The sequence below is a fragment of the Ostrea edulis genome, chromosome 4 (assembly GCF_947568905.1).
Source record: "Ostrea edulis chromosome 4, xbOstEdul1.1, whole genome shotgun sequence".
Taxonomy (NCBI): Eukaryota; Metazoa; Mollusca; class Bivalvia; order Ostreida; family Ostreidae; genus Ostrea; species Ostrea edulis.
The window spans coordinates 47793294-47854241 of NC_079167.1; the positions used below are offsets into that span (position 1 = coordinate 47793294).

General features: G+C 35.5%; 3 protein-coding genes and 3 long non-coding RNA genes across 6 annotated transcripts; 1 reads left to right on the top strand and 5 right to left on the bottom strand.

The window, feature by feature from the left end:
• Window positions 1–5979: 5979 nt before the first annotated feature.
• Window positions 5980–7412, bottom strand: LOC125669028 (forkhead box protein H1-like). Its single transcript, XM_048903472.2, has one exon. The coding sequence runs from the start codon at window positions 7306–7308 to the stop codon at window positions 5980–5982; it is 1329 nt and encodes a 442-aa protein (XP_048759429.2). The 5' UTR covers window positions 7309–7412.
• Window positions 7413–22823: 15411 nt separating this feature from the next.
• On the top strand, window positions 22824–44540 carry LOC125671088 (uncharacterized). The gene is made up of 2 exons (XR_008802466.1): window positions 22824–23088; window positions 44218–44540. It is a non-coding gene; the product is annotated as an uncharacterized LOC125671088 (long non-coding RNA).
• LOC130054183 (uncharacterized) lies at window positions 37503–39222 on the bottom strand. Its single transcript, XR_008802465.1, has 2 exons — window positions 38967–39222; window positions 37503–38862 (listed from the first exon to the last, which is right to left on the bottom strand). It is a non-coding gene; the product is annotated as an uncharacterized LOC130054183 (long non-coding RNA).
• Window positions 44448–47153, bottom strand: LOC125671051 (uncharacterized). The gene is made up of 4 exons (XR_007368473.2): window positions 46707–47153; window positions 45979–46118; window positions 45689–45799; window positions 44448–45491 (listed from the first exon to the last, which is right to left on the bottom strand). It is a non-coding gene; the product is annotated as an uncharacterized LOC125671051 (long non-coding RNA).
• Window positions 47154–47530: 377 nt separating this feature from the next.
• Window positions 47531–48112, bottom strand: LOC125669029 (uncharacterized). Its single transcript, XM_048903473.2, has one exon. It carries the CDS (start codon window positions 48110–48112, stop codon window positions 47531–47533), a length of 582 nt encoding a protein of 193 aa, XP_048759430.2.
• A 1599-nt stretch (window positions 48113–49711) lies between these two features.
• Window positions 49712–50653, bottom strand: LOC125669030 (uncharacterized protein K02A2.6-like). Its single transcript, XM_048903474.2, has one exon. The coding sequence runs from the start codon at window positions 50651–50653 to the stop codon at window positions 49712–49714; it is 942 nt and encodes a 313-aa protein (XP_048759431.2).
• Window positions 50654–60948: the final 10295 nt, after the last annotated feature.

Sequence of the window (60948 nt, forward strand, 5' to 3'; positions counted from 1 at the left end):
ACACCTCAACACTCAAATTTAGGCGGCAAATTTGAATTTCTTTTCTAGCCAAATCATTTTTTTTTTTTTTTTTTTTTTTTTTTTTGGGTGAGGGTGGGATGGGGTAGGGGGGGGGGGGGGCTTTTAGCATTTCAACACTACTGAAAAACCGCTAGAAGGTGGGAAGCCCTCTAATTGTTCGCGAACAATTAGGATCACTAGTTATTATTATTATTCTTTTTCTCCGGTACTTTTTTGTCCGGTAGTGTTCTCAGAAACTACAGAAAGGATCGATATGAAACTTTCCAGGATGATAGTATAGCGTTTGTAGATGTGCATAGTGATAGTCATTTTGTCTGCACGTGCATGCACGCGCGCGTACGTGCATTGCAATTTTGGTACAAAAAATGGAAAATCAGAATATTAAAGGAAGCGATATAAAACCTAAATAGGATGATAGTATATCATTTGTACATATGAAAAATAATAGTTATTTTGTCAGCACGCGCACGCATGCGCGTGCACGCGCATTACAAAATTTGTACACTAACTTTGGAATCAGTCTAACTTTTTTGTTGTTCATTGAAATGGCTTGAAATTCATATCATAGGTAGATATTGAGACCCTTAACTGATTTGCATGGTCAAAATTACCAATTTGCACGCGCATGCACGTGCGCTTCATTTTGATTGGATAATACTAAAACGTTTGTAACTATCTTATTTATGAAGCGAATGAGATGATATTCACAGCATACGTAGACAACATGAGTATCTATATATTGGTGTAACAAAAAAATGCCAACGCACACGCGCATGCGCGTGCAACGGTTTTTAAATGTTCAAATTTTAAAGGATGATAACGTTTTTGTTTTTCATCAAATTCTATTGATATTAATGGTTTAGATGTGTCTTGGTACTCCTTACAAATTGCTGTAGTTAGAATTACTGCTCAGCACGTGCATGCACGTGTGCGGAATTCTGATTGGACGATTCTAAAATCGCTATAACTTCCTTATATGTGGTGGAAATGTTATGAAATTCATACTGTGGGTATATGATACAAATGCCTGTTGAACGGCATCAACAAAAATTCGGAATCATACACGCGTGCGCGTGTGTGCGCGTGTATGCGCGTGCAACGCTTTCTTTCATTTCTTGGTACTGAAATGACCATATTGAACGTACTACATGTAATTAAAGGCTAAAATAAAATGATTTTTTGCTATAGATTCACAAGGACATCACTTTTTAATTGGGGGAGGTTTGGGGAACATCTGTAACGGTCCCCGTTACAATTAGAACTAGTTATTATTATTATTCTTTTTCTCCGGTACTTTTTTGTCTGGTAGTGTTCTCAGAAACTACAAAAGGGATCGATATGAAACTTTCCAGGATGATAGTATAGCGTTTGTAGATGTGCATAGTGATAGTCATTTTGTCTGCACGTGCATGCACGCGCGCGCACGTGCATTGCAATTTTGGTACAAAAAATGGAAAATCAGAATATTGAAGGAAGCGATATAAAACCTAAATAGGATGATAGTATATCATTTGTACATATGAAAAATAATATTTATTTTGTCAGCACGTGCACGCATGCGCGTGCACGCGCATTACAAAATGTGTACGCTAACTTTGGAATCAGTCTAACTTTTTTGTTGTTCATTGAAATGGCTTGAAATTCATATCATAGGTAGATATTGAGACTCTTAACTGATTTGCATGGTCAAAATTACCAATTTGCACGCGCATGCACGTGCGCTTCATTTTGATTGGATAATACTAAAACGTTTGTAACTATCTTGTTTATGAAGTGAATGAGATGATATTCAAAGCATATGTAGACAATATGTGTATCTATATATTGGTATAAGAAAAAATGCCAACGCACATGCGCATGCGCGTGCAACGTTTTTAAATTTTCAATTTTTAAAGGACGATAACGTTTTTGTTTTTCATCAAATTCTATTGATATTAATGGTTTAGATGTGTCTTGTTACTCCTTACAAATTGTTGTGGTTAGAATTACTGCTCAGCACGTGCATGCACGTGTGCTGAATTCTGATTGGACGATTTTAAAATCGCTATAACTTCCTTGTATTTGGTGGAAACGTTATGAAATTCACACTGTGGGTATATGATACACATGCCTGTTGAACGACATCAACAAAAATTCGGAATCATACACGCGTGCGCGTGTATGCGCGTGCAACGCTTTCTTTCATTTTTTTGGGTACTGAAATTACCATATTGAACGTACTACATGTAATTAAAGGCTAAAATAAAATGATTTTTTGCTATAGATTCACAAGGACATCACTTTTTAATTGGGGGAGGTTTGGGGAACATATGTAACGGTCCCCGTTACAATTAGAACTAGTTACGATTAAAATGGGTTAAATTGAATTTCTTGTCCGCTTCAACTTTTCGCCTTAGACATCCTATTAACTCCCTATCACAATGAAACATGCATTTCTTACCTTTACAAGGTATAAATCCCACAGTAATTCAAGTTGGCTATTTTCGAAGCCATTGCAAACGGCCACCATTTCATATTTTACCTTCTCAGCACTGGAGAGTTCCGATATACTACTTCATGACAATTTGTACTATGATTGAAAATACAGAACTTACTGGTTGACAATTACTTTGTACAAAGCATTTAAGCATAAAAATTAAAAGCAATAAAAAGAAAACTGTGTAATATTTCATCAATCTATTTGAAGGCGTCCTAAACTATCGGAACTCTCCCCGAGGGTCTCTACAGCCCAGTAGCTAAGTACTTCGTTACTAGCTTGAAAATACGGATGTATATTTAATTGCTGTTATAAAATTTAGAAATTCATTTCAAAATTAAGGATTATCTCCCTCATGCATAGCTCTTATCCTTGGACGAATGTGGCTCCACTTTTTTGGCACACTGTTTTTGGCTATATTTAGCTCTAAAACTTCATAGTTATTTCGGATTTCAAACATTTCGGTTGAGCATCACTGAAGAGACATTATTTGTCGAAATGCGTATCTGGTGCATCAAAATTGGTACCGTATAAGTTTCATATTCAGATGTTGTAAAGAAAAATTAAGCGCATGTAATTAACATTGTGTATTTTTATATGTTTAAATATTACAGTATTCTTCCTTATGACCTGTTTTTATCACATTTTGTAGTGTTACACAATTCCGGATTTTTATGTTTGATCAGTTTGGTTTTGTACTTTAGAAATTTACTCACCCGGATGTACGCCAAAAAAGCACATGGGACAAATTTGTTTTTATTTAGAAATAGGTGTTTGGCTCTGCACGGAGTAAGTATTTTGATGCATCCCTGATTTTATAACCTTAAATAATGTTCATTTAGTAAGCATATTATCTGTCAGGTGTATTGTAGGTGATTTTAATGTAAAATTTATTATTGTATTATTTGTTACAGTCTTGTACCCTCTCCGGGGGTTTTGGATCGCATTATATAATTGCACACATTTCATTGTCATATCCTTGTGAATTCTACCCCCAAGTCTATGATAGGTTCTTTCTTGTATGTGTGTGTTAATGAAAATGTCTTGTATATAATGGTATTACTTAACCTATATAGTGTTAGTGGTTGTTTAGGTATGATATACACTGCACTTTATCTTTGATGCCCGCTGGGATCGGCCCCGGGCATGGTCTTGTCTGCTATGATGCCTGCTGGGAGCGGCCCCAGGTATGTTTCAGTCAATTAAATGCTTGTGGGTATCGGCCTGTTCACGTTTCTGTTTACTAGTCTGCTTTGATGCTCGCTGGGATCGGCCCATGGGATCGGGCAAGGTCCAATGCTTGTATGTCTGCTGGGATCGGCCCCAGGTCATATTTGGTGCTCAAGCCCGCTGGGATCACCCTGGGCTTGATTCGTTGCTAAGTCCCACTGGGATCCGCCCCGGACACACTTTGTAATTAGCTTTATACAGTTTACTAATTAGGTCAGGTTTGATAGTTATTTGGTTAGGATAGTAATGAGTATCCCCCAGAACGCCAAACTTCAATTTATGTTTCATGTGTTGGTATTTTATACAAGAGGTATTGATATGTCCATGTATGTAGTTTTTATAGTTAGGGGTTTTCATGTGAACTCTAAACTTAAACTCTATTGGTTGTTTATAAAGTACAAAATAACAGACGCGTACATCTTGGATTAACGTACTTTACCCTAGTCCGTTTCTACGCAGTGAATATGCAATAAATTTTGTAGTTAGATGGGGGGGGGGGGGGTGTTGCGTGTGTGCTATTTGACATGTTCAAAGGCGATTCGTTTTTATGGCAAAAAATCACTCACGCCATAGAAAATACATGACGACATAATGAATAACGTTATAACAGTGTAAGGCATGACAAATCTCACACTGATGTTTCACATGACGGTCTCGCACTGGTGATAATGTAAGATCGACTATACCCATGTGAGACAGCCACATGAAATAATTTGCATTGTTTTCTTTGAATTTTTTATTTTTTATTTAGACTGCGAATATTGTCCCCTCAGTGGAATTTCCCTGTCCCGTACTGCTGAAGGATTTTATTAACATCATTCTGTGATTCACAGTCGTTCTTGATTGCGAAAAAAAAACCTACATTCGTTCATCGTCTCCTTTTGTTTCACATACTTTAAATAGGTTCCCAGTACCCCTTGCTTGTCGTAAGGGGCGAATAAATGGGGTGGTCCTTCGGATGAGACCGCAAAAGCCGAGGCTCCATATTACAGCAAGTGTGGCACGATAAAAAAATCCCTCCCTTCTCAAAGGCCCTACGTGCCGAGCATAGGCCTAAATTTTGCAGCCCTTCGCCGGTAATGATGACATCTCCGCATGAGTGAAAGATTCTCGAGCGGGATGTTAAACAATATACAACTAACCAACAACCATTATACATACTCTGTTTACCTCATCAAGATATAGGGCTTGCGGTGGATGTGACGGGTCAACAGTAGAAGCTTACTCCTTTTGGGAACGTGATCTCCTACATACTAGTATATAAAAATGTATATGTACTAATGTCCAGGGGTCCGTGTTTGTTGTATTCTTTACTGGATTTATGAAATTGATCAATGTTCGTTATCATTCAAACATTCTATTTTTTTCTGTCAGACACAAATCTTCTCGGAATCTTAGGACTTTGTGTGCTTGACTAGATGCAATCAAACATTAAGGATGTCTTGTTGATATTAGAGTTCACGTCTGAACGTCGATGGAAATATGTCAGATTGCCTTGTGCAATATCAAAACTGATAGTGAACTTTTGGTTGAGTATCAAGATAATGAATGCGAGTATCAAGTTTATGAATGTTTCTTTTTTCACTGATGGAATCTGTTTCAAAGTTATTGAGGGTCAGAAACACCCAAATGTTTTGACACATGTGTATTTGGATGGTGGATCTGTGCTCATAAAATGATATAAATGCTATTCGAAAGAAAAAATTCTGGGTCCGATATTCTAGAAACATATCGGGTGTGTTAATATCTTGGTCTATATCCTAGAATGACTAAACAGAATTCTTACAACGTCATCTTGAGCATACTTTTTCCTTCTATATACCAGGACCCAGTTGCACAAAGGTTAGTTAACTTTAACTGACAGTTAACTTTCCATTAACTTGAACATATATATTGTGTTAACTTAAAGTTAACTGCCAGTTAAACTTAACTAACTTTTGTGCAACTGGACCCAGTACCCTAGCTTGAAACCATCCCCTTTAAAAATCGGTCATAAGCAAACAAAATATAACTACATGAATATGCACTGAAATAGCAGCATCTATTGCAAAAGTTATTTTCAAGCCGTTTACCTCGTTGTTTGACAGTAAATTCCATTAGCAAGGTACAGTAATATACGCTGTACCAAAAATAACATAATTAAAGAAATAAATTAATTAACGTCATAAACTGATCTTTGGCAACGAAGGAACGTGCGTCGTCAGAGTATTGACACGTGACTGGACGTTTCATTTACTGATCTCTGCTTTCTACTATTCATCTACTTCTTCTACCTCCACATAAGAACTGTCGTTGGGAAGCTCCTGTTGTGATGATATGGTATGACTAAAATCCACGGGATCACTTTTCTGAGAGAGAAACGTCATGACGGGTGTCGTAGGGTCATAAATCGCCTTCTGTTGATATAGAAGCTGGTAGCTGGTATTGTTCCAAGATGCAGCTGTGTGATAAGGGTCCAATGGTTGAGCGGGAAAGTATGGATACCCAGGATAATTCTGCTGTTGAATGTCGATTGTGGGAGCCTTGGGATACTCGAAGTTAGGTCCATCTGACTGATATAGAAAAGATTGGAATGGAGAATGGTCATAGTTCGGCATGTGTTTGGTTGATTGGCGAAAGAAATTCGGTTCGGGGAAATACTGATGCTGGTGGTAGGGATGTGTGTCATTTGGAGGATTAGAATATGTTTCATTTTGTGTGAAATGGGGAGACTGGCAGAGAAGGGAAAAGTTTTGGATAGGTGTTTCAGAAGTCATCTTCCTGGCAGCTTTACGTGCAATGGTTTTCATCAGATCCTCCCTGCTTCTCTTGTTCCACACCGAATTATTCCTTCTGCTTTGTCTCGATACTTTCCTGGTTTTGATTGACCCTTCAAAGCTGGCGTCGGACAAAAAAGCAGGCACTTCTCTGGATTCACTGAAACTCTCATTGTTGGGTTCTACAGAAAACTCCTCGTTGACTGTGGACACAGGAGTTGCACTGAGCGGTACAGGGTATACAGAATCTGAACCGTGACTGGAGCTGTTGAATGCAACACCACTGACAACACTGGATGAGTTGTTTATATCCCAAGGAAATTTCCTGGCATGAAGACTAACAGGAGAAGTGGGTTTCTTGGAAGGAATGGGAATTTCTGCGAGTCCTAACTGTATGTGGAGTTCCTGAGCCCAGTTTCCCTGGCGTGCGACTGGCGTGTCTTGAAGCTTGAAGCAGTTTATAGGTGCCTTGGATATGTCTACATACCATAGGTTTCCCTTACTCTCTGGCTCTGTACATCGTCCACCCTTCACAAAGCATGCGTTGTGGGAAAGATTGTGCCTAACAGAGTCTTTCCATCCTTTGTAGGGGCCTTTAAAGAAGTCGAACATCTCTTCCAACCTATGGTTAATACCACTAAGTGTTAGACACTTCTCTGGTGCAGAGGTGATGGCATGAATTATCATTCCTGTGTACGGATATGGTGGTTTAGGATGGCGCTGGTAGTTGGAATGGAATCGCACGACACTGCCATCCATTTCTTGCAAATCCTTCTTCCCCTTCTTTTGACTGAATGTGACCTTTGGACTGCCCGACATTGTCATGGACAGTCTTTTAGCAGCCTCGTTTACATCAAACTCGTTTACAAAATTCACAGGAACACGGTCATTGAATGGTTTGCTATGCTGAATAGCGATGACAGGCGAGGCAAAATCTAGAGGTTGATACCAAGCTCCCACAGAAATGGCGGCTGATTGATATGACGTTATTTCTGAGGGCTTCTTTGGAAAAGAAGTTTCGTTAGATGATTTGGAAGATTCCAACATCATAGCTGTGGTTGATAGCTGGGTATCCCCTGTGCGTATCGGGGAAGCATTTGTTGCCTCTGATGATGCACTACTGCCTGTTAAATCATGCGTACCCTTGAGGGACTGCATCGTTAGGATCCTGTCTGCTTTTTCGTCAAGGTGCAAGGGAGAAGGTGGGTCTTCGTATTGCTGATCCTCTGACGAAACGGGAGAATATTCACCGTGCATCCTGTAGTTAAAAATAAATAGCATTTTAGAAGCTCTGTAATATCTCCTCTCTTCATGAATGCAAAACATATTTGCGCTTTCAATCTTTTTAAACATTTGTGTCATTCAGTCAATTCGCTCTTTTAATGTAACATTTAAAATTTACATGAAATGTAACAGTGACAATAGTAGCTTTAATTTGCAATTTATTCTTGAAAGTTACTGAAGAAAAGTTTATTTAAAACCGCCTACAGGTTGGTTTTTCTGAGCAATTCTCCAGATAATTCACCCCCAAAAGTGCCAGATTCAATAAACAAAATATAATCAAAGTACTGAAACGAGGTGACGAACGATACAAAATGTCACAAAGATAAAACACACACACACACACACAGCCTTGTTAATTCGGACGCTTTGGCTCCCATCAAGATAATCCGGATAAATGAAGCGCCTGGATAACTGTATGTTTATTCTGTTTAATTTCTATATTGCTAAGGAAATTTTGGAGCCTTAAGCTTGAAGGTGAAAAAGGAAAAACTATACAGGTAGCTGGTCAAAATTCCACATACTATCATTGAAACAATGTTACAGTTTGGATTATCATTTAACTTCAGTACCACGTGCATTAGGATCAAATACATAGTAGTCTTAATCAATGGTAAATATAGCAGATGAACTGCCCTTGTGTTTAAAAATTGCACCAAATTCTTTTGAATGATAAGCAAAACATGGTAGAAACAAGGAACCATCGTGTTCAAAACCATCAATAATATCTCCTTGTTTCTTCGATATTGAAATGATTAGGCAAATTATATGGATGAAGATATGAATGATTACATAAAACTCTGACATGTCTGTACAACAAATCCCTTATGGAGCAAAAAATATCTCCTGGAGTCTATCCTCTTAATGATTTTCATTAATCTCTTTACGAGCAATACAAAAACACTTTATCCACCTCTGGTTTCTTCAAAGAGATATATTGGATTCCTGGTGAATGCTAACAGTTACATATTCTTTACAGAAACAGCTTTTTTTTCCTGCTCTCTTGGATTTTTGTTTTCTTTTGGTGCGATTATTTTTAGTACAATCAAATTATTTTTAACACTATTTATTCTTCTTTCTAAAGACATTCTAAAACTTAAATACCACCTGAACTGTCATAGCAAAACGAAATTTCCATACGTGAATTTTCGCTTAAAGCTTTTACACTTGAATTTTGCTGTACTCATCAGGGTACTTTTTGGGAATTTAAATATTTCCCAGTGATTTGTTTCCACGCAAGATAATTCTAAGCAAGAGGTCCACATGCCTTATCGGTCAGATAAATTTTACATGTAGTTCCAATGCACCTGGAACGTCAAATATGGTCATAATTTAGCTTCCAGTCTCGGTTGTTAAATCTTCCAGATACCGTAATATTAACTCTGTTGTTAATACTGTTTTGTCTTAAGAAATTGTACCCGGATCCTGAAGAAATTATCAGTAGGCTCGGCATGGTGGCAACGAGTAATGCTGTTCCAACGACCTACTCGAACTTTTTCGCTTTTCCTTTTTCTGCTTATTACATAATACAAATGACGAAGGTCATGCATGAGAGAAATCATTGTAGTCAAAGGGTAAAAGATATATCTTTAGCTTTAAGAGATGTCTCTCAAAGTTAGAAAGATATCTCAAACTGAAAATCACTTCCAGATCTCTTTTACATCGATAAAAAGATATCTCCTTACGGTAAGAAGATATCTGCAAGAGTTAAGCAATTTCGTCCCCGTTATATTTATTTTGACTGGACTATTAATTTTATCCGTGATTATGGAAGTCATTGTTACGACTTTTTGTAATAATTCATTTACAGTTATTGATGTAAAACTTATACGGTGCCAATTTTGATGCACCAGATGCGCATTTCAACAAATTATGTCTCTTCAGTGATGCTCAACCGAAATGTTTGAAATCCGAAATAACAATGAAGTTTTAGAGCTATTATAGGCAAAACAGTGTGCCAAAAATGTGGAGTCAAATTCGTTTAAGGATAAGAGCTATGCGTGAGGGAGATAATCCTTAATCTAGAAATGAATTTCTAAATTTTATAACAGCAATTAAATATACATCCGTATTTTCAAGCTAGTAACGAAGTACTTAGCTACTGGGCTGTAGAGACCCTCGGGGACTAACAGTCCACCAGCAGAGGCCTCGACCCAGGGGTCATAATGTAAAACCTATACGGTACTAATTTTGATGCACCAGATGCGCATTTCGACAAATTATGTCTCTTCAGTGATGCTCAACCGAAATGTTTGAAATCCGAAAAAACAATGAAGTTTTAGAGCTATTATAGGCAAAAACAGTATGCCAAAAATGTAGATATGTACAAACATGGATACACACACATATAGGAGCACGTTATATATATATATATATATATATATATATATATATATATATGAGAGAGAGAGAAAGAGAGAGAGAGAGATATTACAAGGCATTGCATATTTTAAGGGTTGGAGTATAAGATTGATGTTTTCCGCCACACTCAACTATTTCTTCAGTTATTTGGTGACGCCCAGTTTTTTATTGGTGGAAGAGAGAACCCATATACAATGTACATGGGAAGAGACCACCGACCTACCGCACTTACCGGCGCGAGCGGGATTTGAACCCGCGCCAACCAGAAATGAGAAGCCATGTGATTTTGAGTATATGTTTGGCATTATGTATGTGTGATTACTCTACAAAATATGATGGATTTTGATTAAACATATGCAATTAGAGAGTATTTTTTATGCTGCTGACATTAATATGTTTGGGAGAGGGTCTACATAAGCTATGCCTGTTGCCCAATCCTGTTGAGTTTCTCAATAAAATATGTTTAAATCTAAAATTCATATGTACCATAATAAAAAGAATTAATAAGTTGTCAACGAGGAAGCCAGAACTTGACAAGGAAATGGGAAAAAACAACCCTAATTTAATTACTGTTAAAATGTGTTGAGTAATGGTAATTGTTAGTAAGCAGATTAGAGATTATACTAAATCCTAAAAATATCTGGTTTTAGTAGGGACCAATATAGGTCCCTGATTTTATCTTTTATTTTTTCTTAAATGATTTATTTAATATACCGGTATGTAATGCCAGAAAGCTGACGATGAGCAAGCCGAAGTCATTTTCTGTCGACGAATAAAATAGCTATTGTCCTAACAAGTAAATAACGGTACTTCACACCGCGGGGGTGTAACTCTGCCCCGCGATGAAATCCCGCGGAGGGATAGCGCGGGAAGGATTAACACACTGCGGGGGAACGCGGTATAATACGGGATCCGCGTTGGCCGTACTGTAAACACAAAAAGTTTTTATTTTGGTTTTGTGATGATACAGATCTTGAGAATAAGTTTTAATTAAGTCGAAAACTGTCCAATATGTCAGATATCGAATGGTTCTGGACTGTTCTGGGAAGTTTGCATATTTACAGTATAGCAGATTTTTTGTTTGTCATTCATGTAGTGCATTGTGTTTTCGATTATTGCGTTAAACGAGAAGAAACGACTACAATGTATTTATAATTTTGTTTTTAAATGCTCGCACTGGACAAAAACTACCATAATAAACACATTGCAATACTGGGTTTCAAATTTTGAAATTATAAACGACCGTTCATTTTGTTTAAGGTCAACTATTCGGTATGAAGGATTGCAATTGCATTCGTAAAATCATTATCTAATTTTTAATACGAAGAGAATCATTTATGTTTTTAAACAGTATTTTATTATGCATAACATAATAAAGATTATGCAACAGACAGCGCGTATATAAATAAGCCTTCTGCTTTCACATAATGATGTACATGAGAAATTACAATATATATGCTCATTTATGTTACATAAGGAATATTTGATTTCAAGCTCCAAGTTACTTCCTAATAATCAAGTTTTATTTACTGTATATAATGAAAGGTGAAAATAAGGAACAGTGATCAATCTCATAATTCCTATAAGCAATAAATATAACATAACGAATACACGCAATTATTCAAAAAATGATCAAAGGGAAAGGCAACCCTAACCACATTGCTGCATTTATGAATAAAGTATTACTTACGGATATCGTAAATGACAGTCTTTAACAACAAAAGTCATTGCTTAGTGATTGAATTATTATCAATTCATCATATATTTTCAATTACCCGCCGCTAAGAGAGCGGCCATTGAAGTTTAATTTAAGAAGAGAAGGTGGAGATTTACAGGACATATACTAAGAATGGATAACACCAGGCATGTAAAAAGAGCAATGAGGTGGACACCGGCTGGCAAGAGGAAACCAGGAAGGCCAAAGGGTACATGGAGGAGGTCGCTTGAAAGGGAGATGAAAGAGTTGGGATACAGTTGGGGTGAATTAGAAAGAAAGGCTAAGGACAGAGCTGGTTGGCGGGCCCTGTTGGAAGCCTATGTGATACCTAACACGAAGAGGATAAGTAAGTAAGTAAAACAGCACCTATTTAGACAACTAAGAATTTGTTAGTTAAACAAATAAGTATTTATCGTGCGAGAAATCAAAATTCTCTCCTTCTGTTTGATTAACACAAAAGCTTTTCATACAGATAGTGGAGTAAAACTTAAATTCTACAACTCTGTTGATTGTCTACCCCTAATTCCAAATGGAATTAACTCGCTTTCTCGCTAGACATGATTCTTAACACCTCATTGGGAAAAATTGAGATTTTTCAATTGAATTAGAGGTTCTTGAGAGGAACCCAACATAATCATTACTATTCCAGGCGGTGCAACTCTCAGCTGTACTGTCAGTACTTTGATTTATACATATTCGTTTACAAAATTTCTCCAAAGATTAATTTATTTTGAATCTGACAGATGGACAACGTCATCATACTTTATTCCCATACCAAGAATATTCTGGAAAAATTTTGATTTTCAACATGTTCTCCTTTTTTTTCTTTTTTTTCTTTTTTTTTTTTTTTTAGCTCACATGACCTTAACTTTTTACTATATATTTACACCCAAAAATATGTTGGACCCCCTGGGAAAATTGGGTCTATACATAAAATATTTAGACCCCCCTGGAAATATTACCTGGATGCACCCCTGACTTAGGTTGGTTTCGTTTTGTTCTTACGTAGGCCTAGGCTCGTTTCGATTTCGTTTCGTGGTTTTGCAGGTGCCCTAATGATCAACATATACAAACGAAAAAAACCAAAGTGTCAAAAGAACGGCCTCAAACCATTTGTTTCATCTAAAAATTCAAAGTAAACATGTATTAGACAATAATGATAATGCATTGTACATTTATTATTTCAAAACATTGAAAATGAATCCTCATGAGAATATAAAAGGTACGTAAAATTATGGTACATACAATCTTTCTTTTTACATAATGCCTTTTGTTCCGCAGTTCAGACTTTGCGTTACCATGTTTATCAGGAAACGTTTTCTTTCTTTATTTTTGTTCTTACTTATAAGTTTTTCTTAATACATGAACAAATTCTTTGCTAAGAAACACTTCTACTTCACAAACGATGTGTTAAAATACCACAGTTGAAACGCATAGCTACTTACAACATGCGTACCCATACCGACCGCCTCGTGGAACCGTACAATTTGTCCATTCATGATCAAAAATTCTAATAATTATATGCGCTTTTCATCATGTGTTCAAACGTGAATATAACATTAGAAATAGCAACAAATTAAATTAATATTGTACATGTACTCTCTAAATTGTACTCGAAAATACAGATATCCTACCCTTGAGCATGTTTTCAATGAGAATGCAAATTACAATTGTGAACTAGCTAATTCTCTCTCTCTCTCTCTCCTATATATATATGGGGGGGGGGGGTGTTTACTTATACATGTGAACTATGGGATGAATTTAACTGTTGTTTTATAATTTCGTATGTTTTATACTTTCTCAGTAATACCCTAAAGCATATTCTAAAATTTGTCTCTATGAAAATACATGTCTTTCCATAGTCTGTTTTCTAAAATCAAAACCAAAAACGTGAGGGGTAACCCTGCTATGGGGGAAGATCTACTATATAGTAGTGTTTCCCCCTAGGGGAAAGACTACTATATATAGCCATTTTTCCGGGGGGGGGTCTATTATGGGGGAAAGGCTACTATACAACACCGGTTCTATTTGATTTGTGCATTTCAAAATTCAAATAGTCTAGAATGAAGCAGTGCACTTGCGTAGACCTATGGTTAAGTTCGTATGTCCGGCTGTGAAACTCCCTTCCCACACATTTGATGAAATGTACTTTTTTTAAAAGTGTGTTCTTCATAAAATCGTAAAAACTAAAGCTTCTTTTGGAGAGAAATTATATATTTAAAAAAAAAAGTATTGGTATATTTGACATAACATGATACGTGTATAAGCGTGATAGTGCACGGTTTGTTGATACAATTCATTTACAGGAAGCCGAGGACCGCCACCACAGACACACCTTCAACAGGTGACGATCTCGATAGTTCTCGATAATCATCTCGTAATTACGAGATACATTTCCTTGTAATTTTTAAATCTTTTCCCGTAATTTCGAGATACTTTCTAATTTCAAGAAAATTCTCTCAAATTGGAGTATAGCGCACTTGGTATGCAATTTCGTCTACACAAATACTTTTTTCTTGAATATCATTTTTTACAAATATTCTGCTATACAATGTCAGTTTATACTTGTGTTAACCCAAATTACTTAATAAAGATATCTATATGTTGATAGTATCTTTATTTCATAAGCATAAACATCACCGTGATTATATAGAGTATATAGTAGATGTAACGTAATGGGCATAATAAATTGCAAACTGTTGCAATAGGCCACCCTAAACCAGAAATAAAACACTGAAATTGTTTTACTGAGTAAGACTGTACACAAGTCCAGTTGAGGAAATTTGGTTTAAAGACCGAGGTTTTCAACCGGTCGGTTTTCCTCAGGTAAGTTAAGTGCGGGGCGGAGCTAATTTAAGGTAGGTGTGAAGATCCGATCCCGAGGAAACCCTGCTACTTGTAGTTTGTATATACCGTCCCAAATACACAGGATGTTATCTGTGTTACCTGCATTACCTGTACGTTTTTGTAAGATTGAAAAATTCATGGTAGTCATTTTTCTTGTGCAGGTTAATCGAAACGTTGATAATTAAATCTAATGAATGAAACATTCTCCTGATTGACAAGGGTTCACGGGCCAGGTAAATTTGAAGGCGGTGCTTATTTTCTCGGTCTTTGAATTAAGGTGGCCTTCTTGTTGAAAATGGATAAAATATAAATAAATCGTTCTCAAAATTTACCTTGAGATTTAGTAGCCTGTCAAAACGTTAAACCTTTAAACTTACATGCCTGGGTGGCCTAGTGGTTTAGGTGCTCGGTAATCTTACACTTAAACCATACATTCCGAGTTCAATATTTTCCCAATCTATTTTTTTTTTTTTTTTTTTTGCTTTTTCATTTTTTGGGGTCATTTTCTTGAGAGGGTGTGTGTGTGTGTGTGTTATAAATGTGATACATATATTATAACAAATATTAGTCATTTTCATCATAACTTCCAATATTTGCAAGTTAAAGACCAAAAAAAAAAAAAAAAAAAGAGACTTCCGGTCTACTTGTTGTAGTGAGCACGAGGAAATTTTGTGTGTCGGAAAATTTACCTTTTTGCGTCTACTGTGAGTAGTATATTTTCCGACTGCTGTTCTGCAGAAGGCTTTATGTATATATGTTTCAATTTTCTGTGTAAAATAGTTAGACTTTGAGAACATTGTAAATAATTGTGCATAAACGTGAGATGGCAGCCACGTCGGGTGGCAGCCATCTTGGCGGATCAAACAATTTATTCAAAGACAGAAAGTACTGTCGTGAGAACACTGTGGTTGTAAATGTTAGAGACAATTCTCTCATCAAACCCGAGGGAATAATACAATTCGTCAATGAGAACTGTGGTTTGGGGTCTCTTTATGCATGTGTGCCTAAATCAGGTAATTTGTATGAACTTACTCTTGATGGAAAAGCACCAACACAATATTTGCTGGAAGGAATAAGACTTGGCAATGATTTGTTTGAATGTCGTGAAGTTGTACAGACTTCACTGATTGTTAGTTTTTTACACCTTCCTGCTTACATAGATGATGGAGAGATTGAACAAACTTTAACATCAATGGGTGTTGAATTGCTGTCACCTATTAACAGACGATTTTATCCTGGAACTACAATTGCTGACGGAACAAGGTACGTTAGGGTGAAACTACCTCCTCATATGCCCTCTTTTCCATACACTGTGAAATTTCAAAAGGAGTATCATAGGTGTATTCATAACGGTCAAATGAAAGTGTGTTCGCTGTGTTACGCGAGTGATCATTTATTTAGAGCATGTCCAAAATTTGTGTGCTTCAAGTGTAAGCAGCAAGGTCACTACGCGAGGGCCTGTAAAAATCACTTGTGTGAGCAGTGTGGTGAATGGACATTTAAATGCCAGTGTTGCATGAGTGATCACAGTTCTGAAGAAAACAATGAATTGGAAGTGTCTGAGGTGGAGAAAGAGGACGTGTTAGAGGGTAACACAAATATGGAAACAGAAGAGGCGAACGAAGGGGTGCAACATGAGAACGAAAATATAGACGAATCACTTATTTGTGCGGAAACAAAACAAAAGAAACATACTGAGACGACAGAAAATCAAATTATTGTGAATAAAAACGATAAAGTGAATATGTCTACTAATAAAAATGCCACTAAGGATGGTGAAAACGAAATTCAAGAACGGGAATTGAATGAAGCCTCTCAAGATTGTGAAAACATGATTCAAGAGCGGAGTGAGAGTGACTCTAATGTAGGAACAGATTCGGAAAATGAAATCATCATCGTAGAGGGGAAAGGCAAAAGAAAAAAGAAATTGAAGAAGAAGAGAAACGCAAAAAAGAATAAATGAAATGGAAAGAATGGACAAACTCTTATTCTTAATTACAATCATGGTGATAGTAACTTCGTGGAACTGTAATGGATTGTGTAATGTAAATAAGATGAAAATGATATTTAGTTTATTGGATGAAAGGAAGTATGATATCATTGGTTTACAAGAAACTCATTGGCGAGATGACTTCATTGAAAAATATAAACATTTATGGAAAGGAAGTATTATGTACAATAACTCTGAGACGTCGTCAAAGGATGTAGCTTTTTTGATTAGAAATGAATTAAAAGATAATATTCAATATGTAAAAGGGTGCGATGGTAGATTTCTACATATAAAATACAAAGAAAATGATGAAAATTTTGATATTATAAACATATATGCACCTAACGTTGCAAAAGAAAGGGCCAATTTTTTTCAAGATATGTCTAGTATCATTCCATATTCAGTGAATCTTATAATACTAGGTGATTTTAATAACACACTTGCAGAGATTGATAGATGTGGTAAGACACGTCATGTATATGACCAGGGTTACAAAGCCCTGTTCAATATGATGAATCAACATGGTGTAGCAGATTTATGGAGAAGTAGAAATAGAGGAGAAAAAGTTTTTTCAAGAAAAATGTTAGTAGGAAACATGTTAGTTCAAAGTAGAATAGATTACATTCTAGTTTCACACGTTATAAGAACATATGTTAGAAATATATTTTATGTTGAAACTACACTAAGCGATCATTCGATGGTCGTGATGTACTTGAATAATACTGTTTGTGAAAGAGGACCAGGGTTGTGGATACATAATAATTTGCTATTGAATGATGATACATATAAAACAAAAATCATAGAAATTATTGAAAGAGAAAAAAATTGTATATTATATGAAAATTCAATGTTGGTGTGGTGGGATAATTTGAAATACAAGCTCAAAAAGTTTTCTCAAAGTTTTAGCAAAACTAGAGCCAGGGAACGAAATAAAGAATATTATGGTTTACAAAACAAAATGCAAAGAATTTCACAAAATTTAGCAAATGGAGTACAAGTTGATATTGAAAAATATGAAGCAATCAAACAAGAATTGTCAGATTTTGAAAATGAAAAGTGTCAGGGTGCAATACTTGGATCAAAAGCACAGTGGGCAAATGAATCAGATAAATGCACGAAATATTTTTTGAATTTAGAAAAACGAAGACAAGAATCAAATTCAGTAAAAGAATTGTTGAGTGACACAGAAGAAATAAAGAAGGATATTGATTCAATTTTAGAAATAGAGTACAATTTCTATTCTAACTTATATTCATCAGTGCGAATTGACTCTGAAAGTAAGGCACAGTTTTTGTCATATGTGAATAGAAAAATTGAAGAAAATGATAAGGAAATGTGTGAAAGGGATATTAACAAAGAAGAAATTGAAACTGCAATCAAGGAAATGGATAATAATAAAAGCCCAGGATCTGATGGGTTGACTGTTGAATTTTATAAAATGTTTTTACCACAATTAAGAGATATTCTACTCAATTTATTTAAAGAAATTAACAGAAAACAAACGATGTCTAACTCTATGAAAATGGGTGTTATTACGTTGTTATACAAGAAGAAAGGAGATAAGAAATTGTTGAAAAACTGGAGGCCTATAAGCCTGTTAAATGTAGATTATAAGATAATAGCAAGAGTTATGGCAAATAGACTGAAACAGGTATTACCAAATATTGTGTCTGAAACACAGACTTGTTGTATAATAGGAAGAGATATTGCAGATACTCTAGTTAGCATTAGAGATGTGATTGATATGGTAGAGATGGATAATTTAGAGGGTTATGTGGTTAAAATTGATCAGGAAAAAGCTTTTGATAGAGTGAGTCATGAGTATTTACTTGATGTATTAGAAGTATTTGGTTTTGGAACCCAATTTAGAAAATGGGTACAGATATTTTATACGGATATATACAGTAGTGTAAAGTGTAATGGACATTTAACAAAATATTTTCCTATTAAAAATTCTGTTAGACAAGGTTGCCCAATATCTGCATTATTATATGTTTTATCAGCAGAACCTCTGAATTATGTCATGAAACAAAATACAGTAATAAGAGGCATTCCAATACCAATGTCAGAAAAGAATGGGTTGATGTTTCAACATGCTGATGATACTACAATGACAGTGTGTGACAAAAATTCTGTTTTTGAAGTTTTCAAAGTATTTGACATGTATGAAAAAGCATCTGGTGCCAAAATAAACATTCACAAGTCTGAAATAATGTGTATAGGAACTGGTAGAAGTTTTGAACAGGAAAAGATATCATTGAGTGTTTCTGAGACAAGTGTCATGAAAATTCTTGGTATTTATTTTGGCAAAAATGGAGTAGAGTGTGAAAATTTAAATTGGAGAGACAAAGTTAGAAACATTAAGCAAACTCTTAATTTATGGAGACAGAGATCCTTAGCAGTTCAAGGTAGAGCCACTTTAATTAATACCTTGTTCATGTCTAAATTATGGTACTCATTGTCAGTTATATCGATTCCACAATGGGCTAGAGACAGTATTCAAAAGGAGTGTACCAATTTTTTATGGAATTTTGGCTCACACTTGGTATCTTATAAAACAATAATTGGTGAAAAACACAATGGTGGTTTGAAAATAGCTGATATCTATCTAAAAATGTTATCATTTAGACTAAAGTTTCTTGCAAAGCACTTTTGTTGTAATAAAGATTTTCTGTGGAAACATATTTTTAGATATTTCCTATCAAAGATTCAAAATTTAGGAGCAGGAATGGAGATATTTTTACTACAGTTTAAGAAAACAGATTTAGAGGGTCTACCACAGTTTTACAATGAATTATTTTGTGCATGGTATGCCATAAAAGATTATATCATTGTTACAGAAAAAGAAAATGATGTTTTTAATTATTGTCTGTTTTTTAATCCGAAAGTACAAAGAAGAAACAAAATGTTGAATTGGAAAGATTTTATTAGTGCTAGTATTACACATGTCAAGGATATTTCATATGAAGTAATTCCGGGATTTTTACCAATATCATGTATTGTGGAGATTTTTCAAGAACAAAATTCAGAGGTAAATGTCTCACTGATTACAAAAAATTATAAGGATTTGTTATTATCTATTCCAGAAGAATGGAAAAATTATGTTCATGAAAATGAGTTCAAAAGAACATACTTTCAGCCAAATTGTGATATTTCATATAGAGATCAAAGGATAGTGTTCCAATCCGGTACAGTACAAATATTTTATAATTTGTTAGTTCAAAAAATGTTTCAAGAACCGGTGTCAAATATTTATTGGCGAGATAAACTTGATAAGAATGATAAATCATCCATTGAAAAGCGATGGGAAACGGTATGGGTGTTATACAAAACACCAGATATTACTGAACTGGATTTCAAAATTTTTCACAATATTATATTTACATATGAGAAACTTTTTAAGATGGGGAAGTCTGATTCTAAAATATGTCCAATTTGTATGCTAGAATGCGAGGATATAATGCATTTATTTATTAGATGTAAAGAATTGGCTGAATTTAAGAACAATTTTGTTATTTATCATCTTGAATCGTTATTGAAAGATTGTGAAAGTGATGTTTTTAACAGATTAAACTTTGAAGAAATATTCATGACAGCATTACATAAGGGTATCAAAAACGTGAATGTATTTTTTGTAAATTATTTTATATCAGTATGCAGATTTTGTATTTATAGAAGAAGACAGATTTTTTTGCAAAGTGAAAAAAAAATAGATATTGAAAGGCTTTGTAGATATACATTGAGACATTACATTTCATATAACCATTATCAATTGACTGTTTTAGAAAAGAAAATGAACCTGTTTAAAAAGTTTTTCTTACATAGAAATCCTCTATTGAAAGAAACAGAGGGAATATTATTGTTCATATTTTAGATACAAAGTGTTTTAAATGTGATTGTAACTGATGATTAGTCTGTGATATCTGTTTAAATGTTAATCAATAAAAGAGAAAAAAAAAAAAAGGTGCTCGGTAATCTTACACTTAAACCATACATTCCGAGTTCAATATTTTCCCAATCTATTTTTTTTTTTTTTTTTTTTTGCTTTTTCATTTTTTGGGGTCGTTTTCTTGAGAGGGTGTGTGTGTGTGTGTGTTATAAATGTGATACATATATTATAACAAATATTAGTCATTTTCATCATAACTTCCAATATTTGCAAGTTAAAGACCAAAAAAAAAAAAAAAAAAAAACCACCGTACAGTTTCTCCACGGATCACTGAATGTGGGCGGAGCTTATCCATGGTCAATGTAATTTACCTGGCCAAGAGATTGACTGTTGTGTATATTTTTATGATATACACAGGAAACTTCTCAGGTTATCAAAAATTATGCTTAGTGCCTTGATTTGTGCATTTTTTTGTTCGTGTATTTCTTTGAGTGTCATGGGATATAGCAATTAACACCTTGGTAGACCCTGGCCACTCCAGGTAAATAACATCTGTTTAGATTAGGCTCCGCCTACATTTTCACTGACCGTACGGTCATGAGATGGGTCTTTAAAGAAAGAGAATTTATTCCGAGATCACTGTAGTTCCGTTTGTTTACACCAACATGTTCCTGTGTGCACAGGATTTTTAAACCGTAATATGGCTGACGAAAAACTAAACAAATACTACAAGAGAAGGGGACAAATGCACAACATGTAATAAGTAAAATATTTCAAGGGAGGAAAAGAACTGTTATATAGTATGACTTCTCAAAAGTAAATATAAAAACTCATGTAGCAACTGTCATATGATATTTAGGCAAAACTAAACACTCGAATTATCAACCAAAGGCAACAGAACTGATGAAATCTATTAAAGGTGCTGCAGTTATGTCAGAAAAAGACAGCGAGTCAAGTAATGCCATATGTAAAAGGGTTGTTGTGTAATATGAAAATATTGCCAAGTGGAGGGTGTCTATTGTTTCTTAATGTCAAAGGTCAAGGTCGTAGTAGCAGGGTGCAGACCGATTCGTTGGGACAAGGACCATTAAACTTGATACACATACATCTTATGCCAAGTGAAAATATTACATAGAGAGTACATCATTCGTCTTGTTTTTACGATGTAAAGAAAGTATGTCACACCCTGATGATTGCTGATACTACTTGTTCTACACTTGGCATAAAGTGTATATGTACAAAGTTTGACGGTCCTAGCCCCAACAGTTCAATTTAAACTATATTTTATTCACAAAGTGAATGGGATCGGGCAGCAGGCATTGCGTTAGTTGCACATGTATGTTGCACATGGTTTGGTTTGTATACTGCCTACAAGGTTTTCCTACTAAGTAATAATGTGACCTTGACCTTTGACCTTGAAAAATAATAGGCATCATCCTCTCATCATGGTGATCAAATGTACCGAGTTTCAATATCCTGGTGCTTACGGTTCGGTTTGTATCTTACTATAAGGTTTTCCAACTAAGTGATACTGCGACCTTGACCTTTGACCTATAAACTTGTAAAACCGAATAGGCCTTCGTAAAACTCCATTAGGGCACTCTGTGTGGGATCTCCCAGTGAGATGCTCTCTCTCCGATTTCTCGACGAAGCAAATAAATACGACAGCCGATTAGTATCAGACCAGAAAAAATATTCTCCTAATTATGGTGATATTACGAGAAAATATCTCGAAATTACGGTCTCGAAATTTCAAGATAATTATTTCAAGATTACCAGAACAAACTGTAGGTTTGTATATCTTATTAGAGTTATCTCTCTTGTACTGTTCATACGTAGCGCAAAGGGGTGGGGGTAATTTTGATTGTTGCATATTGGCGCAATCTAGAAATTTCTAAAATTAATGGTTGGCCAAGTCCAGAGTAAAAAAAATTACACACTATGTTGACAAAAATTAATGTTTGTGAAATGTAATAGGGGAAAATTAATGTTTGTGTAAATCAACTTAACTAAAAGTATATAAAAAAGTTATCAAGCACATGGCAAGAGAGAAAGAGAGAGAAGGGGGCTGCACTTTTTCCCGACAATATACTTTTTCTGTTATCATTACATGCTAAGTTGGTTATTTAAAAAGCAATTTTGCATAGATGAAATCCCGCGCAATGCGGGAAATCACAATTAAATAATATTGCATAGAAGAAGGACTTTTTAAATGCGTGTTTGAATTGTTGCGCACATGAATTGAATTACAATAAAGCACGGATTACATTATCTATTATTCTATAGATAAGGTTAGGCTTAAAAGTATTTGCTTCAGATTCCTGTTAATAAAACTGGCATTCCGGTTATTCTATGTACCCATACAACCCGTACACAAAATAACTGAATTGACATCTTATTAACCGGTCTTATAGAGTAGTATTTCCTCCCTCCCGAAAAACTTACTAGTCCACCATGCATCCGTACTGCCATGCATTTCTGTAAAGCTTCGTTTCAGAGATCGGTGTCAACAATGTACAGGTATATGAGATTTTGGAATCACATTTCTTATCAATATGTTTTTTAACTGTTTTGGGCCATTGAAATTGTCAATGTCTGATTTCAGCCGCTGATTACGGCATATTCTAATATTTTACCTGTGTGAAAATCGTTCAAATTGGATTGATGAAAGAATGGGAGAGAAAAGAAAAGAGAGAAAGAAAAAAGAAAAATGCATTAAATTGTCAGAAAGGATTCCTTTCTGTTTCCATTAATGTTTATCCTGTTACCATCTTATGCTAATGGTTTATTTTGCTAAGATATTTTTTTTATTCTATAAAATATGTTCAAAATGTCATGGTTATTCACAAAACATTGTGTAAAAGCACATAAAATTTGCTGGAGTAATAGTACTATCATTCATTCGTCCCTTATGTTACCAAATATGCCCCTCATGTTATCAATGGATATTACAATGGCAATGGCATTCATTTTTGGAGTTACTGTCCTAACACAGGAAGTAGGGAGCGTGCTTCCCGATGGAGCCCTAAGGCTCAGATAAAGTAGTATTAACAAATAGTAATTGTAAAGCTTACGGTAACAAAATCTTTATTATGGGCTGAGTTTTAAGAGGTTGGGTCATATCTATTATAATAACAAGGTTTAGTTTCTTCGATTTTACGGAGAACACTTTTTGCAATTGGTTGTCGTCCGTCGCCGTGCTACGTGCGTCATGCGTTAACAATTGAACATTTTCAACTTCTTCTTCATAACTACCATTCCAATTCTTTTCCAAATTTGGTATGAAATATTTATGGGACAAGTGAGACATAAATTGTAAATTTCAGGACTCCTGTACCCCCGGGGCCCTAGGGGTTGGGCAAAACTGTCCAAAATCGACCAATTTTCAAAAATCTTCTCTAGAACCGCATATGTGTAAGAAAAACTAAATGCATAGTGATGTAGAGCAGGAAGGCCTCTACCGAAATTGTAAATTTGATGATCCCTAGGGTAGGGGTTTTGGTAATCAGGGTGGGGCCAAAATGGTCAGTTATTAAATGTGTGAAGAATAGAAATTTTCATTTTCTTCTTGATAACTGCCATTCCAATTGTTTTTAGTATGAAGCATTTTTGGAACAAGGGGACATAAATTGTAAATTTAAGGATTTCTGCACCCCTGGGGCCTTAGGGCGGGGCAAAAACTGTCCAAAATTGACCAATTTTCTTCTTCTCTAGAACTGCACATGTTTAAGAAAAACTAACTGCATAATGGTGTAGAGAAGAAATTTACAAATTGTAAATTTCATGATCACCGGGGTCACCGGGATTCCAAACCACAGGTTGGGGCCAAACTTAGTATATGGATTCTATGTGTAAATTTGCTGCTGCTGTATAAAATCTTAATGCATACTTATGAATAGCAGAAAAGGGTGTACAAAAATGGTGAATTTCACAACCCAGGATTTGACTCTAGGATGGGTCCAAATTAGTCATATCTTTCAATGTTTTAATGTTAATACAGCGTTCTATTATGTTATTTAAAGCTTCTTATCAGTGTATGCACTTTTGAGGGCAGTGAAGTTTTAAGAACTCATCTTGTTTTATACTGTGGGTGAAAATTAGAATTTAGCTTAGATATTCAGAACAGGGATTTTTTCTAGATTCCATAGCCCTTGGGAGTAGTGATACTTTTTCACTAGTACTCAGGTGACCGATAAGGCCTGTGGGCCTCTTATTAGAATACATATTTCGTTAAATTGACGGGGTGGGGAGTGAGATGTAGACATATATCCAGTATTTGATGTTTAATTCTGTCCAAGTTATGATACACTTAATACCAAAACTTGCATGAGTAATCTGTAAAAAGAATAATAATAAATTTATTTATTAATAAATGAAAAGAAATTCCAGACACCTGGAAACAAAAGCACGATCAAACCATATAATATAGATATAATTTGGTATGTAACATTGTTTTCATAAAAGGGGGAGGCAGTGTGAAGTTGACTTCACAATTGTCTGAAAATTCTTGACAAGCAAAAACAAACAAATATACATGTAACAAAACACAAATGCTGCAGATCTATATCTATATTAATAACTAAATCGTGGGAGAGGAAGGGGTGTGATGGAAGGGGGAGAGGTTGACCCTGAATTCAATTCATAGGTTCCTTAAATTTCATAATTCCACTAAAATTCAATACTACTACTAGTATATAAAAAGGGGGCAATTTATAGATCAAACTTTTCTGTACTTTAAATTAACAAATTTTGCCAATAAACTCAGAAACGCTTGCTCCAGAATTACTGCTTGCGCCTTTAATATTGATTCATATGTGAGGTGAAGTCCGTAAGCTATAATAGCATCTTACTTGAATTGTAAATATTGTCAAATTAATGAAAAATCTACTTTTGTTATGGATAAACTACCCTGAAATAGCAAAAATGAGAGTATAGTGGCAGACACGCTTCGAAACCAAATCGCGGATCGATACGATATGTAGGAAATCCGTTGTTTATTGATGCTTGCTTTTGATCTTACAGAAGAAATAAAGAAGGTGTTGCACGTCTCATGTTAATTTCCCTAAAGGTGTTGCATGAAAGATCGATAGAATTAAGTTGTTCAAATATATGATAAAACCAATTGGAACTTATGTCTTGATTCAAATATGTTTGAAAATAAGTTTTTTAAAGACGTGTATTGACAAACTAATTTGAGTTTAAATCAAGCAATAAGCGATTTATATGAATTTTAGCGTTAAGTTGGAGGGGTATCCCCGAATTTCAGAAAAACTACCTCCATGAAACAAAATAAATTTAGCAGGAATATATTCTTGGAGTTTCCACTAAAAAAAATATCGCTTTTTAAATTTTGCTTCACGGGGGCATTTTTTTGTTGTTGTAAAATTCAAAAAATCGAAACGAGTTCTCTGATAGTATTTTCAAATTCATCTGTACGTTAATTTTCCTTATAAATGCGTGGTTCAGTGGGTAAGGTCGTCAAATTTAATATGCAAAGATGGTTTCTTTTTTAAAACGACGGGGTTCGAATCCCTCACGAACACAATTTTTTTTCATATCACGTTTTCCATCTAGATTTTTTTGTTAATTGAAACACACTTCTAGTTTTTATGAATATTTCAGGTCAAATCTCTGTTTATTACAATGTGCCGAGTTTGAATTAAGCTTCCAACTTGGACATTGTTTAGGTTGTAAATGGGATTCCCTGTAAACACACCGAATACAGCATGCAGTACCTTTGTTTTAATAGTCAAGGTGGAGTAAAATTTAAATTCTACAACTCTGTTGATTGCCTACCCCTGATTTCAAATTGCCGTTACTAAGAAATCAACTCGCTCTCTCGCTCGACACGATTCTTTACACCTCATTAGGACAAAGTGGGATTTTTCAATTAAATTAGATGTTTTTGAGATACAGAAAACCTTTTCCTCCAACTGTTCTCGGGTCATTTGTGGATTAATAGATGTAAACATGCTATCGATATAATCGTAACTATTCCAGGCGATGCAACTCCCTGCTGTACTGTCAGTAATTTGATTTATACGTATTCGTTTACAAATTTCTCCATATATGAATTTATTTTGAATATGACAGATGGACAACGTCATCATATTTTATTCCTATACGAAGAATATTTTGGAAAAGTCTTCCTTTTCAGTATGCACTCCTAAAATGTATTTAGCTCGCTCAAGTGAGCTTTTCTGATCACCTCTTGTCCATCATCTGTCTGTCTATAACCTCTCCACATTTTGGACTTCTTCTCCAGAACCACTGTGCCAATTTCAAGCAAACTTGGCACAAAGCTATCTGGGATAAAGGGGATCCAAGGTTGTTTAAATGAAGGACAAACCCTTCTAAAAGTAGAGGTAATAGTGAAATAGTAAAAATGCATTGACAACTTTTTAAAATCTTTGTCCCCAAAACCGCTGGGCCATTTTCAACCAAACTTGACACAAAGTATTCTTAGATTAAATTTGTTTAAATGAAGGGTCATAGCGCCTCTACAAGGGGAGATAATAATTACATACGGAATTTTTAGTTGTTACCTTTCATGTTTTCTGAATCAAAGTACTGGTATAATGATAGTTTTGCTCAAACTTGTTTATTACTAGTAACTGCAGCTTAGGTGAGCGATGTGTCCCGTGAACGTATAAACATTTTCAAAAATTGTGTGATAAAATCACTCAAGTGATAAAATTGCAGTCCTGAACTTGTATTCATGAGTGTTTCTCACTGATGTGTGGATTTTATTTTGTTATTAATATTTTTGTACAAAAAGGAAAAAGCGATTATTCTTGAATGTTTCAAACTTATTTCTAGAATGCAACTGGCAATCATATAAATATTCATCTAAAGGTGAATATAAGAGATTTATCAACATCTCTGATTTATCGCCTCCTAAAATGTTAAGACGTGTACCTTGCTACTTGAGGAGCCGTTTTCGGAATATAAATTACGTAACTCTTCTCCGATACAGTTTAAAGTTTCTGTTCTGGTCTTCAAATTCAGTACACACTCGCACCAACTGACCTTCACTTTGTAACAACATACATGTAACTTGTGCTCCCAATTTCTACAAAGTGGTAGATTTACAAAAATTTTAATAATATAAAACAATTGAACTTTCAATTATAAATAACGAAATATTGTATTTCCTAATTTTAAATTGAATTATAAAATTATGCTTCATATACAGCATAACGCCGTACTCCCACTTTATTCCTAACAACGTGCATATCACAATTCAAAAGTAACGATAATGATAAAATTGCTTTATTAAAATAAAGTATTGCGATTTCTATTTTAAATCGATTATTTAAATTGATTTTTTTTCTTTTCGAAATGCACCTGTGACAGTAGGCCTAGTTTTCAACGATGTACACATAACGTACCATAATTTGTCTAATACAAAAATAAATAATTGCACTGTTTATTTTAGAAAAACAACGCTAATTACAGATGTTTAAAGGAATAACATTATCAAATAGTGTGTAGACAGCGACCCATTGTTTACTCCCAATTGCCGCGATTTCATACTCGCTTTCCTTGCTACGCGTACATTTACATCGCTTTTTGTATGCACTGGTGGCTAAAACATATAAGACTTGGGAAATTTGTCAATATCGATTTAAATGTTATCCATGGTAAATAAATTTGGCCCCTAAAACCTGAGTTTTCAAAAATATCTCACACTACCTGCACACTCAGTTAATCAAAGCATGTAACGTCACTGTATCACGGGACTACATAACTAATTAACGAGACTTTTTGAAATCGGGGCTTAGATTTATATCCGTATTGTGGCATAAGAAAGACAAAGTGCACATAATTTTGTATACTTTGGAAACATGCGATGTGATCTTTAAATGAACTCATTATATAGCATCTTATAAATACCATTTATAGTAAACATTTTTAGATTATCTGGGTCACTCAAGTGAACCATTGCTATAGCTCTGCGTCAGTCGTCGTTCGTAGTCCATCGTTCGTCCTGCATTAACAACTTCTCAAAAACTACTGGGCCAATTTGTAACCAATTTGATATATAACATATGTAGGAGAAGGGAACCAGAAATTATAAATTGTATGACCCTCCATCCCAAGGGGCCTTAATATTGGGGTAAAAACTGTAAAATCAAGACAATTCTTTAAAAATCCTCTCTACCCCTAGGCTAACTGAACATAGCCTAGAAGACTAACTGAATATATAGTAATGGTGAGTCGGAAAGGCTCTACCAAAACTGTAAAAATTTCATGACCCCGGGGTAGGGGTTCCTGTGTTGGGGCGTGGCCATATTGGTCGAATAGTGAAAATGCATTATTCTTTTAAAAATATTCTCTATTCCTAGGCAAATGACAGACAATCACAAACTGAGCATATAGTTATGATGGGCAAGGAAGCCTCTATTAAAATTGTAAATTTCATAATTCCTGGGGCAGGGGCTATAGTAATGCCTGGTTGCAAGGGGAGGGGGCTAAAATACTTGTAAAGTTAAAATACCTTTAGTATATACAAATTCAAGATTTTTCTGAATTCTGAAGGAAATTAAACACATATATAGAAAGACCACTAGTTATCTAACAAAATTGTTTATTTTGTAAACCAGGTTGCAGGGTTTCAGGATAGGGGAGGGTAAAATGGTCAAAGACAGTTAATGTTTATGATGCATGATGCTTAAAATCTTATATCTAATTCTTTTTATGTTATATAAAAACTAGATAAATAAAAAGATGAGATGACCAAGATGCTACCTATCAAAGTAATACTTTGGGGAAAGACTTTGCTGGCGGGGGTGTCTGAAATTCCGTCTATTAATCTGCCAAAATACATTGATGTATTGAACACTGAATGCTTTTGTAAAGTGGTTATAATGCAGTTTACCAAATATTTCAATTGTAAAGACTTTGGGGGGATTATGCAAATAGGAGCCTTCAGATGGGTCCATGCGTGAGATCAGGTGACTTGTCAAGGCCTGTGGACTTCTTGTTATCTTCATATATATACTTCTGAAGATTTGAAATGAAAGCGTTAACGCTTAACTAAACGTCTTCGTGTATCTTTATTTTTTTACCTATACTTTTACCGACCAGTGCGAAAAGTAATTATTATTATTATATATATAAAAAGTACAGAAAATTTCACTCTATTTGGATACCCACTTCCGCCCCTACTCAGGGTTGAATTCACGACCTGCGGAACCAAATCTCCTAGCAGCATGTAACCAGCGCGCTAGACCGCTCGACCATCGAAATATTTTAACCCCGGGTAGGGGCGAAAGTGGGTATCCAAATAGAGTGAAATTTTTTGTGCTTTATATTAAATATTTCTTCACTTAGGGCAGTTATGTTCATTTAAGAGTTCATTGCTATTTCCGTGCTTTATATAAAATATTTCGAATGCAATGCGTATGATGTATGATCCTCTTAAATGTACGTTAAATAACTGTATCTTATTTCCATTCTCAATGGCCGTGTAGCGTGTGACAGCGTGGCGAGAATCCCATCGTCATCGAAAGCAAGTTTTTTGACTTGCCTAGATGGTCGAGCGGTCTAGCGCGATGGTTGCATGCTGCTAGGAGATTTGGTTCCGCAGGTCGTGAGTCCAACCCCGGGTAGGGGCGGATTTGGGTATCCAAATAGAGTGAAAATTTCTGTGCTTTATATTACATATTTCTTCACTTAGGGCAGTTATGTTCATTTAAGACTTCATAGCTATTATTTCCGTGCTTTATATATATATAAATATATATATATATATATATGATTTCGTATGTTTTATTCTTTCCCAGTATTACCGTAATATATCTAAAATGTGTCATTATGAATATGTACATGTATCTACATGTACATTCAAACTATCGGCAACATACACTATTCGATACTCAGATCTATGGAATATCAATATTTCTTGTACAAAACCCGACTGACTTTCCATAATCTGTTTTCTACTATGAAAACCAAATACGTGAGGGATAACCCTGCTATTGGGGAAGATCTACTATATAGTACCCCCCCCCCCCCCCCACCCTTTAGGGATAAAGACTGCTTCTGGGGGAGCTACTAGGGGGTAAAGGCTGCTATACAACACGGGAACGCCTTCTAACTTTTTACCGGAATTAGATTGTACGCTTCTTGACAATGTCCAAGAAACAAAGCCACTGTTTACAATATAGCAGTTTTTCTGTTTGACATTCATATAGTGCATTATATTTTCGATTATTGCGTTTGACGAGAAGAAACGACGTGTATTCACAATTTTCCCTTAAATTGTCGCACTGCCATAATTTTTAAAACACATTCGCAATACTAAGTTTCAAATTTTGAATTATGAACGACCATTCATTTTGTTTTTGGTCAACTATTCGGCATGACGTCTTCTCATTACCAGCTCGTTAGAATTGTCGCGCTTTGATGACTCTTGTGCGTCATTGGTAAGAAAATGCACAAGTCTCGCGAGCAAGTGCGAGATTACTGGGACATAAACGAAACGGTCATACCCCCCCCCTTTTTTTTAAGAGTTAAAATACATGGTGTATTTTTAAATAAAATAACCATTGATCAAACTGCATTTTTCAAATATTCTAACACAATCTTATTAAAAATGTTACATGTTTTTAAACTCCACCACACCTATTTTAAAAATTCCAAACAATGATGTTCTCTGTCCTAAATCCATCAATATTTTGAATTAAATGCAGTTTGGAAACGCATTAGTTGTGTTAATTAGTATTATAAACGTCTTTAAAAATGCAGTTTGGCATATATATAACTTGTTCTAAAATATGGAAATTGAGAGGGGGTGGGGGGTGGGTGGGGGGTGTTCGTGTACGATTACCAAGTCCATGCCATATGAACCTGTCCTAATTGTATGATAAAATAGAATGTCTTCATAGTCTGACAGAATAACTTTAAAAACATATTAATCACATTAATTACAAGAAAAGTTCTTGTGTTGGATGTGCATATAAGTTTTTCCCTTCACAGTTCTTGCGATTGATGCTTTATATCGGTCAGATTTGGCAGATTTAGTACCTGCACTCCCTCACATAGTTTAATAAGTTCGTCTGTTTTCTTGTAAGAATAATCAATTCCTAAATTTGACTTTAGAATTTTAATCAGTGTTGTGGTTTGCAGTTGGTTATATAAAATATGTATCCGATACCATAATTTATATTATGTATGCCTAAGTAATGTTTACGTATATTGTCCCGGTAGCACGACTTTACGCGCCTTTAATTTGAAGAGTTCCACTAATGGAAATGATTCGTAAAGTTCAATACGGAGAGATATCATATACAGTATGTTATATAAGGAACATTAAATTTGGAGCTCCAAGTGACTTTCTAATAATCAAGTTTTATTTACTGTATGTATATGATACCAATAAATATAACATAACTAATGAATGCAATTATTAAAAAATTGTTCTTAAATTCACTTGAATTAAAGATATCGTTCATTCAGTTTCTAACAGCTCTGTTATTACACTTATTCGTTTTTCTGTGTTCTACACACTGATGAACATGTAAATGTACCACGCGTACTGGAAGCTCTGTTATATATACTAATTATACACTGCAGCACATTGAGAACAGAAGTTTTTATAAAAAGTACTTCTGTTCGTATTTTGCATAATCTTAGATAACTCTATTATTATTTTTAAGAGAGAGAGAGAGTCGAATCATTCCATGCCATGTCAAAAGATATTTTTTTTTTTTAGAAAACCCTGATGCCTTCAATTTATGCTAATATATCAATCATTATACATTATACTGATTCTTTTATGTTCCATATTCGTACGAGATATAGATACATTGTAATAATACTAATTAAGTTTCTTTGTAAAAATAATACCTTGTAAGTTTCTTTAGCCGCCGTCTTCTTTTTGTTTCTATGGATGAATGATAAAGAAGTCAGATCTGTTTTATTGGTAACTGCGGAACAGAGGGGTTTTAGGAAACACGAATTAAAATTTGACCAATAAACATGCGCGTTCACTGTGTAGGTAGCTGTAACCCGCCCCTTAATTTGGTATGTCCCGAGCTGGAGGATTGTTGTTTTAGGGACCAGTGTCATCCGCAAAGGGCTTCCTAGTAGATCCCGGTCAGGGGGTGTTACCTGTCGACACAACTGACACGTGACGCCTATACCTGTCCTGTAGTTACAACAATTATATATACATATATATAATTATAATTATATATATATATATATATATATATATATATATATATATATATATATAAAATCAAATTACCAAAAAGGAAAAAATATGGTTCTTATTTCTCGTTTTCTTCGTGTGTATATTTTATTTTAAAAATATATAAAAGTTTTTATACACATGATCAGTTGGAAGAAAAGGTTTAATTAAAGACCGAGGTTTTCAACCGGTCGGTTTTCCTCAGGTAAGTTAAGTGCGGGGCGGAGCTAATTTAAGGCAGGTGTGAAGACCCGAGCCCGAGGAAACCCTGCTACTTGTAGTTTGTATGTATTGTATTGTTTATTGGCACACATCTCGTGTTTTCAAAGTATACAGAATTATATGCATTTTGTCTTCCTTATGCTTATAGAAATTAATTGTAATAGTTCGTTCGCTGAAGTATTGCGATAATTAGCCACAATACGGACTTAAATCTAAGCCCCGATTTCAAAAAGCCTAGTTAATCAGATAGGTAGTCACGTGGTACAGTGACGTCATATGCGACCTTCGTCGATCAACTTGTTGTAAAAGTAGTGTTAGATATTTTTAAAAACTCGGGTTTTAGGGGCCTAATTTATTTACCATGGATAACATTTATTTCGATGTTGACAAATTTCCCGAGTCTTATATCTTTTAGCCACCAGTGCATACAGATAGGGACCCAAATGTAGCGAGAAAAGCGAGTATGAAATGTGCATAAATTTGCGAGTAAATAATGTTTACATGGGATCACTGTCTAAACACAATTTGGTAATGCCATTTCTGTAAACAACTGTAATTAGCGTTGTTGCTTTTCTAAAATAAACAGTGCAATTATTATTAAATTTATTTTTGGAGAAGTTAGATAGGCCTAAATTATGATACGATTATGTATCATTGACAACTATTATAGACCTACTGCCACGGGTGCATTTCGAAAATAATAATAATAATAATGATCAAACTTAATTTGAAAATCACAATATTTTTAAATTATTTTATTAAAGCAATTTTATTAGGCCTAATCATTATTTTTTGTTATCAACACATTGTGAGCGTGGCGTGCTGTTGTTGTAAAGCATTATAATTCAATTCAAAGTCGGGAAATATTATATTTTATTATTTATAATTGAAAGTTCAATTATCTTTTATCTTTAAATTTCTCTTTTTTAAAACTACCAGTTGGTAGACACTGCAAGCAAAGTTCTGCCTATATGTTGTTACAAGGTGAAGGTCAGTTGGTGCGAGTGTGTATTGAATTTGAGAGCAGAACGGAAAGCATATGCCGTAGGCCTATATGTAACAGTGCGTAGCTTCGATAGAACCATTTTCTCGCAGTTTATCTACGTCTTTGTCCAAGTGCTTGTTTGAAAAAGTACAGGGACAAATTCTACTGGGGGTTTTTATGGCAAAGTCGTTGTGCCGACAAAATATATTCACGTCTTGTCCCTCATACCTTCCTTCGAAAATTGAAAAAAACACAGTCCAAATCCTCTCTACTGACAGCAAGTACACCCTTAAACGGCACAAAACACCCTAATGCAGTGTTATTTACAAGCTGTTAATGTGATAATTGTTTGTTTGTCAATTAAATCTAATCTGTTTATGAAATGGCTTTCAACTGTTTTCAAATCTTCTCGCTCGAGGTCGCATATGACGTCACAGATAATGGCGCGTAAAATATCGAAGAAAATATGCATATCGCAAGATTTGAATTTCATCGCTTTCATACTCGAAAACTACGCAAACTGTTTAATTTAAAATACATGTAAAGTAGTTTTAGGCATGAAATGAATTAATTTTGCTGAAAAGATTAAAAAGTTTAAAAACATGCGATGTGTCCTTTAAGCCTTACGGCTCATCAGCATAATACATATTCAATTACAAAGTATAAACAAAAAAGATGTATACAGTATGAAAAGTGGAGTGAATATTAGAGGATGGACATACTTGAAGAAGGTTATAAGACAAGTTTACATAAAAAAGAAACCAACAAAAACCAGCATATACATTAGACGATAGTTTGGCTAGATCGTAAGAGTAAAGCACCTTTTAAAAATTTACCCAGATTACAGATTTGTTTTCTATTATGAATTGACATCAATTGTACCAGTTTAAACATAGAAGCATGCGACCAATAATATTTTTTATATATGCAGATCTGAGGTTTTTGTACAAAGGACATATTAAAATAAAATGTAGTTTGTATATACCGTCCCAAATACACAGGATGTTATCTGTGTTACCTGCATTACCTGTACGTTTTTGTAAGATTAAAAAATTCATGGTAGTCATTTTTCTTGTGCAGGTTAATCGAAACGTTGATAATTAAATCTAATGAATCAAACATGTAAAAAATTTAAAAAGCTCGATAAATCTATCTTATATAAATGAGAACGTTAGCCATTGAAAACTTAGGCAGATTATTTTTTATTCTAAGTTTTCTTGTATCCATTTGACTGTCTCCGTCAGATACCCGGTATCCTATGGAGAGCCAAAGAGTTCAATATTCTATCTTTGTAATTATGTATTTGTTGTTACTAAATGTGCCATTGGTTCAATGTAAAATAGAAAAATGTTAATCGTTATCTTGACATTTGTAGTACATAACGGTATATTCGTTATTTGAATGGCGCAAGATGTAAAGGAATATAATGTCTGTGTAGATGCGTAACAAGTGAATGCATTATTTATTCAATGTAAATTTGAAATTAGATCTTCGTCATCCGTATTTGAGCATTTGCACATTGCAGTTGCGAGTTACAGTAAATTTTTTTGGTAATCCGTCCGATGATAGTTCGACATTCGAATTTGCTCATTCGTTTACTGCATTTCAACATTTGTTCGTTGTATTACCATTATGACGACAGAGGGCGCGCGCTACATCGAATCTTTTGGGAAACAGACTATAGAATCATATTGGAGGACCAGTTTATGTGACATTCCCTCGTAGCTATTATTTTCCCGGCCTTTCGAAGTCCGAGGTAAATTATTTTATTGTGTGCAAGGAAGATATTTTGATAAACAAATTCATACCATATTTTTACTATGAGTTTCATTCCTTCTGTTTATCATAAGTAGAGTTTCTTCTCCGACGATGTACTGATTAATAGAAAAATTCGATTATCTAATCGAAATGGCCCCCGATTATAGATAATCTATTAAAATTTTTGATAATCGATTAATCAAAATATAACTTAAAGTAATTTATTCTCGTGCTTTCTTGATTTATTTTCTAACTCATAAGTATTAATTTGATAAATGAATCCAATGATAAAAAATACATCAAAAATGCATTTCAGAAATCACCCCAAATTCTTTACCAATTCATTCTTCATTCAATAATAAACAAATTTAATACTTGAAATTAATCGATAATATTAATCAATTATAGTGCGTCCGAATATACTGATAATCAATCATGATTCCGATGGTTCATCACTACGACTGTTTAAAAGGTTGGACACGATTCCCTAACAGGGCAATTGTTACACTAAAAATGGAATTGTTGCTCTTTTTTAGTGTAATTAACTGTATCATTGGGATTTTCAGTTGTTTCCCCTCTATTCTCGTGTTTGCTTTGAGTAAAAAATTAAGTGCAAGAATACTTCTACATCCTCTAAATATTTAGAGTCTAGGAAGCGTATATTTACATACATGTATATGTACAAGGACTCTATATGTGGCCAACAAGGTTTATAAATAACCTCTAACAGCTAGACTATGAAATAAAAAGATACTGTTTATTTCTCTGCTTTAAACAGACAAAATGAGTGGCTTGACAGAGGACAACTGGAACAATTTTTTTGACAATAGAAAAGTATCTCAAATTAAACTATATCAAAATACCCCCGGTAATGTTGATTAATGATACATTTTTAACAAAAATATAGGAGTTTTGAAATTGGGGTGTCTGAAATTGAGTTAGCTATCTTGTGGAGAGAAAAAGAAGGGGGTGATCAGATACGAAACAAGTGCTTGTGGAAATAATGTAAAATTCAAATCTATAGGCCATGGCTCAGGCTACTGGTTTTATGGCCTGGCCTAGTAAAAATTATGGAAAAATAGCCCGACTGGTCTATTACATAAAAACTTTAGATATGTTACATTCAAGGTTGGCTGTCATTCAATCTAATGAAAACAACTGGTAAATGATAACTGATTCACTTTGTTTACAAATATAAAACCCATAGGCGTCGGAACCCGGGGGGGGGACTAGGGAGGGGCTTAGCCCCCCCTCCACTTTTTTTGCAAAGATAGAATAACCCCCCCCCCAAAAAAAAAAACGTAGAAACTTTTTGTACAAGAGTTCTTGGTCTCGCACAAATAAATATAACGTCCCTGGTGGTATATGGTTACTAAATGGCATACACTGTTTGTTTAAAGTAAACTCATGGAAAAAATCAGTCTAGTCATCTATATTGATGCTTACAACAATGTACTACATCAAGTCTCTGATCAAACTACTTCAGCAGCACATTTTCAACGACTTTTAGCGCCAACTGGTTAATGTTGAGTGTGCTAGACACCAAAGTAGTCCCGAGTATTAAGGTAGCTATTGATAGCTAGCCCCAAAAAAACCGTTCATTGAATTTTTTTCAATTTTATTTATTATAACATTTTAACTTTATCCTAAAACATATTAAAAAATCAACAAAAGTAATCAGGTTAATTTTCGAGGAAAGCGAGATTGAAATCCCCTCTTTTGCAGCCCCAAAAGGCAAAAAATGCCAAAATTGAGCAAATTAACACAGAAGCCAATAAAAATTTTATTGACACCAGAAATATTGTTTGTCATATATAGTTATGTAAATTAAACACAAACAGACAAAAAATCAACATTGATTAGAAATTCAAAATGCATCTAAGAAAAACATTGGGATGATTCGACTTGGCAATTGGCCAAATTTACCCTAAATATGGCGTTTCTCAAATACTATCAGGCATACATTTTCTGACAACAACAAAATTCTGCTCATAAAATTTCTGATTTTATTTCATTTTTACAGTAAGTCAAGTAGTATCTAAAATATTGAATTAAAAAAAATATACCAAATGAGGTTTAATCTGAAACTATGTCAGATTTTGTAACCCTACCCCCTCCCTTCTAGAAATGAATTTTAAGAGATACAGTCAGCAGAGATAAACTATTGACCTTAAATGATTAAGCATTCCCAAATTACCACATTGAGCATTCAAACTCACAATACTAGAAGTTTCTATGAGCCATTTAAGAATGATATATAGTGTGTGCTATTGCAGTTGACCTTTTTGCACTCACAATGATTGCCTAAATATTTAGTTATTTTTTATACAATTTCTTGTTATAACTGGACCAAATCTATTACCTATACATATTTTTTATTGAAATTTATATCACTATACAGTATAATACACCAAATCTGTTTAAATAACCATTTCATATTTTAATAAATAATTAATATCAATGGAAAGAGACCCATGGGCTGCCCATGGATCACTACATGTAAATCCATCTGAGTCATCTTGCCCTCACAGATAGGTGTGTCTTTCATAAGTTTAAGATTTTTAATTGTCGTTTCACAATGAACAAAAAACTCACTATTGGATAACTGAGAATGCATGTACATGTATATTGCATTAACTAATTGTAGTTTTCCCCAGGTGAAGGTCTATGTTCACTGTATGTATAAGGTGGGGGGGGGGGGGGGTTAATTAGTTCCATTATGAAACTTTTCTAAAAATTTGATGTACATTAATGTATCAATGATGTATGTTTCTGATTGAAGTTATAAAATTGATATTCTATCATGTGCACATTTTTTTACTAATATATCTAAGAAAGAATAATCAACATTGAAATTTCCTTTACATCTATGCAATATTATTGTCTTTCAAAAAGCATGTACATGTAATACACGAGTACATGTACTTGTTTTCCCTCAAATTCACAATTTAGTTTAAAGTATGCTGTACAACATCCACTGCTCTGAACTCATATAAATGAATTAATGTTTTTCATCCAAGTCCCAAATTTTGCAGTAGTTCTTTAATCTTCGGAACTTGATCAAACATTTTTAAATTTGTGGAGTTGTGGGGGTCCAGGGGATATGTCATCATCACTGGAAATGGAGTACCTGTTCAAAATATAGATAAATATATTTAAATATAGCAAAAAAGATGAATATCGGATATACTCAGAATTGTCTTTACAAATGTTTATCAAAAGAAAATATAGTACCTCTCTTGCCGTTATACTTGTTGACTCGAAATCCACATCAACCTGCACTGGTCCTATCTAACTTCCCTTGGTCCTCAGACTGATGCCTAGAAAAAAGATCATCATAATTGATATTTGCACAGTTAGGTCTATATTATACCATTGAGTAATTAGATTGCGTCAGACAATGTGAATTTTAAAATTGTGTCGCAACACATATTCAGTGAAAATTTTTATACTGATGTTTCAAAATTATAAATTGCAATATGAGATGACATGTATATATGTTTTCATAAACTGCCATAGACTTATCGTATCTGTTTTATTTACAAAATGTGGGTCAAGAGAAGGGCATACATGTAGTATACATATCTTACTTATACATACAGTGCACACATTTGCCTATGAGAGGGCATATGCAGACTTGTGATTAATTTACATTATTTTTAAAAAGGTTTTGCTAACCTACATGTTTGTGTGAAACACGAAACCTCAGGTTTGATATATTTCTTGGGTCACTGAAATTTCAAAGGAATAGTACATGTATATGTATACATACTATAGTCTAGGGAATTATAATTCAACACATGCCCCCCCCCCCTCCACTTTCTATCCGGTTCCCTCATACCCCAAGATAGTAGGTTTATACAGATATTTGTTTTTCATTACTTTTATACATGTAGTTCAAGGTATGTTATTTTCGTAACGGTTATTTTCATAACGAAAGTTGTGAGAGCCCATGTTTACAAATGTGGTATACATTTACATGGCATCCGTTCGTTTACAATCACATGCACAGGTGGGAGTTATATTTTAAGCACACATGGAATACATGTATACATACAAAATAATACATCTACTGTATGTCGTGTGTTTAAACTTACAGATGTTATTATAAATCGGGTTGTGAAATAGCAGAGGAAATGTGAGTTGAACTTTTGAATACAAATTTGTGGCATTTTTTCACTCACGAAACGAAACTATAATTTCGTTGTCCAAGTTGAATGCATCCACCAACTTCCTCTTCTTGCAAGAAACTTTGTTTAGCCTCTCAATGACTGTATAAACAGTATTTAATCTCGCAGCATGCTGCACTCGGACATTTTAAAGATGTATCAACCAACAACTTTGTTTACGTAGCGCATCTTTGTACATCGATTGGTGGTTGGTTTAACATTTCGATTAGCAAAAAGTTTCACACAGATGAAACATTTGATCTACCATTATTACAGATATTGACGTATACTTATATGGTATGTGCATATTTTCTTTAGGCGAGTCAGTCACAGCAACAAAACACTTTCGGAACCCCTTTTTGTTTTTCGATTTTTCTATGACGGAGTAAGGAATTCCGGAAAATTAATTCACGTGAAAATACACAATTTTTACTGATCACGTGGTTGCTATCCGTCGCTACCTTAACTGGTCCTCCTATATGATTCTATAGTCTGTTTCCCAAAACATACGATGTAGCGCGCGCCCTCTGTCGTCATAATGGTAGAACAATTTACAAATGTTGAATTGCGCAAATGCGAATGTCGAACTAACATCGGACGGATTACCAAAAACAACTCCCAAATGTGCAAATGTTCAACTACGGATGACGAAGATCCAATTTCAAATTTACATTAAATAAATAATGCATTCACTTGTTACGCATCTACACAAACATATATTCCATTTACATCTTACGCAATTCAAATGACGAATATACCGTTATGCACTACAATTTGTCCATTTTGTGAGGGAAAGAACTGATCGAGGCCCGTAGGGCCGAGATCAGTTCATTCTCTCACAGAATGGACAGCTTGAGGCTTATATCCTACTTTTAACATCACATCTTTTTAAGTGGAGGTCTTTTTCTTTCGTTCATACCCTGGACCGGTCCTACTAAACAGAGTACTTTAGAGTGCGCTGGTAAAATTTTATGATTTAATGCAATATAATTTAATTCTTATTGTATCCTTGTCTCTGATTGGTCAAATTCCAATTGAGGAACACAGGTTATTTTTGTATAACCTGGTTTGGTCAGCTGGTTTGGTATGGGGACATACCCCCTTGACAACCAGATGTCGGAACTATTTTTTTCTCTCTCTCTAAACTTCTATGGAATAGAAAGTCAACGTGCACAATAAGATACTTCGGTTTGATACACATGTTGTTTTCTCGTTGTCAATATTAGCATCTAGGCCTACTTGTACGCAAATCACTTTTGTTAAACATCTTTCTCTGTATGTATGGTCGAATAATACTATTGATAGATTAAAACAAATATATTATATTCGAATTAATGATTTTTCAAGTAAGCATTACCCTGTTCATTTTGAAATACATTCAACAAAGCAAGCAAAAATTCATACGTCACATTTTATCACATGACGTCAGACACATTGACATGTGGATGCTATTTGTTACTTGCTTACATATTTTCTTGTGTCGGATTTACTATTAGCGACAACTTTGCATACAAGGGTAAGTTTTCATTTAGTAGAAGTTTTCACAGAGTTGAAAGCCGTAAATTATTGCATTTTCTGATATTTGAAGATTTATTTTGGGTAGGCCTAAACAATGCAATTTCCCGTATTTTCTCAATCTGTCGGAGATGAGCGACTTCAAAGTCGATCTCTATCTCTAAAGGGCAGCGAAATACGCATTACATGGATAGTCTACACATATTTTCTATCATGATAAACTTCACTTTCGATACAATATTTTGATAAATGGCTAGGCTCCGTAGAACTAAGATTAAAGATGGCGACCTTTGGCTTCGCAGCTAAATCTAGACGCTTCGTGTCGCTGTTGCTAAGTAAATCATTGCGCGGCTTGGTTGACTTGTATTTTTCCGAGTGTATGTACATTTTGATAAACGAAGGTTAGCATCTTTGTCTCTTGCATTAAATTATAAGGAATGACTTTAATTCTGGGGCAAGTTATACGAGTATAACCTGGTTTGGGTCAGTTTACGCTTTTTTATAATCCGCTTCGCGGATTATAAAGCGTAAACTGACCCAAACCGGGATATACTCGTATAACTTGCCCCAGAATTAAAGTCATTCCTTAAATAGAAAAACTTAGAAAGGATATATAGAGGATATCTACATGTATATTGCGTGTTTTGATATTTAGTTTATCCAACTCGTTGATATGGTATATTTATTCGCAAGGCTTGCCGAGCGAATAAATACACCATATCAACGAGTTAGAAAAACCAAAATATCAAAATACTCAATTATAGATGTCCTATTTATCTCATATGTCTTCTTTTCGCTTAATTTTGAGATGATCCCCAGTATGGTAGAAATAGCTGATTGAATTTGGTTTGAATCCGTGGCTCAGGCGTCGTACTTATTATTCTTCCTTACGCGGGAAAAAACAGTGTGCTTATAATCGATTCATGTATATTACAAAAGGGCATTTTTATAAACGAAACCATGGATGAAAATTGTTTTAGAAGGCATTATAGTTTATAATTAATAATGGTTTTGCCATTCCAACAAAATAACAACTATTGACCGAGTATTTATTTTTTGATGTAGGCCTGACCTTCTGATAAAAGTTTGATGTCGCCGTGTTTTTTTAAATAAGCATGTATAACAACGATCAATGAAAGTACTATTTTAATGCAGCGTTATTAGAATGTTGAACAATTTACATGGAAAGTAGAAGTTTTTGTGGTTTTGGATTTTATTCACGTGGTTTCTTTGGATCTGAGGGCGAGAAGAATTCTTGAGACACTTTAGTAAGTAAAGATATTGAGATTTATTGCATTCAATATGGCTCCAGAAAAAAGAGACGGTTGATTCCTTGCGATGATAATAGTGTGGACAGCTCGTTGTTTTCTGATCGTAATTTTTGAGTAGTTATTGGTCGAGTTGACATTTTCATGGCCGGTGTTATAAAGCCAGACTCCCCCCCCCCCCCCCCCCCCCCCCCCCCCCCATAGTGAGACTTCCCCCAGGAAGTCTGGCTCTAGAGTGAGCCTTCCCCCCGATAGTCTCGCTCAAGAGTGAGCCTTTCCCCCAGCAGACTTGCTCTAGAATAAACCTTACCCCAAGGGGAAAGACTCACTGTAGAGCCATAACACCCTCTTGAAGTCTCGCTCTAGAGGAATACCCCCACTTTCATCCCCTCCTGCGCAAACTATGAAATAAATTTTAGTTTATGGACTGGGAATTTTCTCTCTCTCTCTCTCTCTCTCTCTCTCTCTATATATATATATATATATATATATATATATATACCACTCACTCAGTTGGTGAGTTAAAATGACTTATTGATTCCAATGTATTTTATTCACCGTTTTCTTCTCTGCGTTTAATGAACGACTTAAGCAAAATCATTAATGCACTGCTGAAAAAGGTCTTGGTATCTAAACAATCTCCATAAAGTTATAGTAGTTTACAGAATAAATGAAGGGGAAAGTCCTGCTATGGGGGGAAATCTGACTTTACAACTAGTGATAGAGTAGGTCTTCCCATGGGGAAGTCTGGCTCTAAAGTGAGACTTCCCCGGGGGTTCTCCTGCTCTATAGTGAGCCTTCCCCCACTCTAGAGCCAGGCTTCCGGGGGAAGTCTCATTATGGGGAAGGCTCACTCTACAACACCGGTAACTTGCATTATGTCAGTGGGGGCAATATCATTTTAATTTTGCTGTAAAATAAATTCCAAATATATACAGAATAACTAGTTATACGCTTTTTTATTTCATGCATCGATATGCATAAACACAGAAAATAGGTCATCCAAGCGGGGACAGTGTCAAAAGTAGTTCGGACCGGAAGGGCTATATCAAACGGGCGTGTGATAAAGTTAATGCATGATCTTACTTACAGTATACACCACATGTATGAGATAAAAGGTTATTCAGAGAGATTGTTTTTTCGCTGATTCCAGTACAATTTCCATGTAATATACAGACCCTGAAACGTGCTAATTACTACACCTCCAAAACGTTTCGTTTCGTGCAAACCGTTCACCGTTCCGTGTAGAGCGTTCAGCGTTCCGTGCAGACCGTTCAGCGTTCCGTGCAAATCGTTTCGTACAAGAATCGTTCCGTGCATGATGAAGCCACGCCCATAAAAATGTTATGTGTGCTCGGCAGAACAGGGTTGACTCGGTCAACAACAGCAGAAATTAAACAACGTGGTATCTGTCATTTTAGGAACTACTTTATTATTGTGTATTCATGCGCATCAATCGGATTCACCACTAATCCGAGCACTTGTAAATCATGTATATTTTATCAATACATGTAATGACAATTGCCATTTTAGAATGTGATGCAAGAGATGGTTCGCTGCACATTAAAACAAAATATGAATATTGGCATCAGATTCAAGGACAACAACACCTGAAAGACACCCAATGCTGTGATTTGCTAGTGTGGATTCCCAGTGACACTCAAATACATTGACAAAGATGTATTATGGTCAACTTTTTAAGCGTGATAGAGTTTAATTATAATAATAAAGTATTTTTGCAGTCTGAATCACACACACATAACCACATGTACATATACTTTATTATGATATCAGTGGTGCATCTGTCAAAGTTATGTAATTACATGTATATTTATTGAATAAACATTATAGACAGAGTTTTTCTTATTTTAGATGAACCAAAATTTGTATAGACACAGTGTCCAGCTTTACAAAAATCATTGAATTACATGCATTTACTAAAAACAATGGATTTTACTTCTTTTTTAATAATGCAGATTTGAAAACCTTCAGAAGGAGAGCAAAAGGCTTTATGTTTGATTGTATATTGTTTAACGTCCCTCTCGAGAATATTTCATTCTGATGGACACGTTCCAAAAGGCTTCATATGAATATAAAAGGCTTTATATTTATATAAATATGTAGAAAAGTTATATTGCATATATATATGGTATTCATTACTTTTAAATTTAAAAATTCAATGTGGCAGGTATGAGCATATATATACATGCAATTAATCTAATAAATTTGTAGGATTTATCTGCAATCTCCTTCAAAAGGGGAACCTACAAAACCACATGGGCCACACAAAGCTGAAATGTTTTGTCAGATCAATATCTATACTATGATAGAATATGGCTGAGGAATTTTTAAAAAAAATTATTCTCTCATTTTCCCATTCAACATGGATTCTGCATCTGGAAATTTTATAGCAAAGTTGTGATCCTCTTTTGAGAAGTGGGATTTATTTGTAAGAAAGAATGGGATATCAAGTGTCATGTTATTTGGAAGTTTGTCAAATATACAAAATCCTTTGTCCGCCAGGAATATATCACCAACTTGCAACTTCTCTCAAATGCTACAATGGTTCACAATTGCCAAATCAGATTTGTATATCCAGCATACAGATTGGAAATGAGCTGCATTAGGTGTAATACACATTAAAGTCTTTCCTTTGTGGCGACTCTTGTAATTACTGTAAGCGAAAGACTGACTATTCATATCAATTTGGTCATATTAGGTCTTTTCTGTTGCATCCATTGCAATCTTCAATTCTTCTGGCTTTGATATTTCAGTTGAATGGACACTCCCAACAGTGTTCATGATCCCTTCAAACAAAATTTCATGAATATATATAAAAAAAAAAATATCCACAGAAAATGGTGTATACAGCAACATTTATACCCCCCAAAAATTACTAGGTAATTGAATATTGTGAAATCTGCGCTAACCTGTGAAATTGATAACTAGTCAGTGTATAGAAAGTGCATTGTTCATTTTTCCTTAAAGAACCGCTAAAACATACCTTTCCAGGGTCTTTCAATTATGATGTTCCCAATTGTCATGGATGGTTTCCTTTAATTAAGCAGGTATATTTCTCACTGCAAGTTTACAACATCCTAGTCTTCAAGGGAAGCTGTAAGAACAAAAACAATACCATTATAAAATTTGGTGTGCATATAAATTTAGATAACACTGAAATGAGAATGAAGAAAATACAGAAAACCACCTGACACTAAACTTAACAACCACTGTAACTTCCTGGTTTGATGTACTAATATCTGGTATTGACAATACTTGTATCGTACACTGTACCTTTTTAAATGTTGAGGGTTTGATGCTGTATCATTGTTGTCTGGTACAGATATAATATATTGGTAGCAGTATCAACTTCGGTTTCTACATGTACGTTTGAAGCAAATGCTTCTGCTTCAGCAGGTTTCGTAACTTTGTATCTATGAAAAAAAGTAATATACCATAAATTGCTGTTTTTATTGACTTAAAATGGCTCACTACACAACAAATTTAAGTTGTAGTTTCTGAAATAAGCACAGGATATGAGTGTTAAAATCATTCTTATCAAGGCTATGTGTCACTTTTATATAATTATACAATAAAGATATATGCCAGTTCTCTTGAAACACAATACAATATTTAAGCATGCAGGAGCCTATATAAAGGCAAGTAGTATCAAGGGTGTCCTGTCAGCCTTTTCCTAGCAAGGTTATTTTTTCTATATTGATACAATAAATTGGTGTCCCTTCCACTTTTCAGGCAGAAGGGAATTGTGTAGTAAAAGATGTTAATAACTGTTGAAATCAATAACGAAGAAAAACTTTACCCCCCCCCCCCCTTATGAAATTTTAGTACATGTAATTTCTTTTCCCATTATTTTATTTTTATCAGTTCGTCTGTCAAAATCTTTTATAGGCCTACTCCCCCTCTGAAATATCTAAACAACACGTCCAGTATATTCTGTCATTTTATACACACGTTTGTTAATTTGACATGATTATTCGTTGAATTATGATAATATTACGTACCTACATCTTTGTATCCACCGCTTCCTTACTGTAGCATCGACTAGGAACTTAAATAAACTACATGGCAGAGTTTTCCCAGTCTCATGTATGCAGCCGATCGCTTAACAATACATCAAATTACATATTAGCACCGACTCTCTATTACGACTGTATATTCCACACGTTGTTGTACCCGGAAGTAGTAAAACCGAAAGTGAAACCAAACGAGACTTACAGACCCTATTCGTAGTTGACGTAATGAGGCCTCGACGGGGAGTTTGTACCTTAGATGTGTACAATATCTTAGATGCATTTGAAAGTTCACGTTTCATAGTGTAACGTACGACTGTGACGTCAAAGTTACGTTTATGTATACGTAACAACCAACTCTGATGGCGTCGATCCACATACGAGGTTCATTTGCGGTTACGGAAATAGCCGAGTAGTTACGATTGCATGCGCATGTCAATACTAATATAAGAACCAACGCATTATTCCGGAATTACATATTCAAATTATAGTTCATAACATTCTTCCCCACCAAATATGATAGCCCATGGGGGGAAAGTCCATATGCTAAAAGTTCATTTTAAGGATTGAATTGTTCTAATCATAATTCACTGTTCATCGCTAGAATGACAAAATTATATTTTCTTCTTTCAGTAATAATAACAAGCTTTCAATCAATTAACTTGAACACATAATCTGAACAAAATACACTTAGTCACGGTGCAACATAATTGCTAACATGAATACTAAAAAAACAAAGAAAAGAGACCTTTCTGGCCCCAAATAGATTGCAAGGGGATTATTATGCCCCTGAAACACTGCAACCATAAACGGAATCACTTGCACGATACAAAGTCTTTGTAACGACTTGGCGGATCAGCTGTGCGTCTTGGATTTCTTCTCGGTTCCGAACGCTGATCAGTTTGCTGAATCTGAGGTGGAGTACTGACCTCTAGACTAGGCGGTTGACTATCCTGACTAGACAGACGGATATCTTGACTTCGTGAATCAAGCTGTGAGTCCTGCCTGGGAATAGCACCGGGTTGCTGATTGACAGAGATATCATTTGTAATAGGTGTATCTGATGCACTGACGTTGGCCGCGAACTCCTGAATCTGATCAATGTGTCGTCTCCACGTTTGACCTGGTGCCACTTCTACACGATACGAGACTGGGCCCGTTTGTTCACTGATAGTTCCGGATACCCAGTCTGATTTAGTGTTTCTACGGTAGTCTCTTACTATCACCTCCCTTCCTGGTTCGAACGCACGTAGTGGACTTCCTCTTTTGCTAGCCATGTCAAATTGCTTACTTTTGACATCTCGCTCAGTGTTCGGTTTCACCAAATCCAGTCTAGATGATAAAGTACGTCCAAGAAATAGTTTTGCAGGAGACTCCCGTGGTTGCACGTGAAGCATTTCTTTATGCTATAAGAAATTTTGCCAATTTGGTTTGTAAAGATCCGCTGTCCTTTTTACTTGCTTTCATGGCTGACTTAAAAGATTGGACAAACCGCTCAGCTAGTCCATTGGAACTTGGGTGGTAAGGAGCGGAAGTCACATGTTTTATGCCATTGGCTTTGGTAAATTTCTGAAAGTCAGCAGATGTAAATTGTGGCCCATTGTCACTCACTAAGACTTTCGGCACTCAATTTCTAGAGAATATGCATCGCAACACATCAATAGTAAGATCTGATGTCGTTTCGCGCCTTTGGATCACTTCCGGCCACTTTGAATGGGCGTCAACTGCTATAAAAAACATCGAGTTCAAAAATGGCCCGGCAAAGTCAATATGAACACGCTCCCATGGGCTAGTGGGCCACTCCCATGGGTGAACTGGGGCGGATGTGGTGAACGTTTAAATTCGCTACATCCTGCACATGACTTTGAAATATTTTCAATGTCCTGGTCGATGCCTGGCCACCACACCAAACTCTTGGCCAAGGCCTTCATTTTTGCTATCCCAATATGCCCTACATGCAGATCGTTCAGAACATGGCTTCTCAATTTCGGTGGAATTATCACACGCATACCCCATACAAGACATCCGTTGTGCGCAGTTAATTCATCTCTGCGGCTGAAGTACGGATACAGGTCCTTGTCCTCTGATTTAATGTATGTGATCCACCCATTCATGACAGACTCGTAGACATGCGATAAAACTGTGTCGCGTCCAGTTTCCTGTTTTATTTTGGCGCTCGAAATTGGCAACTGTTCAATTTGCGACATGTACATTATGTCAACACTAGTGTCTTCGGAAGTTTCACATTCGGATAATGGCAGTCGCGATAAACTGTCTGCATTTCCATGAGTTTTAGTATTTTTGTACATGATTTCATAATCATATCCTGATAGAAATAAAGCATATATTTGCATGCGTGCAGCTGAAGTTGTCAAAATTCCCTTTTCTGGATGAAAAATAGACACTAACGGCTTGTGATCTGTGAGTAACGTAAAATGTCTCCCGTATAAATAGGTATTGAAACGCTTTACACCCCACACTATACCCAAGGCTTCGCGGTCAATCTGTGAATAGTTTTTCTCTGCAGCCGATAGTGATCGTGAGGCATACGCAATAGGCCTTTCTGACCCATCATCCATCACATGCGATAAGACGCATCCTATGCCGTATGGCGAAGCATCGCAAGCTAATCGTACTGGCTGATCGGGATTGTAGTGTGTCAGAACTCCTTCGGATGTTATCATTCGTTTAATATCCAAGAAGGCTCTATCACATTTAGGGGTCCACTCCCATTTCTTCTCCTTCGACAACAGCTGATGTAACGGATATAATGTGCTAGACAGATTTGGCAGAAATCTGGCATAATAGTTCACAATTCCTAGGAATGAACGCAACTCCGATACATTTGTCGGCATTGGAGCATTGATAACTGCATTGATTTTTGCCTGTGTTTTGTGTAATCCTTCACTGTCGATTACATGTCCACAATATGAAACACGCTCCCTGAAAAACTCACACTTTTCTAAGTTTACTCGCAAATTGTAGTCATCCAGTCTCTACAGTACTGCTTCCAAATTTTGTAAGTGTTCTTCACTCGCCCCTGTGATGATCATGTCGTCCATTATACATTTTACCCCGGCCAGCCCTTGTAACACAGTATCGATTGTGCGCTGCCAAATGGCTCGCGCTGAGGCCACACCAAATACTAATCTGTTGTATCTGTACAGTCCCTTTTCGGTATTGATAGTCAATAATTTTCTGGATTCGTCATCTACAGTCATTTGTAAGTACACATGGCGTAAATCCAACTTGGTAAATCGTTGACCTCTGGACAATGCCGCAAAAATGTCCTCAATCCTTGGGAGCGGATATTGGTCAATTTCAAGGACAGGGTTCACAGTCACTTTAAAGTCACCACAAATCCGAACACTACCGTCCGATTTTATGACTGGTACGATAGGTGTAGCCCATTCACTGTAATCTATCTTTGTAATGACGCCACTGTCGACTAACTTGTTCAGTTCCTTTTCAACTTTTTGTTTCAACGAATACGCCACGGGACGTGCTTTGCAAAACTTGGATTGTGCACTTTCCTTCAGTTTCAATGACGCTTTGATTCCTTTAACGGTTCCCATGTCATCCTTGAAAATCTGTCCATGTTTTCCCAAGATCTCAGATAACTTTTGTTTTGTCCCTTTTGAACATGTGCCTGAAACTTTACTTGTTGCAACTGACAAAGATTTGATAGAAGGCCAATCCAAGGTAATGTGAGCTAACCATTCTCGGCCAAATAGCGATGGCCCATCTTTTTGAACAACATATAGGTTAAGTTCCTTCCTTTGATTTCCGTACGTAACTGGTACACATGCTACACCTTTGGGTTTTAACACCTCCTCTGTGTATGTACGTAAACGCAAACTGTCAACTTTGTCAGGAAAATGTTCACGAAATTTCCTTTCTGACATAACGGATACTGCGGCTCCAGTGTCCAACTCCATACGGATTTTCCTGTTATGAATGATAGGTTCCAAAATAATGGCATTCAGGTGTGTATTGTCCAAGGAATTCACAATACAACAGCAATACAATACGGTCAACAACAGCAGAAATTAAACAACGTGGTATCTGCCATTTTAGGAACTACTTTATTATTGTGTATTCATGCGCATGTCAATACTAATATAAGAACCAACGCATTATTCCGGAATTACATATTCAAATTATAGTTCATAACAAGAAACGTGCAGATCGTTCAAACCACGCCCTTAGAATCGTACAGACCGTGCAAGTCATTTCGACATGGGGTTGGGAATTTGAGCAATTATTTCAAAATGTCTCTAATACGGGCTTTCAACAGTAAAAATGCAAACAATCGAAAGAAAACAGTTTATCATAAAACCACCAGGCAGAGCAAATTTCAATACCATATTATCACCCTTGGTAGTTTCTAGCAAGTGCAGAGACATGTATATCTCTGCCCTCGGTAGGTTTTTTTTTTTTTTTTTTTTTTTTGGTATATAGGAATAATTTATTTGTCTTGTTACATTTGTATGTTCAAGTTTCTCCTTTTCAACCAAAAATATTTTCATCAAAATTGTTTATCGGAACTGTCTGCATAATGCAAAGACCGACCTGTGTTTAACTTGTATATTCTACGCAAATTCCGAACAAACCGTTCACCGTTCCGTGCAAGAATCGTTTCGTACCATTCCGTGCAAGTAGTGTAGTAGTACGCTTCAGGGTCTGTAAAACTTCAAGAAGGAGCTAATTTCTCCCAAATATGCTCAACAATTTAGCATTCATACGAATAATGTTTTATGTCTTCATCCACATTACAAGCTTCACATGATGGAGACACATCTTTGTTCGATTTACTTACATATACATTATTGTTTAAAGTAGTTAAATCCTGATATTCAATATTGGCAAGAATAAAAGCGACTTTTATAAAAATGTAAGAATGCCACTTTTAACAGCAAAAACAATTTTCAAAATTACAATCATATTGCTTTATTAACTATTATTATTTTCATGGAAAAATATAAGTGCATAACCGTTTCATCCATAAATTATCAAATGAAAAACCTATTTATGATTTCGAGTATGACGTTTTAATTATTGCGATGTGGTGCATATTTCTTATCTATATCATGTCGTTATTTTTAAAATTCCTTGTGAAAAATTGTATATATCACTATGTGCAATGGTATTAGAATACATATTCACTTTCCCTGGGTTGGGGGTTTCCATCTTGATGCAGAGGATGTACAACCAGAGATAAGATCATCGTAGTAAAGTAGCAGAAGATGGTTTAGTATCGGGTATCTTGTGATTTGTACAACCAAAGACAGGCCACTTTACATGAATGCAGTTTATATGTTAGTACCAGGCTTCATGTCATAGTTGTGTATTATATTTTCTTATCTATATCATGTCGTGTACCTTGGAAAGGCGTAATTGCATAAGGTCCCATGTTATTCAGCTTTATGGCGTACATCCTTATAAGTATCACTAATAATCGGGATCGGTGTGCCATAAATCTTCAATAAATTTAATGTTTTCTGGTCAAAATGTCACTAAAAAGCAAATACTTTGGACAGATATTGCAATATCATTTCATGTTTATTTAAACACGTGCACATTTGTTTAGACAGTTTTAATGTACATGTTTTAGTTTAGTATATGTAGAGTGTGTTTGCATGTATATGATGTATTGTTCATTCTTTTAAAGCTTTTTATATTACACATATACAACGCCATTGAATACTTTGTGTAAAATTAGGCGTTAAATCAAATAAAAACAGTTTCAGTTTCAATCCATGTACTTTATTTTGATAAAGCAATTTCATTTATCATTAATTTTTTAATCTACACGATGTTAGGAAGTGGGAGCACGGCATTTATATAACTTAAATACGTACTGCACGTATTGTTGTTACACGTTCATTAAAAAAATTAAAGCATTATAATTAAATTCAAAGTTAGGAAATAAAATATTTCATTATTTATAATTGAAAGTTATTTTTTATCTTTAACAATTTTTGTAAATCTACCAATTGAAACTGGGGGTATAAGTTATGCCTATGTTATTACAAAGTCAAGGTCAGTTGGTGCGAGTGTGTATTGAATTTGAAGACCAGAACGGAATGCATATGCTGTAGACCTACATGTAACAGTGCTTAGCTTCGATAGAACCATTTCCTCGCAGTTTATCTACGTCTCTGTCCAAATGCTGTTTTGAAAAAGTACAAGGACAAATGCTACTGGGTTTTTTATGGCAAAGTCCTTGTGCCACATCTATTCCCTCATACTTTTCTTCGAAAATTGAAAAAAAACCTCATCCTTTCTAGTACACTCTTAAACGGCACAAAACACCTTAATGCAGTGTTATTTAATTACGAGTCATGAATATGGTAAGTGGCTTTTTTGTCCATTAAATTTAATTTGTTTATGAAATGGCTAACAACTGTTTTCAAACCTTCTCGCATATGACGTCACAGATGATAGCGCGTAAAATATCGAAGAAAATATGCATATCGCAAGATTTGAATTTCATCGCTTTCAAACTCGAAAACTACACAAACTGTTTTATTTAAAATACATGTAAAGTAGTTTTAGGCATGAAATGAATTAATTTTGCTGAAAAAATTAAAAAGTTTAGAAACATGCGATGTGTCCTTTAAGAGTGGATAACATCCTTTTAAGTGTCTTATTGAATACCTCAGCTGATCCATTACCCATCGGGTGATAGGGTGTTCTTCTGGTCTTTTGAATCCCTAACACCTTACACAATATTCTAATGACCTTTGACTCAAAGTTCCTCCCTTGATCGCTGTGAAGCTGTAATGTAAAAAGTTCTCGTATAGGACTTTTGCAGTTGTTTGAGCTGTTTGATTCGTACATGGTATAGTATGCGCAAAACGGGTAAAGTGTGTTAGCGCTATGCAATGGCAGCTCCACCTCTGATTATTTAACCCATTTTCTCTTTAACTACGAAAGCTCCAGTTTTAATTTTTGTTGAGATCGTAGATAGCAACGTATGGAACATAATTACGAAAGTTTTTCTTTTAAAAACTTGTGTTTTAAGCGAAATTTTAGTTTATTTTATTCATTGTGTTTACTGATGTGTGACTTTTCATGAGACTTTTAGTTGTTCGAATTATCTTCTTCTGTGTTGACTTTTATTGAAGAGTCGTTCCATGACTTTTCGTCTACGTGGTTTTTCCGTGTACAAATTGTTTTTTTTTTGGTGGTGGGATATTTAGTTAGGAGTTGCTCTATGAAATGTCGTATTTTATATTTTAGTTGTACGAGGTGTTTTGTAAGGGTGTGTTGAGCGTAGTTAGCGCCGTGTGGATTTTATTGCAATTTAAGTTTTTTAGATTACGGCATATATTTCAACTGGTGATCAGACAATGAACCCCTTCAATGTTTCACGTCGTTACGCACCCAGATGGGTTTTGAACTTGGGCTCACTGGTCAGCAGTCAGCCTATACGCCGATTCAGGCGTGGTACAAAGGCAGGTCACAGTGTTAAACAGAAAATCAAGATAGTCACTGGATTTTCCAACACCTTTTATCACAGTCCACAAAATGGAGTGCATACTCGTAATTTAGTTTCACTACAAATCGATGATCAAACTCAAAGCAGTGCAATACCAGTGAGAATAACGCAATGTCCTGTTATACATCGTTACCGTTTCTTGACATCTGAACATTTAACACATTCGAAAGTTGTGTCCATTATACGAGAGACTCGGATAATCCATCCTTTAAAGCTATATACTTTGAATTGTAGATCAGTCAAGAACAAGGCTCTTTCAGTTTCTGATCTTATAATTTCGAACAATATAGATCTTACTGCATTAACTGAAACATGATTGGAAACCGACATAGATAGCATTGTGCTAGGTGATCTGGTACCAGAGGGTTATGACATATTTAACATTCCTAGGAAGATACGAGGTGGAGGTGTCGCCCTGATATACAATAAGACTATTAGTGTGAGATTATTATACCCCCGCAACAAGTTGTGGGGGGGGGGGGTAATACTGGAATCGGGTTGTCCGTCTGTCTGTCCGTCCGTCTGTAGACGCAATGGTTTCCGGGCTCTAAAGCATTATTCTTTCCACCTACCGTCACCATATCATATATATGGACTACCCATGGGATGAAGATGTTCCCTATCGATTTTGGGGTCAAAAGGTCAAAGGTCAACCACACTGGACATCGAAGTAGCAATATGGTTTCCGGGCTCTAAAGCATTATCCTTTCCACCTACCGTCACCATATCGTATTATGGACTACCCATGGGATGAAGATGTTCCCTATCGGTTTTGGGGTCAAAAGGTCAAAGGTCACACGCACTGGACATCGAAGTAGCAATATGGTTTCCGGACTCTAAAGCGTTATTCTTTCCACCTACAGTCACCATATCATACATATGGACTACCCGTGGGACGAAGATGTTCCCTATTGATTTTGGGGTCAAAAGGTCAAAGGTCACACGCACTGGACATCGAAGTAGCAATATGGTTCGGTTTGTCATGCCATTTGTTTTTTACACTCAGAAAAGAGGTAGTTTATACCTATTACCAACACCCTTTGGGAGATTGGGGTAAGCGGGGGGTATTCTTAGTGATCATTGCTCACAGTACCTCTTGTTAACATCTGACTTGACTTTTACACAATTCGAACACCTAGAATGTGTTATAATGTCTCAAAACACGAAACTGCGCCTCTGTATCATCTATCGTCCACCCCCGTCGAAATCCAACAAGTTGTGTGTGTCCACTTTCTTTGAGGAATGGTCGCAGTACTTGTCTCTTCATGCTTTGTCATCTGAAGAGATTATCACAGGTGATCTCAATTTTCATCTGGATGTACAACAAGATACAAACCCACAAAGGTTTATACAGTCATTACATGAACATGGCTTGAAACAACTGGTTGATCAACCAACCCATGTCCGAGGGCATATTCTTGATGTAGTTGTCACTCGCGAAAACAGTCGTCTTCTACAGGCAAACCCAATCGTTGATGATCAGTATATCTGTGATTCTAAAGGTATTGCGTCCTGTGATCATAGAGGTATAACATCGCTGATTAACTCAACTAAACCACTGAAACAACAGAAAACCGTATCGATCAGAAAATACCGGAATATTGATGTTGGTGATTTTGAGAAAGACATAGCGTCCGCACTAAAGGTGACAAGCGAACTTGGTTTATATGGTATTGTTGACTTGTATCACGAGGGTGTAAAAGCGATCATCGAAAAACATGCACCGATTCAAACCAAAACAATAACAATTCGACCAAACACAAAGTGGTATTTTGAAGAGTTACATACGTCTAAAAGGGAGTAATAAAAGGCGGAACGAGTTTGGAGGCGTACCAACTTAGAAATCAATCGCCAAATATACCGTGAAAAGTGTCTCCTAAATAGTAAGTTACTTTTCCGTAGCAAACAAGACTACTATTCAACCAGCATATTGGAATGTGGTAATGATACCAAAAGACTTTTCAAACTCACAGGCAAGCTGATGTTATTTTACCGACATCTGATAATGATTGGGATCTAGCTAATAGATTTGGGAACTATTTTCTCGGAAAAATCCAGACTATCAGAGAAACTTTACAAGTCCAAAATAGTGAAACAGAAACAAGCTCAAATACTCTATGGGCTGATGTAAAGTACTCAGGCGTTCCGTTAACTCAGTTTTATCCAGCATCTTGTGACGAAATTCGGAAGTCGAAAATGAAATCTCCGTCAAAGTCCTACGATATCGATCCTCTGCCAACTCACATGTTAAAACAAAGTATCGACGAGTTTGTACCAATTATAACAGCTATGGTCAACAAATCTCTCAGTGAGGTGTTCGTTCCAGGAAGTTTTAAGCAGGCAACAGTAAGACCACTACTTTAAAAGAAACCCGGACTAGATAAGGAAAATTTAAAGAACTATCGCCCGGTATCGAATCTCTCATTCGTATCTAAGATTACGGAGAAAGTAGTGTCATCAAGAATTGAACACCATTTGAATACGAACAATCTAATGGACAGAAAACAATCTGCTTATCGTTCTTGTCATTTAACGGAAACGGCTATGTTGAAAGTCCATCATGACGTGGTGAAGGCACTTGACAATAACTGTTGTTGCATTCTTGTTATGTTAGATCTATCAGCCGCCTTCGATGTGATCGATCATCAGATACTTTTTAACGTCTCGAATTTAGTTATGGAATAACTAGCTCTGCTTTATCTTGGATACAATCATATCTGAGTGACAGTTGTCAGCGTGTAGCCGTTGGTTCCGAACTGTCTGAATCCCAGGAAATTACGATTGGAGTTCCGCAAGGTTCTGTGTTAGGGCCTCGGCTCTATTGTTTGTTCAGCAAACCGATAGGACAAATATGTGATCTTCATGACATGGACTATCACTGCTATGCTGATGACAGCCAGATCTCTATTGTAGTCGAACCGCGTCAAAACTGGGATGATGTTTCGAATAGGTTAACAGTGTCTCTCAGATATCCGTAAATGGATGTGTACTAACCTGCTAAAACTAACTCAAGACAAAACAGAATTAATGGTGTTTGTCCCAAAACGAAGCAAATACGATAACAATAATTTCAACATAACTTTCGATGGAAACATCATTTGTGATACTGAGAGTGTGAAAAATCTCGGAATGTATCTCGACAAATCCCTTACAATGGAAAAACAATGCAGTTCCGTTGCAAGATCATGTTACATGCATCTACGTCGGATAGGCAGCATTCGACCGTTTATAACTGATGATGCTTGTAAAATTCTAGTGAATTCTCTCGTTACATCGAGGCTGGGCTATGGTAACGCTTTATTGTATGGAATCAACAAACAATTCACAAATAAACTCCAACGAATTCAAAACACCGCTGCAAGGATAATTACACGGACTAGAAAACACGATCATATCACACTTGTTCTGATCAATCTCCATTGGCTTCCCGTTGATCATCGTATCCAGTACAAAATTCTCCTTTATGTGTTTAAAAGTCTCCGCAACCTGGCTCCAGGATATTTAACGGAACTCATTATTCCATACAACCCATGAAATTTGGGCACATTTGTGTTTTAGATTCCTTTGAGTAGTTTTACTTGTTTGTTTTTCATATATTTAGGACGTTGCATGCTTGCATCATATTTTATACTTTAAATTGTCTTGATTTGTACTTTTTATCCATTATGACATAATGTTGCATTCATGCTTATATGTGTAAGGATTATTCGTTGTGTATTCTATGGTTTTTCTTTTAATTATCAATTGTAAATTTTAGTATGTTGTACAGCGCTTTAGAGTATTTTTAGATAAGGCGCTATATAAGTGTATTTTTATTATTATTATTATTATTATAAAGTGGTCGGTAATAACCAAGATATTTTCATATGTGCCTTTTGACTGCTCCAGACTTAAAAAGTCTATACATACCAATTCCACAGGTCTGGTTGTTGTAATTGGCAAAAGTTCAGCTGCTGGACTAATAGAAAGGTGAAGATAACGAACAAGCGATCAATCTCATAACTCCTATAAGCAATACAAAATAGATAGTTGGGCAAACACGGACCCCTGAACACACCAGAGGTGGGATCTAATAGGTGATTTGCTGAGAATGCATCTGTTGCAACTATTTACATGTATCTTATTCTGTACATCCTTTTCCAATCCAGGCCAATAGTAGTTTTGTAGTGCCAGGCTTATCCTTACCTGGATGTCCTGTTTCATCATGAATACCCTGAATTGTCACTTCTCTCAATTGTGTTCTTTGACCTTCCTCCCCTTGTTGGGAAGCTACCTTTCGTGATCTCGAACACTGTTGATGGTTCTATCTTTAGCTTGTTCCTGTATGTTTCCGTTAGTGAATCTGTCGATTTCTCCATCTCCTCAGGGCTATTAGGGGATGCCAAATCAACAGAGATACTAAGGCAGTAGGGGCGGTGCTGCTACAACACACAGCCTTTACGAGAATAGCATCAAATACCCAAAGACTTAGAAACCGATGATAAAGAATAAATATTTTCATGAACATAGCCATCTTTGGCATTATCTGACCTCCAACTGCCGTGTTTCTTAAACAGTCTGTCGTTTACACCAGCATTGGCAGCTGCGGTAGCACCCCAGATCGGAGACTGTGAAGGCCAAAATTAGATTTATCTATACCCACATTTTCGAATGCATCAAGTAATATCTCTCTAGCCCTAGAATATGACAGTGGTCCAGGGTTTCTTAATTTATAGCTACCCGATTTCTTACAAAAAGTAACTGCCCTAAAAATGAAACAGTCAGAATCTGATGAAATAACAGCAACCTGCAAATACAACTTTAACATATTTTAAGGACAGGTGACATTGTTTGTTTTAGAAACAATAACATTGCTACCTTGTTTGTATTTGTCTGTTTTACTTTTGGATATAAACAAAGAAAAATGATCATCATAAAATACTATGTCAGAACGCTTAATATTCACAAGTTCTGAAAAACGCAAAAAGGCTGCATAACTTAATAAGCACATACATGATATTCTTATACCAGTTAAGCTGTTTCTTGAAGATCCGTAACGTTCCACTATCCGTTGTAGAATTTTTGGAGTTATGGGTTTTTTCTTAGTGACGGGTTTTGAAGTAATTCTACGCGCTCCCTCCAAAACCGAAATTACTACAGATGAATGACAAAGATTATCCGTGCCTGAAATATCATGGGCCCACGAAATTGCGTAAAAAGCTTCATTCACTTTAGACACTGAATTGAATTGTTTGGATAAGTGAATCAAATATAATGAAACATGATAGTCTGTAGCAGGAATGTGTTGAATCTTTGGATTTTGAGAGCGGCACCAATTGATTCATGATTTGAAAGCATATCGATATTTACGGAAGGTATTATCAGATTTTGACTTTTCACAATAAAACCTTAAGTCGGCTAAATTTTCCTCCAATGTCTGAAATGAACACCATCTTCCAATGTGGAACATATCTGAAAAATGTAAGCATAAACAATCTGATTACGATCTAGTTAAGATAATTTGAATCATGACTTGTCACTCTGTCTAATAACAGGGACCGTGTCAAAGAATCCATAGACCATGTGACTTGCATGTAGTACCCACATGAGTACTGAGGATCGTGTCTTATTACCACAATTCCTGTACCATGACCGTGTCATTCTGATGGTCAATAAATCTATAAACACAATAAGAACTCTATCTATTCATACTCATGACCTTGGCACACAGTACCACTGTACTAGGACCTTGCCATATACACGTACCTGATTCAGACAGTACATACCGGTACCATAATCAGAAACCAAGTTTGACGGCTAATAATGAACCTGTGAATTTCTTTGTGCCGAATATGCAACTGTTACTGTTAGAAGTACCTCTACGCAAAATCTCAGTAGTGTCTTTAAACTCAATAACATAAATTACATTTACAAAAAGGAAACATATGGTGGCTGATTTGTGCCACTTTACAATTTGTCGTCTTGTCGTTATTACTAACACAACACCCCCTCTACGATGTATAGGATATCGAGATTTGGGTACCTAAATCCATTTTTTCTTGTCAAGAATTTCATTGCAAGTGTAAAGTGAACTCGATCTGGCTTCCCCCTCCCCTACTTCGTAGGAGGGGGGGATTAGTTCATTGCACGTATTATTCAATTCAGCACTTCAAACATCAACTACCTTTCACTACTACTTTAAAAAGGAAAAAAAGGGGGGGGGGGATCAATCGAACTTTGCGTGTAGAAAATATGACATTTGTATGACTTTGCATAGACAGGATTAATGATGTTATTTTCTACATTGTTTGGTACATTTGATATAATTATGTACATGACTTTGCATAGACAGGATTAATGATGTTGACATGCCTGGTATGTGGGGAAATACGTGCGAAGTGTTGAAAAATGTGTGGCAAGCAAACTCCAACACAAACCTGTCAACCGCACTGCACCTAGGGAAAGGGGGTCAGCTGTGTTTCACTCCCTTTTAAGATTGTAATTTACGATCTCTTCCTGATGAACAGTCACCTCGATTAACGATTTGTTTACATGATTCACTGGCATGATTTGATAATAACATAATCATCTTGCAGCGTTGATTATTTGTTAAAGAAGAGCATGTTTTGGTGGTTCTGGTAGTGTTGGTTTACATAAAATCAGTGCTGGACTTTACAACGGGGATGGATAATTGGTACTTGGTACATGAAAGCTGGATAAATCCTTTTCTAAATACTCGCTGTGAGTAAC

What these genes read in the sequence shown, in the direction of transcription:
- LOC125669029 (XM_048903473.2), bottom strand. Translation starts at nt 48,112, where the DNA reads ATGCTTCACGTGCAACCACGGGAGTCTCCTGCAAAACTATTTCTTGGA.
- LOC125669030 (XM_048903474.2), bottom strand. Translation starts at nt 50,653, where the DNA reads ATGGAGTTGGACACTGGAGCCGCAGTATCCGTTATGTCAGAAAGGAAA.
- LOC125669028 (XM_048903472.2), bottom strand. Translation starts at nt 7,308, where the DNA reads ATGACAATGTCGGGCAGTCCAAAGGTCACATTCAGTCAAAAGAAGGGG.